Here is a 72,089-nt window from a genome sequence, read left to right on the forward strand (position 1 = left end):
AAAAGACAGTTCATAATAGGGAAGAAATAACTAATCTATAAACTGTAAAAGTCCATAATGACTCCATACCCAATGACAGAGCTTCATTACAAATGAAGCAAGAGCTGACATAACTGATAAAAGAAATTGATAACTCTGCAATTAAATTTGAAGATGTTAAGCCTCTTGTCTCAGTAATTACTAGAACAACCAAGCAGTAAATTAGGGAGGATATAGAATTCTTGAGCAACACTGTCAGGCAACTGAGCTTAATTGACACATATAAAACACTGCACACAGTCTTTCCAAACGCACATGGAACAATCACTGAAATAGACTCTACTTGGCTGAATAACAGGCCTCAGTAAATTTGTTTTTTCGGTCATGTTCTGCTCAATAACAAAGCAACTTAATTCAGAGTCATCTTTGTCCAGGCAGGTGTTTCAATGTATTTCTGATTCTTCATTACCATGATTGTGTAGCCCTTTCTACTTTCAGTTTTAGGGGAAGAGGATTAACTGTTAGGTTTCCACTTTAAGCAAATTTAAGCTTTGGAATTTTTTTGCTCTAGTTCCACCTGGGCTTTCACAAAGCAGGCAGAATTGGTGTGTACTTAATTTGGTAAATGCATCAGGGAAAACATAGGTTTTGTACTCTATCTAAATGTTATTTCTTGTTTTCACTTTGTTTTAACCTGCTAGTTTGTTTGAGTTTGATACTTTTAAATGTTTATATTTCAAAATTTTATCCAGATTTTCTGTGGTTTTCAAGAGGTATGAAAGAATGAATACTCTGGCCTGCTATAATTCTAGAATCCTAACCCCAGTAAACTGCTTATCTGCACTCAATAATATATAATAATGAGATCTGAGTGACCTTGGGTTTCTATGTTACTAGTGGCTGAATGGTATTTCCTGATTAGCAATAACTTCTCTGTTTTTTTTTTTCAATAAATAGCTCACTTATGATTTTTCTGTGCCTTTCTATTTTACCAAAATAATTTTCGAGCATTTAGCTAAGATAAATTAGAATTTCAACTATGCTAATTCTTAGTAAAAACAAAGGATAAATCAAGTATTGACTACTTAATATAATTTTGGATAATGTCATGATTTAACAATTTTCACGTTACATTTGACTTTTGTAGCATGAATTTAAAGAGGAAAGAATTTGCAGAAATTATCCATTCCTTTACCTGTTTTCTCCTTTCAAAATAATTTTATATTCAAGTAAATCTCTTGAAGACTTATCATGTCATCATTCTTGATAATTTTATCTTTTTCAATTTGTGGAAGCCTCAGTTATGGTATATTATGATTGACTTTAATATGATGGAACTTTGTATAAAATGTAAATTATATTTACTAAGAAGCCTGATGGACATTGAGTACATGGAGAATTTAAATGCTACATAAAAGTACTTTTTTAAAGATATTACGGAAAAAATATTTGCATTCTTTTATCAATAATGGGGCTAGAGGCCAACAACACTGTTGGAGGTTAGCCAGTTGAGTTCAATGTCTCAGTGAAGACTAGAGATATGTGTGCTTCTCTACTGCTGTTTATCAAATTTACATATATTCTCTCTTCTTTTTACTCAGAGTGGATGATAAGAAGCAAGAATATAAGTATTTGCCTACAAAATCTTATGTATGCATTTTTTAATCACAATCTTGTGTCAACTTAATCATGTGGGTTGTAAAGCATATTTATTACCCAAAGTTGAATTTTAAGCTGTGAGGAGCAGACAGATTTGTTTAGTTTTTTTTTTAATCTACCAATATTGTTTAGTATTTTCTCAAGAAAATTTTACCCAGATCTTTCCTTGGCCTGTAGAGATGAATGTTAGCTCCAAAAGATCTGATCCCAACACTATATGAAGTTTAATTTCTCTCAAAAAACATTCATTTCTTCTACTCATGTGTCCATGACTTTGTATTTCACTTCATTAAATTTATTATCCTTCACGAGATTTTCAATTTCACTTTGCTCTCATTTCACATTGTGTTTGAACTTTATATCTGTGAGAACCCGTATTTTAAAAATATTCAGTGATCTGAAAAGATATTAAGAGCAGGCTTAACACCATTTTTAAGTGAAAAGAAAAGGTTATAAATTATCAGTGGTGATGAGTTTTAGTCTCCTAAGCAGAAGCATGCATTACTTCAGGGCCTCGTATTACGAATATTCAAATAAAACAGTTTATCCTGAGTCTGTTTTTTTATCTTTAATCTTTCCCATTAGTCTGTATATCGTAGTTGATATGTACTGTTTCTGTTAACTTGTGTTTTTAATCCAGAATTGCACATCTCACCATCTTGCTATTAGCTTCTAAAACTTTTAGGTGGAATTCTTAACTTCTTAATAAAATGTTGTTTGATGTATCATTGGAGTTCTAGTTTACTTTGAGAAGAACTGGCATTTTTACAAATTTGAGTCTTCACATCAAGAGCAGTTCAATTGCCAGGAAAAGATGGGAAGGCAACCAAAAATAAAGATAATTTGTTTTTAGGCTTTATTTTGTTTTCCTGAAAACAAATAAGGAGTCATAATGTAATGGGAGTTGGTAGAGTATAATTGCTAAGAGCACAGTGGACTCTGAGCTGGACTTACTTCAAAACCCAGACTCAATAATAACTAGCTATGTGATTTGGGACAAGTACATAATATCTTTCAGCCTCAGTTTACCCATCTACAAAAAGGAGTTAACAACAGTAACCATTTAATACCGTATCTGTAAGAATTATTCTGAATATATTTAAAATGCTTAGAATGGAATTGGCCTATAAGCATTGTATAAGCAAAAGTTTGTATTATTATTTTCCTTCTCAGATTGAACTAACGTTTACACTTTGGGGAAATCAAGAAAAAAAGACTGTGTTTTGCTGAATCATACACATGTAGCATGATGCTGAAGATAAGGTTTACTGCTTTCTGCAAGTTCATGCAGATCTCTAAAAGACCCAAAACAGTATACAATGTGACAAAGATTCAAATATATACATGCTAGAAATCGTGAAGGCAGTTTTGCAAACTCATCCCCACTTGACATAAGTGAAGAAAACAAATTCACTGAAAATCTTGGTTTGAAGAGATTGATGGAATTCTTCCGGATGAAGGTGTTGAAGAACTGTGAAATTTTGCCTTCTCATGTCAGGTTAAATGGTAGTAACAAGCCCGGGATTAGAGTAGGACTGTTGAAGGAATAAGTCTAAAGTTAAAAAATTGGGATCTGGGAACGAAGGTAGTGCTGTCTGGGAAGTGACCTACATTTTCATATGCATCCGGAGACTGGCACAAACTCATGGACACAGCCAGCCCCAGTCCATCCAAGATAACCACTTGGAAAAGCCAAGGGTTTCCTAGAGGGTTGACTAAAGAATTTTAGAGGCAGACAAGGATTGGAATTGAAAGCAACAGCACAAACAAATGAGGGCCTCACCTACGGAGCCAAACACAAAGAGGTTCTTTAACAGGAGATCTCCAGGGAAACCCAAGAAATATCTTATCACTGGAAGAGCTAGAAATTTGTATTATCTTACCTAGACACTCTAAGCACAGATTCAAATTGCACCATTGAAATAAGACTGTGTTGTTCCTGTGTCTCTTGCCTCTAGTATGACTCTGCAATAACCAGATACATTTAGAGAGTAAGAAAAGTAAAGAAAAAACAAGGTGAGAAGCATTCCAGTCTGGAGCAGAATCCTATCTGCAGGAGGGATAAAGTTTGAAAACTAATGACGTTTGAAGATCTGTGGTTAATAGAATATTTTTGCATGTAGTTTAAGAAAATGGAAATAGAAATGACTCTAAAAAATAGGATAAGAAGCTCAGCTTCATTCAGATTTGAATAATGAACCAGATGCAAATTAAGACCCAAGCATGATTTTACTTTTCAGTTATTAAATTGGTAATGATAAAACGTTTGTGACACCATGCTGAAGAGGACACCTGAAACAAGGCACAGTTGCATGAATGGTTGGTGGGTGGTGAATGGGAACATATCTATGGAATGCTGTGACTGTGAAAATTTTAAATGTACATATATCTATTTACCAGGAAAAATACTTCCAGGAGTATTTCCTATATATAAACGGACACGTGGGTAAAGTGAATTCAAGTAGAAACCTTTTCATTGCAACATGGTTTGTTATGAAAAATATGGAGAATCACTTTAAAGTCCAACTGAGAAGAATTGGTAAAAATATTTAATAAACCTTTATGCAAGGGAACACTATGCCATCATCAAAAATATTGAAAAAACTATATAAGTATTAAAAATAACTGAAGACACATCATTAAATGAAATAAGGCAAGGTCCAACAACACATATTCTATGGAATCACTGGTGAAAATATATCTATGTACATCTTATATACATAAATTTATTCATGTTTAAATGCTTGTAACATCTCTGAAGATACAGAAAAAAATAGCAGTCTTTGCTGAGATTTGACTGGCTCAGAAACAGGGAAAGCCAGAGATTGTTTCTTCCTCATATGTACTTTTAAAGGCTGTATCCTAGGCATTTAGTACCTATTCATATAATAATAAAACAAAACAACAACAGAATATATCTCTAAATGTAAAAACAATGAAATTTGGAAAATTCCTAAGTAACAGATTATCAGCTGCAGTACAAATCAGATGTATACTGTTCTTAATAATTCAACAGATATAAATAAAGACAAAGACAATTTTTTTTTATTTGAAAGAAGAATACACCCACAGTAATAATAACTGGCAGTGACTCAAAACTATAATACTTCATTTTATGGGGGAAAGAAGCATAGATATTTGAAAGTGGCAAAAAAAGTTTTAAAAAGAGAGAGAGAGAGATTGCAGTCAGTTAATCCAAAGGTATATTTGGGGACAGCATCTGGAGTTGCCAACTGTTTACCTTTAGAAGCTCTAGAACTAAGCATATGTGATTAGAGCTCTGATTTTTTTTTAGTGACATTGTACCAAAAATAAAACTGTGACATTCTTTTATTTTCTGCTTTTTATAGAAATATTTTTAGTCCATTGACAGCCTAATAGACCAGCTCATCATGATAACTCGAGACTGGATAAAGAATAAATTCACCCAATTTTTGAAGAAACATCTAATTGCAGGAAAAAAAACCACTGCCTTCACACTTCAAAGCAGCTTCATAAAAATCTGATCTGGAGTCAGTCATGGATGGGTTCAGGAATCACCAAGCAGAGAACTTTAAATGAAGCAAAACCCCGAAAGCTTCAAGGGGAATAAACAAAGGTTTTCTTTCTTTAAAAAAAAAGAAAGAAAACATTAGGGAGAAAAATACACAAAACAAATTCTAAATACAGAATTGGGTCATTAAAAAATAATTGATGCAAAAAAATCAACATTTGCAAATTTGAAATAATCTGTGCATTTTGAATTTGGTAGAATTTACAAAGTCCTTTGGTGTCAATTGTTTCATTTGTCTGTAATGAACCAGCCTTCAGGTATGGAATTTCTTCAGGCTATATCTCTTTATGTAGGAATCTTTGAACCATTATTTGTAGAATCTGCATTTTTTGGTCATATTTCAAAAAGTTCTACCTCTCTCAAGATTAATTTAAATGTGTATCTAATTTACATTGTCCTCCATAATGAAGTCTATGTTAAAGTGAAGTTTGATGCAAATTCCTTTGAAAATATGTCTCATGCTTTTCAAGATTAAAAAAATATATATATACTAATTGCAGAAAATTGACAGCAGTTTTCTAAAGGTTAAATGGTGGTAAGCAAGATGGAAATTCTCTGTACCTAAACAGGACAACAATAAAATTATCAATGAGGCACAAGCGTCCTAACTTGATAATGATAATCTTCAATGAGGCAAGCCTCCATGTGTCTCCTTCATGAAGGAGCCATCGCAGTCCCCTGTTCCAGCAAACAACTGTTTACCTGCCACCCACCTGAGGTGCTTTCTCAAGCACCATAGGTACATCCTTACCTGTATCAGATTTGAGATACCTTATTTTCACTGTCACTCTTTACTTTTTCTTTTCACTCCACAGATCATTGCTAGTGTTCTATATTTACTACTTAGTATCAGGGAAATTTTGCAAATTCAGCAACTTTTTTCAAATAATTATAAAAGAAAAGTCACTTCCTTACTGACATTTTTGAAGGACTCTGTTTCAATTCAAGTAACTGGAATATTTAATGTTGATATTTACAATAATTTGTTACACAAAATAGACTTTTTAAATACTTACTTTGAGGATTAAAAAATGTCAGATAAATTATTACAAAAACTAATGTTAAAATATAATAATAATAAAGGGATGATCTGATTTCAGAAATTATATATATTTTCAAAGGGCCAAAAATCACCAGGATTTTTGAAGAACAAAATTGGAGACTTTATTCTACAAGATGTCAAGGCGTCCTATAAAACTAAACAAAACAAAGACAAACAACTGAAACTGAATTGAGAGTCCAGAGAGATCCACAGAATTTTTTTTTTCACCTGATTGACAACAAATGTGCTGGAATACTAAAAAGAGAAAAGGATGATCTCAATAAATTCTTTTTGGACCATCAGGTAACCATATGGAGGAAAATGAATCTTAATGCCTAAATAATACAGAAAGCAACTCCAAATGGATTATAGGTGGTATGCACATATACATACACACACACTATACATGTGCATCTTATTTCTGTATGTGCAAATGAAAAACAACAAAGCTTTTGGAATATAACATAGAAGGACATTTCTTAACTTTGGATTGAACAGATATTTTAAACATATAACAAAAAAGCACTAAATATACAAAGAAGAGAATGACAAATTGAACTTTATTTTCATCAGAAAATATCTAGTAAAAATAATAAAAAAAAGACACATATGGACTTTCATTCCATATGTTTAATGAAGGATTCATATCAGTAATATGTAAGGAATTTCTTCAAGCCAGTAAAGAAGAGATAATGTAATTAAACACAAAATTGATGAACATCAAAAGAGAAGATACCCAGCCAGATGACATGCCACCATCTGTAATCCTAGTGATTGCAAAAGCTGAGGTCAGAAAACCTTGAGTTCAAAGCCAGACTCAGCAACTTAGAGAGGCCCTAACAACTCAGTGAGACCCTGTTTCAAAAATAAATAAATAAATAAATAAAAATAGGGTTGGGGATATGGCTTAGTGATTAAGTATCCCTGGGTTCAATTCTTGATACAAAAAAAAAAAGAGAGAAAAAAAATAAACCTGGAGAACTGAACAGAGAAATCCTAATCTTTTCAATAAATGGTGTTAAAATAAATAAATTTCTATAGGTAAAAAAAAAAATAAAAAGGAAAAAGAGAGCCTCAACTTTTATGTGTATGATATAAAGAAAGTGAGCTCCAAATAGATAATAAATGTAATTAAAATTTAAACAAAAATGCTTCTGAAGAAAACATAGGGGGAAATATATGGTAATCTTGGATTAGGCAGGGAAAAAAAAGAAGAAGAAGAAAGAAAAGAAAACTTAGAGAGATCTCTAAAACCATGAGTCATAAAGGATAAAATTCATAAGCTGAACTATAAAAACTTAAAAATCTCTCCTCAAAAGACAAAGAGTAATAAAAGGGTACTCTATTGGTTGTACTCCAATTCATGTGAGTGTAAGGAGGTCAAATGTTAGGACTCAGCACTGTTTCAAAAATGAAACCACAAACCAAACATATGAGAAAGTCTAAAACAAGTAAATATATATCCAGGATATATAGGAACTTATGTATAATGGTGTAGGATACATAGGTACACAAGATATAAAAAGAACTTTATATGCCAATGATAAGAAGACAAAAACACAAATTAGTAATATGTTCAAAAAGTTTAAGAAAAGAAGATATATGGATGACAAGCATACAGAAAGTTTTTAGCATCATAGTCATTCAGACAATGCAATTTAAACAAGATATGAGACCTCCTAGAATGATCAGAATTTGAACACAGCTGGCAGCATTTTAGCTTGGGAAACTCCAATTAGAAAACATCCATAAAAACTGAATTTACATCTATTATATAACCTAGCAATACCAATTCTAGGAGAAACTTAGACATATATGGGAATTTTCTCAGAAGCATAGTTTAATTTAATTTATGTTTTGGTACAGGGATCCAACAAAGGGGTGCTTAAACAATGAGCCACATCCCTAGCCTATCTTATTTTTTACTTTGAAACAGGGTCTCACTATGTTGCTTAAGACCTCACTGAGTTGCTGAGACTTAAACTTGCCATCCTCCTGCCTTAGCCTCCTCAGTTGCTGGTATTTTAGGGGTGCTCCATTGCACTCAGCTAGTCGCACAATTTTAATAGCCAAACTCTTAAAATAAAAATCTTAAAAGTCCATCAGTAATACTAAGAATAAATATGTTATATTTATATGTGAAATATCTTTCAGCAATTAAGAGAAAAAACTATAAGATATATTCAACAATGTAGATTTATCTTGGAGATATAATATTGAGAAAATCCATTAAAATAGCACCCACGTTCAAGTCCATTTGTTCAAACTTTAAGACAAGCAAAAAAGAGTACAATGATAGAAGTAAGAATAGTGCTAACTTTGGAAGTATGGAAAATAAACTAGAAGACTTCTGTTGTGGTAATAATACAATTATTTTAATCTGGTGTCTATATAATTGTGTTCAATTTTCAAAAATATATAAATCTGCACACTTATTGACCTTTGAACTATGCTCTTGAACATTATTTTAAAATTATTAATCAACAAAATCTAGTATAATAGTGTGTCATTATATATTTTTTCTTTTTTTGGAGACTAATAATTTTTGCTTTTAAGTTACATACCAAAAGACATAAATACAAGTACATAACAGAGTTAAATTTCATCTGGAAACATGCCACAACATGTATCTATTTTTTATTCTAGTAAAGTTTTTATTTTTTTCCAGTGTCATATGCCTTTCAGTGAAGTGTATTTTAATAATACATAAAATTTTCATTTAATTAATTACTTGTATACTTTTCAAATGAGCTCTAGATGGTGATAGTTTCTGTGCTCTAGATGGTGATAATTTTTCATGGGTAAGCTCTTTTACTATAAAAGGCATTTATAAACTAAACTATCATAAATTATGTTGTTTTTTTTTAAATGACTATATATTTTTGATCAGCCAGCAATCTAGAGAATCAGGCCTTAACTTTAAACCAGTTTGGAAAAACAAACAAAAAAACACTTGCAATAATCAAATTACTTTTTTTATGTAGGTATTTGTATTTTTTATTTTTTTCCCAAACTGTCACATACTGTTATTTGCTTTAACTTAACAGAAAAAAGAAAAACCTAGCAAATAAAACCCTAATGTATTCTGAGTTAGGAGATTTGAGTTCTAGTCTGATCTTTGACAAAGGTGAACTTGAATGAGCTCTTTAAATCTCCACATGTTATTTTATTAATTTGTAAAAATGAGAGTTGCAGGTTTTATGGAAGGTATTCCCTAGCTTCAGTATTAGCTGATACAGATGGTTCTAGTTAGTTAATATAGGAAAATCGATTTAAACATAACTCTGCTGCCTTAGACAATTCTTATGCATGAAATACTCACTTTTTATGATGAAAAAATAAATTGCCACACACACACACACACACACACGCAAAGCCTCAAAGCAAGACATGAAACAGGCTTGATGCCAGGCAGTAAAACTGTTCAACTGTTTTATCCATCAATTTTGAATCTGAAACAAAACAGTTTGTTATTTTAGAAACAAGCATGATTAATTCCTTTCTGAACTGTAGTTGCACACCTAAAAAGCCATCCTGAAATATTTTTAAATAAAATCAAGCAACCCTTTTAATTTTATTTCAAAGCAATACAAAAATATTATATGAATTACATCCATAAAATAAACAGAAAGATGACTGCCTAAGTAATTATAAAAGGCCGCAATTGCTCAGGATACAAGAGATTATGGAATTAATTAATTAATATGAAAGTAAGTTGTGTCCAACTTTTATGAGATATGACAAGTGAGGCAAAAACAAAGACAAAAACCACTGCAATTTGCTAAAGATGTAATACTTAACAAAAGGAAGACAAGAACTCTAGCGATCTGTGACCTAAACTCTTGAAATTCCTACCATGTGGCATTGCCTAATTCACTCTCCAAAGAAAGTCCTTCTCAGTTTTTGGTTTCGTGAGAGTCAATTCCAACCATGTCAGTGTTACCCTAGTTAGCACATTTAGAAGGCCACTTAAAGGTTAGTATTCTCTGATAAACAAAATCCTGCTTTACAGTATCAGAATGAGATAAATACTAGCTCAAATGTAAAAGTTAAGCTATTTGATTGAATTCATCTTTTATCAAGTGATAGATGAAAATCATAAAACTATCTCTAGGAAGCAAAATTCAAGCTTTAGTTTTCATCTCAAAAAAACAACTCTTGTATAAATTACCTCTGCATGCATCATTTACTGATCGTTCCAATTACTTATTCTCTCTTGTCTCAAACCCCATTGTTTCTTTGGCCATTTAATGGAACTTGCCATTATCATACTATAGTGGTACTTCTTGATATCTGACCCAACCTTATCTCTAGACCTGTTATTTGATCCTTCAGGACAGGAATCATTATTTTCCTTCTTATATCTTTAACAGTGCTGCATAGTAATCACTAGCAGTCAATAAACGTTCTTGCTTATATGGATGGGTGAATAAAGACTTTAGCTTAAGCAAAATAAATCAGGATTAAAAACATAGAAATCAATACTATAATAACACACATGTTATTAAATAAGTGATTAGACAAGAAGTAGTCTAATCCATTATACCATAAGGTGCAATTTCTTTAAAAAGCTACGACAATTATGAAAAATTGGCAAAATGGATACAGCTGAGTGGTGATAAGTGTTAATAATGTTGTACCTTCTACTTCTCTATACACTTGAAATTTGTCACACTTTCAAAATCCATGGGACTCAAGGCAATGCTAATATTTCAATATGTGCACAATAACATATTACCTAGATTTGTGTTACTTACCTTAATAACTATTTTTCAAAAACAATAGTAATATGCCAGCAATATACAGATAACATATGATATAAACTACAAGGAAATAAATGAGTGACTAACAAAAAATAAAAAATTAAAGATTTCTGAGCCAAATAAGAAACATTTGTACAATAGGAACTGCAAGTTTACATGTTACATGTTTAACAAACCTAGTTTCTTAACACATTTTACTAAGTTTAGCCACATAGTTATCATAGTTAGTTAAAATTCAAAGGATCAAATGCAAGAATGGGGTTGTAGCTCATGATAGAACACTTGCTTAACATGTGTAAGACCCTGGGTCCAATCGGCCACACTGCAAAAATGAAGTTAAGTATTGAGACCATTTGGTAGGATAAATTATTTAGGATCGCTACAGAGAGTGAAATGGTGATACCCTGCTTGGAGGCAGGGGTAAGGAGTAAGGTCATCAATTCTATTCAGTGCAATCATTAAAAAACTCAAAAAAAAAAACCCTAATAATTATAAAGATTATGTACTAAAAGGAATTTTACTATTTGTATAGTATTGAAAATTTTTAAATTAAAAAAAAATTGGTTCAACTTACTTGAAACACCCTATTTCTTAATGATTTGTCTAAGGTCAATTAAACTGAAGAAAACATTTTTAAACCCCCACTACATGCCATAAATTGCTGATGAGGTACAAGAATGATATGAAATTTAATAAATTCAAAAAGATATTGAATGAAGAAAAACTTCAATAAAGCCTATTTCTGAGAAATTATCTTAACAAGGTGCATTACTTAAATATACAAGTCAATTGAGATATGAAATGAAAACTCATTGAATATAGTCAGAGGAAATGAAAAGACTGGAGAGCTATAAAGGGACTGTTCTTCAAAGGAATAGTGTTATAGCAAGTTTTCTGCAAGACTAGCATTCTATTCAAAAGTAATATAATGCCTCTGCCAAGAAGGACCTGAAACAAAGACCCTAATATATGGCCCCAGCATCAGCTTTTAATCAAATGAGCATGACATAATCTGGCAAGAGGTACTTCTTCCTCATTTGAAAAGGAAAAAATAAAATCCGTTTCAAAACAAGAGCTGCAACAACAAGGAGAGTCAAAAATGATTAAAAAGCCACAGAAAACTATACATAAAATGACTGCATCTGCTTTTAAAGCTTTAAGGGTCTTTGAGCTTCATTTAATCCAACCTCCTATTTCACAGTTGAGTCAATGAGATTTGCTGATGATTGTTCAGCTTCAGATCTCCTGACTGCCAGTCTACTTCGCAGGATGCCTTTCCAAACCTAAACTACAACAAATAAATAAAACAAATAAAAACATTTGGTTTTGCCTCAATGATCTGATGTTTATGTATTTTCGCAGGTATTAGTAAAAAAAAAATTCAAATAACATATGCCTTCGTTTTGGTGTATCCAAGCTTAAAAATAGCAGTAAATTTTCTAATCTAGAATTGCTTCCACACACCAACTGAGCATTCGGGCAAGACAAAGCAATTTTGTAAAATAACAGAAAGAAATTACCTCTGCATGCATCATTATTCTTTCAAAGATACTGGAGAATATTCCTAAAACCATCGATCTTCAAACATTCACAGAAAACTGAGGAATTAGCCTGATGTCTGCAACATATTTCACTGACAAGCAAAATGGAATAAATATCTGAAATCTATCACTTTAGAAATATTGAAGAAATTTTCAAAAAATATTTGTATAGTAAGATGCTAGGGCAATAGTAGACTAATTGTACTTTAACAGGTTTTAGAACATATTAAATCTATACAAGAGTCTTATTTGAAGAGTAAAGCTACATTCTATATTTAAATATTTAATATATGACATTAATTTTATTTAAACCCTTGCAATTAGTGTATTCTATGTTGAAAATAATTAAACTCGTGCTTTAAATGTATGTTATTGTTTATAGAAAGATATATGATAAGGTTTGGGCCTCAGGGCTTTGTTTCTAGCCAGAAAAGCTGAGTCTAAACCCCACATATGTCATTAAATTTCTAGGAACTTTGGTAACTTAAATCGTGGTAAATTCTGTTTTCTTCATTTCTTCTTCTGCCAAAAGAAAATAGTATCTTTAGGATTATTGATAATTTTAAGCAAAATATGTGCATAAAACTTTGTTGAAAAACTATATGCACATTTAAGTCCCCACAATTTTAGCATAAATTATTAGTTTATATTTATATTGTCTATAAAGAGAGGGGTTTTAATAAATGTAGTTAACATTAGCAAAACAGTCCAGTTTGGCATGTATATAAGGGAAAGAGTCATAAATTATTTTAATATCATATTATTGAAAAATTGCCATGTTTCACAAATTAGCAATTATAATTACAAATACAAAAAGAAAAAAAAGAACACCATTGAAATGTGGTGGTATACTTGAAGTAAATTTATTTATGTTTTTATCTAAAAAGATTTGATTTATATTCATTCACCAGATTTTACTTTTATTCAAGCCCCATCTATTTGGCAGTTTGAAACCAAATGTCTGGACTACTTGGGCAGCTCTATAAACATTCTGGTATGAACCAGCTTTAGCTCTTGTATGTTGCTCAGGGAAATGCAAACAAGTTCAAATGCTTTGGAAAACTGACTGTAAGTATCTATCTTCTAAAACTAAATATATGTCTTACCTTATGACCCAGCAATTCTACTCCTAAGTGTAAATCCAAAAAAAAAAAAAAAAAAAAGAAAAGAAAGCACAAATCCAGTAAAAGACAATTTTTTAAAAAAAGTATTCTTAAAGACAATATTTATAATTGCTCAAAACTAAAAATGCACCAAATATTCCTCCTAGGAAAAAACAATTGAGATTCTACAATGGAATATTATACTGCAATGAAAGAACAAAACATTAATAACATGAAAAAATGTCGATGAATCTCACAGATGTTATGTTGAAAAAAGAAGCCAGTCACAAAAGCACCCATATTGTGCAATTCCAATTAGAGAAAGTTTATTTTTTTAATAGGTAAAAACTTTCTTTATTGATTGAAGTAGGATGCTGATATAATAAGAAAACTAAAGCACGTGTCACCAATGTTGGTACTGAGCAGCAACAGAAGTGAACAGTGTTGAAGAGATTGTTGGTGCAGGGTGGAAAGAGACAGGAAAAAAATTAACATTTACTGGAAACCAGACAAAAGGCAATTCAATTTTACATACTGGTAGAGAAATTGGGAAAACTCCTGTCTAAAGTAACATCTGATGCAGAAAGTAATTTCCTTATAAAGATTAGGGAGCTAGACTCAGTGACTCATGACTACAATCCCAACTACTAGAGAGGCCAGGACTGAAGATCACTTCAGCTGAGGAGTTTAATGTCAATCTGGGCAAAATAGCAAGACTCTGTCTTAGAAGGAAAGAAAAAAAATGGAAAAAAGTAGGGGTGGAATGGGGGATGTGGGGAATGAGGAAGGGATTCATCGTAAGGGACATTAAAAGAAATAGCGTATATTCTCATAGAAGTATGATTATTCTTGTGAAGTGTTTGTTAAAACTGCTTACTTATGCTCAAAACCTTTTGTCGATGATAAATTGTACCTCAATTTTTAAAAATTGCAAAATGCTGGGAGCAGGCCCGCCCTGGCCCCTGGGGACTCAACCCCCAGTTCTTTGTTATGCAAGTCAATGTGGCCAGCTCACAGGGCCCTGTTGCGGGCTTGCGGTTCCCTGTTTATCTGCCTAGAGCATATGTGTCTCTCAGGAACATCTTGAGCTGTTCGAGCCTCCTGATAGGGGACGGTGACATGATGGTAACCCAAGGACGCAGTTATTACTCTTCCCTCCTCACTTTTGAGTGATTTCCCGCAGCTGTTAAAAAGATATATAAGGGGAACAAATTTGGCAATAAAGCGCGCACATGCTCCCTCCTGGATGAAGAACCTTGGTGTCCTGTGTATTTTTTTTTTAATTTTTTATTGTTGGTTGTTCAAAACATTACAAATTTCTTGACATATCATATTCCACACTTTGATTCAAGTGGGTTATGAACTCCCACCTTCACCCCATACACAGATTGCAGAATCACATCAGTTACACATCCATTGATTTACATATTGCCATACTAGTGTCTGTTGTGCTCCACTGCCTTTCCCATCCTCCACCCTCCCCCCTCCCCACCTCTCCCCTCCCCTCCCCTCCTCTCTCTCTACTCCCTCCACTGTATAACCCTGAGGGTCTCCTTCCATTTCCATGCAATTTCCCTTCTCTCTCCCTTTCCCTCCCACCTCTCATCCCTGTTAAATGTTAATCTTCTTCTCCTGCTCTTCGTCCCTACTCTGATCTTAGTCACTCTCCTTATATCAAAGAAGACATTTGGCATTTGTTTTTTAGGGATTGGCTAGCTTCACTTAGCATAATCTGCTCTAATGCCATCCATTTCCCTGTAAATTCTATGATTTTGTCATTTTTTAATGCAGAGTAATACTCCATTGTGTATAAATGCCACATTTTTTTTATCCATTCATCTATTGAAGGGCATCTAGGTTGGTTCCACAGTCTTGCTATTGTGAATTGTGCTGCTATGAACATCGATGTAGCAGTGTCCCTGTAGCATGCTCTTTTTAGGTCTTTAGGGAATAGACCAAGAAGGGGAATAGCTGGGTCAAATGGTGGCTCCATTCCCAGCTTTCCAAGAAATCTCCATACTGCTTTCCAAATGGCTGCACCAATCTGCAGTCCCACCAGCAATGTACAAGTGTACCCTTTCCCCCACATCCTCGCCAGCACTTGTTGTTGTTTGACTTCATAATGGCTGCCAATCTTACTGGAGTGAGATGGTATCTTAGGGTGGTTTTGATTTGCATTTCTCTGACAGCTAGAGATGGTGAGCATTTTTTCATGTACTTGTTGATTGACTGTATGTCCTCCTCTGAGAAGTGTCTGTTCAGGTCCTTGGCTCATTTGTTGATTGGGTTGTTTGTTCTCTTATTGTCTAATTTTTTTAGTTCTTTGTATACTCTGGATATTAGGGCTCTTCATGGATAGGCAGAACTAACATCATCAAAATGGCGATATTACCAAAAGTTCTCTATAGGTTTAATGCAATGCCAATCAAAATCCCAACGGCATTTCTTGTAGAAATAGAGAAAGCAATCATGAAATTCATATGGAAAAATAAAAGACCCAGAATAGCAAAAACAATGCTAAGCAGGAAGTGTGAATCAGGCGGTATAGCGATACCAGACTTCAAACTATACTACAGAGCAATAGTAACAAAAACAGCATGGTACTGGTACCAAAACAGGCGGGTGGACCAATGGTACAGAATAGAGGACACAGAAACCAATCCACAAAACTACAACTATCTTATATTTAATAAAGGGGCTAAAAGCATGCAATGGAGGAAGGATAGCATCTTCAACAAATGGTGCTGGGAAAACTGGAAATCCATATGCAACAAAATGAAACTGAATCCCTTTCTCTCGCCATGCACAAAAGTTAATTCAAAATGGATCAAGGAGCTTGATATCAAATCAGAGACACGCCGTCTGATAGAAGAAAAAGTTGGTTACGATCTACATTCGGTGGGGTCGGGCTCCAAATTCCTCAATAGGACACCCATAGCACAAAAGTTAATAACTAGAATCAACAAATGGGACTTACTCAAACTAAAAAGTTTTTTCTCAGCAAAAGAAACAATAAGAGAGGTAAATAGGGAGCCTACACCCTGGGAACAAATCTTTACTCCTGTGTATTTTTTAACCCCGCCGTCCCTCGCCGGACTTGGCTCCATTCGCCGGACTCGGCTCCGTTAGCTGGAAGTGGCAGCAAAAGATAACAAACATTTTTAAAGTCGTTAAAAGACGTTCAGAGTTATTTCCTGATGCAAAGTACTGATCCACGTTAGTCTAAAAGTTGTGAAAAATACAAAGCACTTAGGATTTTTACCATATGCTACAATTTTCAAGTAGCACAAGGATTGCAACACCTCTAGTTTATAATTGCACTGAGATTTTTTCATTTATCTCAGGGTGTGCCACAAATCTCCCTGAATTATCCTTGATACTTCATAGTTTTTAATACTAAAATGTTAAGAAATCTTATGTGTCTGTAACAAACACATGTGACTCATGTTAATAAAAATCATAACTTCATAGTTTAAATTACTTGTTTTAACTTGGAGCTATTTATATAAACCTGTTGAAGCTCTCCATAGAAAGAAAGAGTTTAATACAGTTAGAAACATAAAAAAAAAAACCTTTTAAGTGTCAGAGTACAGTGAATAGACAGATAATTATCTAATGTAGGTAGGGAAGCTAAGATAATTAGAAAATATCACATTGGATATTGAAACATATATCTTGATACATTTGCATTGACATTGTTTTTCATGCAGAAAGAACACATTGTCCTACCATTAATAATATCTATAAATGTGAATGATTTATTTTTTGTGATCACTCTGTCATCAAAACATACATCCTAGATGCAGTAAACAGCAGCTTTTCACCTACATAATTTTGTTTTGTTTTGTGGTGCCGGCGGACTTGGCACATGCTAGGCATGGCATTCACCACTGAACTACATCCCCAGCCCCCTTATATATTTTCAAATAGACATTTAAGCATGCCCAAATAGCATTCTTTCCACCAGTGGGCCTGAATTGTACCCTCCACTCACAATTCATATGTTAAGGTTTGAACCCCTGTATTCAGAAACAGGGTTTTTAAAGAGGTAATAAAGTTAAAATGTGGTCCTTTGCATGGCCTTATGAGAGGAGGAAATACAGACACAGATATAGGCATAGACAAAGGAGGAAATGTCTATCCATAAGCCAAGGAAAGAGGCCTCCTAAGAAACTACCCCTGACCACACCTTGACCTCAGACTTCCAGACTCCAGGATAGTGAAGTAACATGTGCTGTATAAGCCTCCTGTCCTGTGGAACTTTGTCATGACAACCCTTGAAAACTGATGTGCTATCTTAATACAAAGAATACGGCTGGAAGTAGTGCGCTCTCTTTTCTTTTTAGTTTTTATAATCTATCTTTTCACACACCCATTGAGTAATTTGGGATGACCCACATCCAGGTGATTGGAATTTGAGAAGATGACCAAATCAGCTAAGGACTCTCCACACTGCCAGGTGAGGAGCAAGGACTCTGAGCCACCCTCTTCCAATGCCTAATCTCACAATTCCACTTAATCATCAAACATTTCAATCAACCCCACATGTTTTTCTCAGGGAGTTTGTTGGAAGTGTGGGATTGTTTTTGGTCAGAATTCTATGAAATGTTCTACTCCAATAATTTAAAAATGAATGTCAGACATTTTAGAATTTTGGTAGAATTCAGAAACTATGTGAGACAAGACAGTGGGGAGGGAAGTACACTGACCTAGAAATGAGACTGACTCCATGGCCCTGCTTAAAGGTATCTAATTACCTGAACTTGGACAAGGCTTGCTTGTTTGGGACAGTCATTGTTTATCCCCATCAGGGAGTCACTAGCCTGCACTTAATTAGAATACCCTGGAGAGCATTTTAAACAGACTAGTATCTGGGACCTACACCTTGTTTTCAAAGTTGCCTAGACATTAGATTCACCTTTCAGATTTAAAAAATAACATCTAGCATAATGATCTTCATTATCAAATTATCATGTACTATGTCTATTAAACTTATGTAATTTTTATGTCTCAAAAAAACATAAGGAAAAAAAAGTATTGATATGTAGACCCATCCTCTAGAAATTTTGATTTAATTTGTTTAGTTGATTTGAAATATAGCTTTCACATTGGGCTTTTTGAATGCTCTCTCCATTCAAGGATGATATTCATTGCCCTGGACATTATTTTTGAATTGGTCTATGGAAGCACCTAGGCATTAATATTATTTAATTACTCAGGAGAATTCAATGCACATTAATTCTCCAGGTTTGCCTCATGCACAACCATATGATGTAATGATTAAATAAAACTATTCTAAGCTATAACATTTAGTATTTTTTCTTTTTTACTTTCTGTGACATACTTGGTACTGATAAGACATTTCAAATCACAGACACAAACACAAACATACACACACACACACACACACACGCACGCACACTCGCGCGCGCGCGCGCACGCACACACACATACTACAAGTTCATTAACTCATTAGAGAGCGTGAACTTTTAGTTATGTGAGTCAAATGTCTTTGACTGTTTCTGAGGATGCCCAAGGTGAGAGAGAGAGAGAGAAAGAGAGACAGAGAGAGAGGGACTCTGTATGAAATTGGGTTATCATCCCAATCCCAGCTGTGTGATGGGTGCGATTATTTCAGGGAGGAACACATGCACCAAAGATGAAGGCACAGAACAGAATTGCTTCTATGATAGTAATTTAGTTTCCAAGGGGAAAGATTCAAACCAGCATCTCCCATTTGTCTAACAACAATTACACAGTTTTCCTTTTCATCCATTTCTTTCAGCCTTTTCTTATAGTTGAAGTTTTCTAAAGGGTATTTGAGTGATCTAACATTAACCACCCACATACCGTATTCACCACTATTATTAGCACAGTGGATGATCTTTACAACTTAGTGAAGCTCCAAGAAGCATTATTAGTGATTTTCCTTAAAAGTGCCTCTAAATCATTTGCCATTTGTTCTGATTTATGTACTAGGAAAAATTATTTTTAAGTGACCTTGTAGTTACTTCTCTTACCTTAAGCTTAAAAATGACTACAATTAGTGATATGATGTAAGTGTGCCTTGAACTATGAAGTTTTACATTTTAGTCCACATAAACTCAGAAAGATTATAAGACATAAGGTGACAAGGTGAAAAATAATAGAGGAATGTGGTCCTACATTTACGTCCCTCAAACAACTACATAATTATCAGAAGTAAATTAGGTGAAGGAAGGGGAGGGAGGCTGGTTTACAACCACTCATAAGAAAAATTGTTACTTTTTGGTAGAATGGAAGACATGTAAAAGTCTATATTTAACCTTTAGGAAAGTGAATTCAGTTTTAGTCTCTATATATAGAATGTCCGGAATTGCTCAGATAATTCTGATCATCCATTGCTTACAAAATCAAACTTGTAGTATTATGTTAAGCTTTGAAAAATATTTCATTGTGTTAGTAAACACACTTCATTGTATTAAACAATAGGACAAATCCAGTAGGAAGTAACCAATCCTACTACATGTGGAAAAGCGGAAAGAAAATTTCATAATGTGATCAAAATGTTTTTTTTTAAAAAGCCCCATATGTAACTATCAGAAGCCATACTGTGAACTAAAGTACAGAGAATTTTCTAAGCTTCTACATTTGTGAAATTGATAAGACTCTAGATATTGCAAGCTATTTATGCTAAGGCTGAAAAATATTTGATAAGGAAACTATGGAAAGGATTTATGTGTGCAAAGCGTAAGACTAGTGAGAAGGTACAAAAAATATTATCAGACTTCAGTGCTTGCATGATACAATGAAACATCAATTGTGTTTGACATTAATAAGATAAAAATACATTCAGTCTTGAGGTCTCAGACCACCAAATACTAAGAGTATAAAAGCTTAATTTTTCTTTATATATTAATGCATCTGTCCTCAATTATTTTGACTAAGGCTTTCAAAATTGTTATTGATTAAGTGATCGTTTAAAAAAGATATCATTTTCATTACTAACTTTTCTGTGAGTAGCATACACAGAATGGTACTAAAACAACTGGATCTTAACTGCAAAAATGAATAAATAAATAAACTGATTAATTAATTACCTCATTTCAAAGGTAATGCAGTTCTCCTAAATTTCAGAGACTCAAGATGGAGAAAGTGAAACGCTGTTCAATGTACTGTAACACATTTCATGAAGCAGACTATTGGGAGCTGCTGAGTTTTGAATGACTACCCATTAAATATTTTTCAGTATTTGTAAGTTTCTAAAATGCAGAAAAATAGAATTTCTTCCTATTTTCTCCAAACATCTGGACCCCGAGAAAAAAATTAAAACAACACAGATTAATAAAGAAAAAAATAATTCTAAGTTTTAGTCCTGTCTTTTATTTTGGAAAAATCATGGCCTTGCTAATAGTTTCTGCTCTCCCAAGTACCAAGAGCAGTTGCTGTATGTCATTTTTCACTGCATGGGGAGATGTTTCACTGACATCCTCTGTCAGGAAGAGGGTCAATCTTCTGTGTCAATCTAGGTGTCTGCAGGAAAAGATCAGAAGAAACTAAAACAGCCTGTCCTCATCTTGCCTTCCTCATATAACCAATTTTTCTCTGGAGTTCCTTGACAAGTTTAGACACATTGAATGAAAATAAGAAGTTGTTGGGACAAATCTCCCTTAAAAAGCAAAGCCTAGATAGATTAGGGGAAAGATATAGGCACACAAAGAAAAAAAAATTTAAGTAAAATATTACCTCCTTCCTTCATTCATTGTAACCACAATGGTTAATATATTCCAATGATGTTTGAAAGATTTTAATTGAAAATATTGTTAACATGCGGCAATGTGTCACATTTCCAATCCTACATACCAAATTTTAAATAAGTGAATCAATAGAAATATTGAGAAGATGGTTTTATTAAATTTGAGGATTATATAGAATTATAGGATCTCAAGGTAGAAGAGAATCAACCCAATGTTTTACATATATATATATATATATATATATATATATATATATATATACTATATTGTATAGATATAGATATAAATATAGATGCTATATTTTAGAATGAATAAGTGATACAGTAATACAGACTCCTTATGTATAGAGCTGATATTGAGCTTCACAACCCAGCCCCAAGAGCAAGAGCATCTGAGGGTCTCTAACATTTGAAAGTTCAGACTCCATGACTAAACCTTGTAGGATGTGACAGAACTTCTCTTGGCTATTTCCAAGAATGTTATCAATTTAGACAATTTTACATGTTTATCATTGTGGATTTTCAATGACCAGATCACCTGAACCCTCGCAGCATTCTTCTTGCACCCCAAGTCTGTGCAGTACTCCCACTGCCTTCTCTTCCCACGCACAGAACCACACTGCCATGGGAATTTTCCGGAAAACCTTTCATGTTGTTGCCATGGGATGAAGGAAAAGGTCTTGGAGGGAATAGGTTTGTACAAAATCAAGTCAGATACCATTATCCCCAAACCTGTTCCTCTTCTCCACCCTCATATTTCTATTCTGACTTGCACTCTTGTCAAACAAGTTGTTATTCTTTGACTATGTATTGATCTCTCTGCTCAAAGTAAGTTTCTCCTCCTTATCTTTTCCTAGGAAGTCTTCCTTAAATATCCCTAATTTCCCTCACTCCTTTTCCTCAGGGCATAGAAGGTCCATTCCTACCTTAGATTCTTTCAGCACATTTTAGTCTCGAATAACTCTTACTATACTACATCATATAATAACTCTTGTTATATTGGACTGCATGTTAATTGTAAGTGACAGAGTTAATATTTTGTATTCTGTCATTATTCTTCCTTAACTTCACCCAACCTCATCCCCTCAACCGTATTTTGTCCAGGGCCCTTTTATTCCAATGGCTCAGTGGCGCACTGTTATGTGTCAAGGTAAATTCCTGAGTTAATTTGATACTAATAAAGTCAGAAAGAGTTGATAGAATTTCTATATTTTTATTAAAACCAATTGTCATAAAATTTTAGAATTGGAAAGTCTTAGAAAAATATGTATCTAAATTTTATCCCTCTTATAAAAAGGACCAGGATTTTCAATTGATTTATTCAACAAATATTTTATTCCATGAGAGCTGTGTGTTAAGCCCTATTCTATGAGCCACAGGTAGGTGGTTTCATATAAAAATATTTCAATAAGTTTTATTTGTGCAGCTTATACCCTGGGAGCAAAGCAGGCAACAAGTAAACAATCAAGTAAACAGGATATTAAATAGCTATAAGCATCATGAGGAAAATAAGCTAAATAATTAATTCAAGTTCACCAAGTGTCTCAGCTGAACTTGAGGTGGGGTATCCTCTGTTTGGGTCCTGATCTCATGTACCTCAGTTTTCAGTTTTACTTTTACAAAAAGCCTTATAGATCCAAACTTAAGTCATAATTCAAGGTGGCAATTGTGGAATGGACTATATAGGTAAAGGTAAGTTTTAGGTTACTTTAACAAACATGTTCATAAAATGCCATGACTTAATTAAGATAGACTTTGTTATTTCTCACCAATAGCCCTAAATTCAAGTGTCCAGGCTTTGGAGAATGTCTGCCTATATTCTTTCTTTCAAAAACTTAGAATACTTCCATCTTATCACACCATCATGTAGGTTTTTAAGTTACTGGAGGCCTGGAGGTGCCATATTTTATTCCAGCCTGCAGAAATCAGAGAGAAAAGTTGAAGCACCTATGCACAATTATTTAAGACCAAGGACTGGAGGTGGCCACATGACTTTGCTGATATTCCATTAGCTTACCCACTAAAGCATATCTGGACCCAAGGGGGGTTAAACATATACATTATAGCTAGAAGTCATCTGCCCAGCTTAACTCTGGCCAGTTCTGGGTGTTTCTATTAGTTTAGAAAAATTGGAATTATGATACAAGGAGGGAGGCAATTAATCACCTCAACCACATGGGCCACCATGGACCACCATCATTTACTTTTGCTTGGAGCCTGGAACAAAATTAAAGAATGAGATTAATTGTTATTGAAAAACCAGTTATGAAAAACAATTTCTATTGCCTGAGAGATGCAATTCTAAGTTTTAAGAATACTTTTGTTTAATTCTCCAAGAAAAAGTGTTAAAAGAAAAAAAAGTAGAGTGAAAAGAAAATGTATACATTATACATGGCGTCTGTTTGTGCAGTCAAATTGATTTAGATGAGTAATAGAGTCCACTTTAATGAACCATAACTGTAATTTAATCTGGCTGCTCTAGGCAACATTCTAACTCACTTTATAGACATAGAATATTATTTGCAATAACTGTGGTTACCCATTACCTTGCTGTGAAGTCAATAGGGAGGGAAACTGCCTAAAGCTGGTAATTTAGCACTCCCTTGGCAATTCACACAAAATGGCTGAATCACAGAGATGAGAATTGTAATTGTCTAGGATCCTGGAGTCAATTGTTTCTGCTTTCCCGGTTTGTAAGAAGGCAATGCATTTAGCAATCAGGGCAGACACTTACTGTTATAAAGAACTTCCTGACCAGCTCTTCATCTTTCAGTCCCATGGAAGAATTCACTGTGATGGTATGCTTTAACTAGGCAATGATGTTAATGACATCATATTTCTTTACTTCTCATTTTCTAGTAAATTCACTCTTGGATGGATGAAGGGAAGGAATTAGTCAAGTCCTGTCTCCTCTAACAGAGGAAATATATTTTTATAAAGCAAAAAGATCTGATGACAATACAGCAGAGACTAGAAGTCTAAACAACTCACTATCTCAAGGGAAAAAAAGAAGAGAGAAAAAGGGAAAAAAAAGAAAGAAAGGAATGCTGAAAGTTAAGAAAAATACTTTAAAGCCTAAAAAAGAAAACATAAATAGTAAACTGTTGAATATTTTAGAGTAGTATTAGTTAATAGAGGAGGTACTTAGATTTAATAAAAGGGTCATAAAAAGTCAATAAATATAGTACTATAATGAGATATTTGGGAGCAAGAAGAGGAACTGGAAGAATCTAACAGTATGAAACAGGATTAGTTAAATGTTATGAAAAACAATGAATTTTGAATTCAAGGAGACCTACCAGTATGTATTTATTGAACAATTTTTATGTACCTACTATATACCAGGAACTGCTGTCAACACTGTATCAAACCAATTATGACACAGTATTTGCACCCCACAATGAAAGAGTTTATTCCCATGCATGTATTTTCTCCTATAATACAATAAAACTATGGATACAATATTTTTATTTGTGGGCTTCTGTTGGTTGTTATTGAAGCAGCACATCTCTGTGAAAGTTAATATATCATAACTATGAGAAAGAGAAACAGCAAGAATGTCTAAGTACACTGGTTAATGATAGAAATACAGAAGATGGGAAGGAAAGGTCACTTATCTTGCATATTTGCAAATATAGTCAAACAAATGAGTTCTCATGAGCTTTGATTTGAGGGTATATTCATCTATAGCTCTACATGTATATCTAATATTAGGCTTCTCATATAGAAATGCCTGCAGACAGACAAAATGGCACAATACATTACAATACAGAATGTTGTTCCTGTGAGTCTAAAATTCTAGATTCTGGTTCCCTACTCATTCAACCCTTGTAACAACTTTCAGAGTTTGTTCCATTAATATGTACAATAGGAGTTAAGGAAAATAGGTCACAGAGCTTTTAAGTGATTTTCAGAATGTCCAAAGAAAAGTCACTGAAAATTCCAGGAATCTCTCTTATACATTCAGGTAAAAATCAAACTTTAAAAACCAACAAAACAATTTTCATTTTTTCTTTGGCTTCTTACTAATGATTACAGCATTTAGTTTTACTAGTTTTCACTTTTCTTAGGAAATAAACCAAATCTATCCTGAAGTAAAGCAAAGTCTTCCTTGAAAATACTCTTTTTTCTATTCACTCCATAACAGTCATTTTAAAATCAGAGAGAAGATAAATCATTTCACACAATCAGTTATGTACTTTATGGTCAGTAACTTTATGTAAACAAATATTTAGAAAAGAATTGTTGTTTTTTTTTTTTCTTTTTATGATTGTATGACTGAATCCTTGTGTGGACTGGGGAATATAGCCTTGTTCCTAGAGTTGGCTTATATTTCTTGTGTCTTTCATGTGTCCATACCTCCATAGGCGATGAGTTGAGTATCTCTCATGCCTCAGACTCTCTGACTTCTATCACATGTCTGACTTCAGAGAAACAGTTCTCCGCTTTTCAGGGCCATGTGATTAGACTGGACCCAGATAAACCAGAATCACCTTTCAGTTTTAAAGTCTGCAATTTACTGACATCTGCAGATTCCCTTTTGTCTGATAAAATAGTATATTCACTTATACCAAGCTTAGGGTGGAGCATCTGGGGAGTAAATAGCATTCTGCCTACCATATCAGTAACCACATTTTCACTGGATGCCAAAGGAATATAGCACATTTTAGTTTCTGCCTTTCTGTTAACTGATTTTTTTAACCTAGGAGATTTTCCTATTATTCTTTTATTTTTTATTTATTTCTCTTTAGTGGGAAAACTGGCTACTGTTTTATAATTATTACATTTATAATCATTACCACATCAAAAAGTGACAGATTTTAAAAAATCTTCTGAAATGAAACATCATTATGAGAGTTATATTTCTACCTTACATTCGGAACTTTTCACTATGCTTTAAACAAATTTTTAATTCATTTTAGGCAAATAATTAAAGCAAGCATTTCCTGAGCATGGTGGATCTGTCAAAAACATCCTTCATTGTCTTAATTTTTTTAGGAAGAGACAGGGATACTGTGCAGAATATCAATAAATGGAAATGCATTTTCGAGAGGAAACCATTTGAAGTGTGAAGAGAGAAAACATCACACTAAACATTAGAGATGGCTTCTAGAATGCAAAAATTTTGTGTTATAACATTAACTTCACAGTAACCTGTTTTGTTCCTTCTTGCTTTATTTTGTAGTTTGGGGTTGGTTTTCCACTGTTTACTCTTTATCTCCTTCATTCAAGAAAGGAATAAGAAGTTTATCCTTAGTTTGCTCAGACAGACTTCTGAGTTCATTATCATTTCTCTCTTGCTCACAACTCTCATCCCATTCATCCTCTGCATCTAACTGAAAAATTTATTCCAGATCCAATAATTTTCTCACACTCTCAAGACAAATTCTAGTTCAGATCAGTCTTATTCTCCATGGTGACTACGTTATTAACTTTCTGATTGCTCTGCCTACTTTAACTCTTTCTCTTTACACCCATAGAATTCACTATCCCACAGAGTACCCAGAAGTATCTGTCTAAAATGTTAACAGGGCCATGTAATCTCCCTGTCAGTGATTTCCCATTGCAAAAATCAACAAGTTCCAAATTCCTTACTGTAGTCTCCTAAATTCTCTGTATTTTTGCCAAAGTATCACTACCTCACGAGTCTCCCACTTTCCACCTATTTCTATGCAGGTAACTTTCTGACTGGTGAAGATGGCAAGCTCATTAGTATCTCACTCGGCACTCTAGTTCCTTCTCCTGTCATCTTCAACTCAAAGTTACTTTTAAGATAAACCTCACCACTCAGTCCCTTTCTGCTTCTTTACTGAGTTGTGTGCTTTCCCTGATAGAAATTACTGTACTGTGTTCTAGGTTAGTTTACTTGTCTGTTGTTTCTTTTCCCATACCCAACATCTTCACCTCCATTAATACATAAACTCATTACAGAGATAAGGGCTGGCTGCCTTGTTACCTTCTGCAAGCGCTAGTACAAATATTGGGCCCACAATGTGAGTATTTATAGACTCTTAGAGAAATTTTGTATCTTTATGATGATTATTTGTGTGTGTATTTTTTGTGTTTAGGATTAGTACTAAGAATAGTTAACTGAATTCTTGCTAGGTGTCAGGCACTGTGTTAAATGACTTTCATGCATTGCCTCATTTAAACATAACAAATGCCCTGAGGTATATATAGATATCATTCCCAAGTGAAATATGAGAAAACTGAGGGTTAGAAAGGTTGAGTGAAGGTTGCAAAACAAGCAAGTGGAAGAGATTGGATTACTTCTCACTTCAAAGAATTATGTGTTTTTCCATCTCAGACTAACATCTAAAATTTCTAAATTTAATAGTAAATGCGTTCTAGTTGTCTGTAATGGAATTTGGAATTAAACATGACTATGTGCTTTTAAATTTTAATATTTCAAACAATTCTTTTTATTTCTTTAATTCTTTAGGCATATATAACTTCCTATCTCTTTTCTTTCCCCAGTGGGTTTTCATTTATTCTAGGTAATCTAGTTCATCTTCTGCATAAACATACAAATCATTCAGGATTCACATTGAAGTTCTTAGCCTCCAAGATATCCTATTCTCAGTAACCACTTCTGTTATTAGTAGCTCTTAGAAACCACAAGATCTGAATTGACCAAATTAGTATGTGAATACACAAATATGTAACAATAAAGCTCACTATAATGTAGAATTATAATGCATCACTAAGAATGATCTTGAAATATTATGAAACAAAAAAGAACTAAGGGGTCTGATATTCTGAGTACCTCTCAGTGACATCAATACATATAATGTTATGTAATGGCAACACTTATGTTTAGTGCCTCTGGTTGCTATTTTAGACAATATAGACTCAGAAGCCTCAAATAAAATTATTTTCTAAACAATAAAGCAGCATCTCAATGGCTTCAAACAATTTCTGTAGGTGCTTTTTTATTTGTTAAACAGTCCACCCAAGAAAGGAAGGCATCTTTCATTCTCTCTGAGTTTATCATGTTTCTGTCTTGTTTTGTCCTTGTTCCTCTTTCTCTCAAAGATGAAACCAAAACCATATTAGTGGTTTGGGTCCCAAAATGGCTGTGTGACTCTCACCTGCTGTAGAAAAGCATTTATTAAAGAATTGCTTCTGTTCTACAACATTGCAGCTTATTGAATATAAAGAAAAACAGCATGAAAAAAAAATGAGATGCAGATCTCATTGTTAAACCAGAATCAAAAGCATTCAATATTCAAAAGTAAATGCTACCTATTTATATACTTGCTTTTTGATAGAATTATGACAAAATGTGTGTTTAGTTGATAGCATAGGGAAGAAAGAAAAAGAATAAAATTTATAATATATATCAGCAAGGAACCACTCAATAGGATAGCACAGGAGAGTACACAAAATTATGAAAAGGAACGTTCAGAACACCTAGGTATTTTTTCCTAAGAATAGGTAGTTTAATTTTGGAATATATATTTTAAAAAACATCTGATTGAGTTTATATGCATTACAAGAAAATCTCCCCTAAAAGTTGTATTAATAAAACATGCTATTAGTAATTTTTAATATTAATATTTATAGCATCCTGAATCTCATCATGAAGTTCCTAGGTCAAGGCAGACTTTTCTGTGGTTTATTTTTAACATTGATAATAATTCTGATGTTCCAGTTCTTCCCTTTTCTGGACCAGCAATGAGACTGGAGCCCAAATGGACCATGAACATGCACAAAAGCAAATTTCTTATATTGAAACTATGAATTCAGGAGTTTGTATGCTGCCCCCCTCCCCTCCTAAGAGAGGGAAAGAAAACCTTGGTTCCCTTTTTGGAATATAAACATTGCCTCCATGGCTCAGGGCATCTTATCCTGTGGAAATATAAACACAATAAAGATAATTCTTTTTATCTTCTGAGTATTTAATCATCCTTTAACTTCCAAAGCTAGTCCTTTTTCTAGTCTCTAGTTCTCTGTGCTTAGGAATCCCTAGATGTATGGAAATATGAAAATATTCACTCCCAGCAACAATTCATCAAAAATATTTAATAAAAACTTTACTGGATTTAACAATAGGGGTTTAAATTTTATAAATCAAAACCAATTAAATATTTGAGAAGTCACAAATAAAATTTAATCAATTATAAAACAATAAATATTCATACATTTGTTAATCAAAAAACAATAACAAAAGCATAAATTCATAAAAGGATTTAAAAATATCTTTCCCAGTGGAAATTAAAAAGAACATTTTTAAACAACTTGTGGTTTATAATTGTTGTGAGTGGAATTGTTCCCCCTCTTTCCAAAATCATATGCTAAAGTCCTAACCCCCAATTCATCAAAATGTGTCCTTGCTTAGAAAGTCTTCGCAGATGTCATTAGTGAAGCTAAAATGAGATAATATTGGAATAGAGGAAGACTTTACTCCAATCTGGCTGAAGTCTTTGTTAAAAAGGAAAATTTGGACTCAGATATATACAAAAGGAAAATTAAGTAAGAATACAGAAAAATCATTCAAAGCCAAGGAGAGAGGCCTGGAACAAATCCTTCCTTCACAGCAGCCTCCAGAAGGAATCAACATTACCACAACCAACAGCTTTATTTCAAACTTCCAGCCTCCAGAACTGTGACATCATAATTCCCTTTTTTTAAAAAAATGCTGTCCAGTTTGGGGTAATTTGTCATGGCAGCCTTAGCAAAAGAATAAAACAGTTATCTACAAATCAGTGCTAATGAGAAAACTTTAGGTTAAATCCTAAAGGAATGCTGCCAATACGTGTCTAAAAGGAGAATAACAAACCTGTATTTATATAAAGATAAAGACTTTATAATTCATTCATGTATTTTAAAGATTGAGGGGAAAGAGACTTTTAGTACTTGTATAGAAAAAATAATAATATTTAAAAAGAAATATGAGAAAATTAAAGAAAAAAACATGTTATTATGAGAGCAATTTTAAAGATACATTAAAGAAACTGGATCTATGAAAAGATGAATAATGTGTGCACAATCTTTGCAAAGACTGACCAATTAAAAGCATTAGAAAGGCAAAACAATACTTAAGTACAGAGAAGTAAATACTATGCAATAAAGTTTAAAATAAATTATATTAATTAATGAAAATTTAAATAAACACTGAAAGATGAATTTTCTTTTGAAAGAAAAATTTACAAAAATTGTCTCAACAGTGATGAAAAAATCTGAGGAACTCAATGAATATGAAATAAATGGAACAATCAAAAAACAAGCACATACAGTTTATCAATAAATTTATTCAAACCTCTGATTAATAGAAATTTTGATGTTTTCTGAATACTTTTCAGAGGAGTGTAAAGAGTTAGAAACTTTCCTGTTTACCTGACAAAGGTATTGCAACTTTGACTCCCAAATGGCATGGGAAAAGTTAGAAGGCTTCACAATGAATTCAATAATCATCATTACAATACTGACCCAAATAAAATGGAAAAAGAATGAACAGGAAAGAGGTAATAGTTCAGTCCTCCTTTTGAACACAAGTGTGATTTGAATATATTACATACAAAAGAGGCTAGACACAAAATTTCTGATAGCTGGCTTAGTCTGGCCAAAATTAAGGTTTTGAGGGTATATTAACCAATGTTATCCAGAAAAACAGAGCTAATTGGAATTGGGTCATGTAGATATGGAGGCATGGAAGTCAACTGATCTGTTATCTGCAAGTTGTGGAGCCAGGAACCACAGTAGTATGACTCAATCCAAGTATCAAGTCCTGAGTGTGAAAGTTTGAGAACCAAGAGTGATGATATATAAGGGCAGAAGAAGGTGGGCATTTAAGCACAGAGAAAATTCACTTTACTTCTGCCTTTATTATTGTAATCAGGCCCTCAATGGATTATGCTGTGGGTTGTATATGTGGTCATGTATGCAAGAATGTTCCATGCAAGAATGTTCAGATGTAACATTATAAGGCTATAAGAGTTGTAACCTAATCAGTGCTTTAATTCACTAATGTGGATTAATTGGTGTTGAGAGCCACAGCCGAGCCAGAATGGCCCCTGGCATTTTTTGCCAGAAGTAATGGTTGAGAGGTGAGCCATTAAGATGATGATAATTAAGTTAAGCTGTGTATAATTGCTGTGACTGGATGATCCTGGATTGAAACAGGCTGTGTATTCAATTGTATATAGACCCCTGCTGTCCGCCTTGGGCGCCCACTACTTTGGAGTTCTCCGGGGATTCCTGGGGAGTTCTGTTGGTTGGTGAGGTTCCGGTGGAGGGAGTTGTGTGTGGTGTGCCTGGAAGGGCCACGTGGGTGGTTCGCGTGAGTTCGGAAATAAAAGTTTGTTCCTGCTTGAGTGGCTCGTGATTTTTGCCCAGCCAGACTGCGGCAAATTGGATTGTAACTGAAGGATGGTAGGGTATGGCTGAAGGAGGTAGATCACTGGGGACATGACTTTGAGTTTTATATTTTGTTTCTGTTGAGCAGGAATCCCTCTGTTTCCTGGGTGCCATGTCCCAAGCTGCTTTCCTCTGCCATGCTCTGCCATGATGCTCTACCTCACCTTGGGCCCAAAGCTACAGAGTTAAGCAAACATGGACTAAACCCATGAAATGGTGAGTCAAAATTAACTTTCCATCCTCTCTTGTTCTTGTCAGTTCTTCTGATCACAGCTACACAAAAATTAACTAAAACATATTGGATGATCCCACTTCCACTTATGAGGGCACATCCTCTTCTCTCATTTCAAAAGCTAATCTTTCCCTGAAACACACAAACACACCTAGAAATATCATCTTACCAATTCTCTGAGCTTCCCATAGCTCAGTCAAATTGATTCACAAAATTAACCATCACAGTAGGGTAAGCAACATTCTCTTGATGTTTTGGGGACAGTAGGCATATAAAAGTGGTAAGCAGTGGTCACCCTCCAGGAGAATTAAGGAGGCTGATTAAGAAGGTGTAACTGGCAATTGAGCAGAGTTACCTTATGAGCAGCAGACAAAAATAAAAAATATATATTCCAAATCACATTCACATTTAGTTACCCTATAGTTATAAATGCTCAAATCCATCATGTCTGTAAGCATGACACTTTCATGAAGTCCAAACCACAGGCCAAATTCCATTTTAATCTCTGTATTATATATATGATATGCTCTTTAAATTCAATATGCCCAATAGTGAACCTATTTTACATTTTTGCACAAGAATACATTTTTGTGCAAACATACAAATATGTGTAAAAGGTAGATGCATGTTTCTGTGGAATAATTTATGTAAAAATGTCCCCTTAATTTAGAACTTCAAAAGGAAACCATCTGTATTAAAAGAGTAAAAAAAAATAGTGAATATAAATTTTTTATTTGACAGTTTCTTTAGAGAAAATAAATTTATATTATATTAATTTATATTATGAGGTTATCTCATAATGTAGCTTCATTGTATGCATATAGGTACAGGAAATCACCAAGAAGTCTCACACATTGGTGTTTGAGGAGTGATAGTAATTAAACTTAGCATCTACCCTGAGCTGGGCATCAAGAGAGACAGAGAAGATTAAAATACTATCCCTATATTGAAGGTCTGCTAGCTAAGACCAATATCAAGGCAAATTTTGACTCTCCAGAACAAAGTGTTTACTGTAGATTACTACATTATACTAGTTCTAGGGGAACAGAGGAAAAATGTAGTGAATTCCATGCTCATAGATTTGATAGGTTATATTCACTGACTACCAACCATAGGTGAATAGCAGCTACCACCCTTCAAGTACCATATTCCACCTCTGTAGAAATACTATTAAAGAGACATTTAGTAAAATGCTTTCTTCTGTAAAACAGAGAGGTAAAATTGTATATGCCAGGAGCCCCTGGCTTGAGGAATTGTCCTTTTGCTGATGTACTCATAATATGAGCACTTTGCTGTTTAATAGGTGCCTGGCCAGGGAAGAGCATTCTTGTTTAAATCCACTTTTATCCTTAAAGGTTTTTAAAAGCCTATGGGCAAATTATAATAAGTGGTGCTTTCTTAAGACTAAATTCAACTTTTCAAAGGAACATTAGAAAAATATGAGAGAATAAAATAGTACTGTATTCTCATGTTTAAAATTCAATGATTTTTAAAAATTATTTATTCTTAAAGTCCCAGAAGGAAATTTATTAAATTGAAAATAAAGCAAATAGCAACTGAACTTTGTAGAAAACTGAAAATAAAGGACAAAAAGGTCTCACTAATGAATTCTCTATTTTACTTACTCGGGGATCTTCAATACAACAGGAATTACCTATAATATTCTCTCGTTGTACCTTAGATGAGTAAATTGCAAGTTTCTATGATGATACTTACCCAGAGCATAATTGTTATGTGTTTTGAACCCTCATATGGTATTGTAATTTTCCCATTCTGCATTGCAACATGGAATCATGCATATTTCATGGTCCATGACTAAGCATGAGTCACTAGGAGACAGTGGTCAAAACTCAAAGACTATGACAACATTATAATTTTGCATTTAATTCTAATATGGAAGAGAATATAAAAGTTGTGTGTATGTGTAAACACACACATGCGAGCATGCATACTCACACTCTCTCACACACACAAATACACTCACACACGGAATCTGATTCAAAATTCTCAAGGGCAGGATAGGGCAGGGACAATAGAATATTAACTAAGGTAATCAGGAATTATAAAATCTTACTGGGAAGCTCCTGTGTGAGAAAAGAAAGAAGAAACAGAATCTAACAAATATTCTAAAGTTAATAACAGTGAAAAATAGGAAAAATTGAAAGTAAGCTAGGATTCTGAATTCTTGTGAAATTTTAAAATGTGGGTAAGTGAGCAGATTGATTTTCCCAATAAAAAAGTTTCTCATAAACACTGTATGTGCTAAATATAGCTCTATGTATGTTTGATGTAAATTATTAAATAAAATTTTTGGATGGAAAATACAGAAATGAGAAGATTGCATAAAATTTGGCATGATTATGTCATGTAATTCTATAGATGGATTGTGTTCTTGAATTTCTCAAATGTGAGAGAAATCAAAAGCAAAACTAGAACAGTAAAGCATCATTTTCTATATTTTATCATGTCCCAAGACCTGAAAGATCAGGAGTGGGTATGATGGTGAAACAGGTTCTTATCAGTACCAATCAGAGTACAATCAATTCTGGGATTAAAGCTACAACTTACAAATGGAGAAGAATTTAAGTTGAGACTTAACATTGTGATATTCTTTAATTAAGCTCTCCTCAATTAAATCCTTCAGCATATTGGATGACATTTAGTTTATAACACAAGTATTTGTCTGATACAATCATATGTTTATTATTAATTTGAGTCATCCTACAAGCCTCTTTCCTACACAGCTCAGATGGCCACTGTTTATATAGATTTTTTTTTACTTATTCTGGGATAAGAAGGATACATAAAAGTGTTTCCACCAAGCTGTTCTATTCTCTCAAAAGAGGGAAGGAGAGAGAAATACCCAATACTGACTATACAAGGAGACCTTTAGCTAGGAAGAGCTTCTGTATTTTTAGGACCAAGAGCATGAGGACCATCTTGGAGTTTGTTAGAAATCTAGATTCTAGACTCCAGTATGGAAGTACTGAATACAAATCTACATTTTAATAAGCTCTCCAGGTGATTCCTAAGCACATTAAAGAAGCCTTATTCTAAACATTAAGAGAAAAAAAAATTTCTTGATTATTCACTATTTTTTATCCTAGGTCCTAGCATCCAGAAGAAACTTGATATCATTTTCTAGAAGAATGAATTGATAATAAATTGTGGACTTTTTTTCAACTATCAATTTAATACCCTAAGATATTAATTTTTATCTTGAAAATGCTTGATTGCAACAATTGTTCAGGGTTACCAAAACATATCTTGACTACTTAAAATGAGTAATGTGTTATGCTGAGATTAACACATCAGGGCTATAAGGCCTCACTATTCTTTTAAGTGTATTAAGATAATTCAAGAAACATGTTCAAATTAAGTATTAAGAACTAGATATTTAATTATATGACTTATATATTTAAATTTAGATAGAAGTAAATATTTTAGTAATAGGTTAGACAACAATAACAAGAAGAAAAAAGATTCTAAGAAGACAATAAAATACAAAGAAGATAAATTGTTGGATTTCAGAAGAAAAATCATTTATTGTTATTTGAACAGATAATAATGGGAGTATCTAATCTTTACCATATATTCAGCAGAAATTTTCTGATAGAATAGCACAGAAACCAAGATTCAGTTGTTGAAAATAGCTGATATTACATAGTATGTATTAAGTGCTATTATAGAGTATTTTTTATCTATTAAGTCAATTCTTATCACATTCTTAGCATAGGAAAATTATTATTAACCATTTTCACTTTAAAAATGGAGTCATGAAACAGTTCTTTAATGGGTCTATGTTAGTTAGCTCTTCAAAAATACCTGACAAGAACAACTTAGAGGAGGGAAAGTTTTTCTGGGCTCTCGGTTTCAGAGGCCTCAGCCTAGAGTCTCCCAATTCCACTGTTCTGGGCTTGAGATGAGGCAGAATGACATGGTGGAAATGAATGGCAGAAGAAAGCTGCTCAGATGGTGGGTAGCCCGGACTATAAGCAAACAGAGGAAGGGACAAAGGGAAAAATAAACCCTTCTGGGGCACACCCCACCCTCTGGACCCTTATTTCTGCAACTAGGTTCCATCTCCCAATAGTAGATTCAGTTATAAATGATCCATTCAGCTCTCATGATCCAATCATTGCCTAAAATCTCCATCTCTGACATTTGCTTCAATGGGAGACCATTATTTCTTTCTTCACTTTCCTTTTTTTTAAAAAACAAAAACAAGAAAGAGATGCCCACTTTCACCACTTCTATTCAACATAGTCCTTGAAACTCTAGCCAGACTAATTAGGCAAAATAAAAAAAATAAAGTGATACAAATAGGAAAAGAAGAGCTTATACTATGTCTGTTTGCTAATGACATGGTTCTATATTTGGAAGACTCAGAAAACTCCACCAGAAAACTTCTAGAACTCATAAACAATTTCAGCTAAGTAGCAGGATACAAAATTAACACCCAGAAATCAATTATGTTCCTATACTCCAGTGACAAACCAGCTGAAATAGAAATTAAGAAAACTATCCCACTCACAGTAACCTCACTGAAATGAAATAAAATACTTGGGAACCAATCTAACAAAAGAGATGAAAGACCTCTATAATGAAAACTATAGAACACTAAAGAAAGAAACTGGGGAAGACCTTAGAAGATGGAAAGACCTCCCATGTTTTTGGATAGGCAGAATTATTCTTGTCAAAATGGCCATACTACCAAAAGCACTATGTAGAGTCAATGCAATTCCCATCAAAAGACCAATGTCATTCTTCATAGAAACAGAAAAAGCAGCCAAGAAATTCATTTAAAAAAAAATAAGAGAACCAGAATAGCCAAAGCAATTTTTAGTACTAAAAGTAAAGCAGCAAAGCAACAAGCATCATAACCTGACTGCAAATTATACTACAGAGCTGTAATAACAAAAAAACATGCTGTTGGCACCAAAGCATGTATGAAGACCAATGGAACAGAATAAAAGACCCAGAGACAAACACACATAAATAAATTACTCATACTAGACAAAGATGCCAAAAACACACACTGGGGAAAAGATAGCCTCTTCAACAAATGTTGCTTGGAAAACTGGAAATCCATACGTAGCAGAATGAAATGTAACCCCTCTCACCCTGGACAAAACTCAACTCGAACTGGATCATAGACCTAGAAGTTAGATCAGAACCCTGAACATGCAAGAAGAAGATTTAAGTCAGACACTCCAACATATCATCTCAGGATGTACTTCCTTAACAAGACTCCTGAAGCACAAGAAATAAAATGAATAATCAATAAATAGGATGGCATCAAACTAAAAAGCTTCTTTATATCAAAAGGAGACCATTATTTCAACACATGAGCTCTTTAAATATATTTTTTTAATTTTTTAGTTATAGATAGACACAATGTCTTTATTTTGTTTATTTTTATGTGGTGCTGAGGATCAAACCCAGTGCCTCACATGTGCAAGGAAAGTGCTCTGCCACCAAGGCACAAACTCAGCCCCATCAACACACGAGCTTTCGGGGGAACATTCCATCTCAGTGCCCAAAGCCCCACATCTACAAAGTGGGAGGTCATTTATCTCTTCATTCAAACTAATGAAGCTTTCAAAGTGGAGAATGTCATGGGACAGAAAGGTGAGGAGTAGATTTGAAGGGACTGGAAGATAAAAGAACTGTGTGGTAGATTCAGGGTGCTGACATTAATGTAGTGGTTTTGAACATCACAGGTAACAAATCAGGATTCTGATTTGGCAAAATCTGAGAAAATCAGGTAGTGAAACAATAGGAAGTGCCAGGTTCTCACCCTTACTACGTTGGACTTGAATCATAGCCTTATGACTGACTATTTGTGGGTTCTGGAACTTCTGGCCTCTCTGACCCTCTTTATCTGCAAACATCTGACAGGCATATATAAGAACATACACAATAAGGTAGAACATTATTTTTTATAGTCAAAACTTCATGTTAATAACCAAACCATACAATTATAAAACTAATTTTAGGTTAATCAACAAAATCACAAAATTTAAAAAAAAAAAATTTAATGGCTTTGCTGTGTCTCACTTTTGACAAAAGTGACTCAATTTACAAAACTGAGCGCGTTGTTCTAATTTGTACAGCCGATTTTCTACATGGGTCCTCTTTCTCCCCTTATATAAAAGATTGGGCTTCTGCCTTTCAGTTGTCTAAGTATCTGAACCAACCTTAGTAAAAAGCAATGCTTTTACAGAAGCCCTCATAACATTAAATGTTTCCTGGCTCTGGTACGACTCTCTGCAGCATTATATATGTAGAGGTACAATACGTGTGGGATAATTGTAACACATGCAAATGATGTCAGAAGACTATTATTGTGACACTGTGAAGACTGTTTCCAAAGCATTTTCCTACAAAGTCAATGCAAGTTAAATATAGTACTCCAGCTTGGTTCCGCATAAATTATGGAGTTGGTCAGTCATGAGAGATAAAATTACACTTAGAGTTCTCTCTGGCATTATAAGAAGTGAAAATGAAAAGGGCATTCTCGGGTTGGGGATGTGGCTCAAGCGGTAGCGTGCTCTGGCATGCGTGCGGCCCGGGTTCGATCCTCAGCACCACATACAAAGATGTTGTGTCTGCCAAAAGCTAAAAAAATAAATATTTCAAACACTGAAAGACAATGGATGCCAACCAAGAATTCTGTATCCAGCAAAATTAAGCTTCAGGTACGACAACGAAATAAAAATCTTTCACGATAAACAAAAGCTAAAAGAATTTGCAGCCAGAAAACCAGCATTGCAAAGCATCTTGAGCAAAACACTACACGAGGAAGAAATGAAAAACAATAACCAAAACCATCAGTGGGAAGTGCCTCTATAAAAACAGAGGGCGCGGGGAAAGCTAACCATGGAAAAACAAACTAAATTAAATTAAAAAAAAAAAAAAGAAGATAAATAATCAAACATGGCTGGAAGTACAAACCATATATCAATAGTAACTCTAAACGTTAATGGCTTAAACTCTCCAATAAAGCGACATAGGCTGGTAACGTGGATTAAAAAAACAAATCCAACAATATGCTGCCTCCAGGAGACACATCTGATTGCAAAAGACATACACAGGCTGAAGGTGAAAGGTTGGGAAAAAATATACCACGCACACGGTCCTCATAAGCAAGCAGGGGTGGCCATCCTCATATCGAATAAAATCGACTTCAAGACTAAGTTAATCAAAAGGGATAAGGAAGGACATTATATACTGTTAAAAGGAACCATTCACCAACAAGACATAACAATTATCAATAATTATGCACCAAATAATGGTGCTGCGACGTTCATAAAACAAATTCTCCTCAAGTTCAAGAATCAAATAGACCACAACACAATAATTATGGGTGACTTCAACACACCTCTCTCACCATTTGACAGATCCTCCAAACAAAAGTTGAATAAAGAAACTATAGAACTCAATATCACAATCAACAACCTAGACTTAACTGACATATATAGAATATATCAACCATCATCAAGTGGATATACTTTTTTCTCAGCAGCACATGGATCCTTCTCAAAAATAGACCATATATTATGCCATAGAGCAACCCTCAGTAAATATACAGGGGTGGAGATAATCCCATGCATTTTATCTGATCATAATGGAATGAAACTGGAAATCAATGATAAAAGAAGGAAGGAAAAATCCTACATCACATGGAAAATGAACAATATGTTACTGAATGATCAATGGGTTACAGAAGACATAAAGGAGGAAATCAAAAATTCTTAGAGATAAATGAAAATACAGACACAACATATCGGAATATAGGGGACACAAAGAAAGCAGTTTTAAGAGGGAAATTCATCGCCTGGAGGTCATTCCTCAAAAAAAGGAAAAACCAACAAATAAATGAGCTCACACTTCATCTCAAAGCCCTAGAAAAGGAAGAGCAAAACAACAGCAAATGTAGCAGAAGGCAAGAAATAATTAAAATCAGAGCGGAAATCAACGAAATTGAAACAAAAGAAACTATTGAAAAAATTAACAAAACTAAAAGTTGGTTCTTTGAAAAAATAAATAAGATTGACAGACCCTTAGCCATGCTAACGAAGAGAAGAAGAGAGAGAACTCAAATTACTAACATACGGGATGAAAAAGGCAATATCACAACAGACGCTACAGAAATACAGAAGACAATTAGAAATTATTTTGAAAACCTATATTCCAATAAAATAGAAGATAGTGAAGACATCGATAAATTCCTTAAGTCATATGATTTGCCCAGACTGAGTCAGGAGGATACTCACAACTTAAACAGACCAATATCAATAGATGAAATAGAAAAAGCAATCAAAAGACTTCCAACCAAGAAAAGCCCAGGACCGGATGGGTATACAGCGGAGTTTTACAAAACCTTTAAGGAAGAATTAATACCAATACTTTTCAAGCTATTTCAGGAAATAGAAAAAGAGGGAGAACTTCCAAATTCATTCTATGAGGCCAACATCACCCTGATTCCGAAACCAGACAAAGACACCTCAAAGAAAGAAAACTACAGACCAATATCTCTGATGAACCTAGATGCAAAAATCCTCAATAAAATTCTGGCGAATCGGATACAAAGGCACATCAAAAAAATTGTGCACCATGATCAAGTAGGATTCATCCCTGGGATGCAAGGATGGTTCAATATACGGAAATCAATAAATGTTATTCACCACATCAATAGACTTAAAGACATGAACCATATGATCATCTCAATAGACGCAGAAAAAGCATTCAACAAAGTACAGCATCCCTTTATGTTCAAAACATTAGAAAAACTAGGAATAACAGGAACTTACCTCGACATAGTAAAAGCTATATACGCTAAGCCTCAGGCTAGCATCATTCTCAATGGAGAAAAATTGAAGGCATTCCCCCTAAAATCTGGAACAAGACAGGGATGCCCTCTATCACCACTTCTATTCAATATAGTTCTCGAAACACTGGCCAGAGCAATTAGACGAAAGAAATTAAAGGCATAAAAATAGGAAAGGAAGAAATTAAATTATCACTATTTGCAGATGACATGATTCTATACCTAGAAGACCCAAAAGGGTCTACAAAAAAACTACTAGAACTAATAAATGAATTCAGCAAAGTTGCAGGATATAAAATCAACATGCATAAATCAAAGACATTTCTGTATATCAGCGACAAAACTTCTGAAACGGAAATGAGGAAAAACACTCCATTCACAATATCCTCAAAAAAAATAAAATACTTGGGAATCAACCTAACAAAAGAGGTGAAGGACTTATACAATGAAAACTACAAAACCCTAAAAAGAGAAGTAGAAGAAGATATTAGAAGATGGAAAAATATACCCTGTTCATGGATAGGCAGAACTAATATCATCAAAATGGCGATATTACCAAAAGTTCTCTATAGGTTTAATGCAATGCCAATCAAAATCCCAATGGCATTTCTTGTAGAAATAGATAAAGCAATCATGAAATTCATATGGAAAAATAAAAGACCAAGAATAGCAAAAGCAATTCTGAGCAGGAAGTGTGAATCAGGTGGTATAGCGATACCGGATTTAAAACTACATTACAGAGCAATAGTAACAAAAACGACATGGTACTGGTACCAAAACAGGCGGGTGGACCAATGGTACAGAATAGAGGACACAGAGACTAATCCACAAAGCTACAGCTATCTTATATTTGATAAAGGAGCTAAAAGCATGCAATGGAGGAAGGATAGCATCTTCAACAAATGGTGTTTTGAAAACTGGAAATCCATATGCAACAAAATGAAACTGAATCCCTTTCTCTCGCCATGCACAAAAGTTAACTCAAAGTGGATCAAGGAGCTTGATATCAAATCAGAGACTCTACGTCTGATAGAAGAAAAAGTTGGCTCCGATCTACATATTGTGGGGTCGGGCTCCAAATTCCTTAATAGGACACCCATAGCACAAAAGTTAATAACAAGAATCAACAAATGGGACCTACTTAAACTGAAAAGTTTTTTCTCAGCAAGAGAAACAATAAGAGAGGTAAATAGGGAGCCTACACCATGGGAACAAATTTTTACTCCTCACACTTCAGATAGAGCCCTAATATCCAGAGTATACAAAGAACTCAAAAAATTAAACAATAAGAAAACAAATAACCCAATCAACAAATGGGCCAAGGACCTGAACAGACACTTCTCAGAGGAGGACATACAATCAATCAACAAGTACATGAAAAAATGCTCACCATCACTAGCAGTCAGAGAAATGAAAATCAAAACTACCCTAAGATTCCATCTCACTCCAGTAAGATTGGCAGCCATTATGAAGTCAAACAACAACAAGTGCTGGAGAGGATGTGGGGAAAAGGGTTCTCTTGTACATTGCTGGTGGGACTGCAAACTGGTGCGTCCAATTTGGAAAGCAGTATGGAGATTCCTGGGAAAGCTGGGAATGGAACCACCATTTGACCCAGCTATTGCCCTTCTTGGACTATTCCCTGAAGACCTTAAAAGAGCATACTTCAGGGATACTGCTACATCGATGTTCATAGCAGCACAATTCACAATCGCTAGACTGTGGAACCAACCCAGATGCCCTTCAATAGATGAATGGATAAAAATAAAATGTGGCATCTATACACAATGGAGTATTATACAGCACTAAAAATGACAAAATCATGGAATTTGCAGGGAAATGGATGGCACTAGAGCAGATTATGCTTAGTGAAGCTAGCCAATCCCTAAAAAACAAATACCAAATGTCTTCTTTGATATAATGAGAGCAACTAAGAACAGAGCAGGGAGGAAGAGCAGGAAGAAAAGATTAACATTAAACAGATACATGAGGTGGGAGGGAAAGGGAGAGAAAAGGGAAATTGCATGGTAATGGAGGGAGATCCTCATTGTTATACAAAATTACATATAAGAGGTTGTGAGGGGAATGGGAAAATAAACAAGGAGAGAAATGAATTACAGTAGATGGGGTAGAGAGAGAAGATGGGAGGGGAGGGGAGGGGAGATAGTAGAGGATAGGAAAGGTAGCAGAATTCAACAGTTACTAATAGGGCATTATGTAAAAATATAGATGTGTAACCGACGTGATTCTGCAATCTGTATTTGGGGTAAAATTGGGAGTTCAAAACCCACCTGAATCAAATGTATGAAATATGATATGTCAAGAGCTTTGTAATGTTTTGAACAACCAATAAAAAAAAAAATTAAAAAAAAAAAAGGGCATTCTCACACTGAATAACAGGTGCCTGAGATACTTAATGTTGTTTTCTGAATTGAAACCACCTCAGGAGTTTTAAAATGAGCCCTTGGAAGCCTGAGAACATTATTGCAGTTGGCTAATAAGTTTTCTATTTTCTACTAGGAAACACCATGATTTGACAGAATCTGGCTTATTACGGAATAATTATATTTTTTGTGATCTAATTTAATTCTGAACTCATGGCTGCATTTAGTTTTAATATTTTGTTGACCTTCATTTAATAAATCTTCTACTCACAGTGGCTGTGAAGTGAAACTTACCTCACAGCTTGGCATTTCCTTTCATTTCCTCCTAAGATATAAATACTTTCAACCAGAAATTATGCACATACTAGAAATAATGTTTTAACAATATTTTAAATTTATTCTAGCTAGGTTCAGACCTTATTCATGTATTATTATTTAAGAAAACTTAAGGATTATTCAATTACTGAAAATATTAACTCAGTCCTTGACTTCTAGTGGTCAGGTCAGATTTTTTTATGATTGAAACAAATTACAACATAATTACAGTGTAACCTTTATCCACACCATCCAAGAGTCAAAAAAAGTAATCGACTTGGAACCAAGTGTCAAGTAGAATCATGATGTCAGAGTCTTCAGCTTGTCTTGATAAAAGATCAATTTTATACCACTTCTATTTGCATTATATCATTTGATTAAAGAAAATGAATAAAAATAGGAAATTAAAATGTATACAAAAACATATGAATTTATAACTTTTCCACAGCAAGTAGCAAATCAAATCCATGCAATTATTTGAAGAATTAAAAAATAATAACAAGAACTAGAAAAGGAATAGATGATTCAAAACAAGTTTGTGAAAAATCAATCATTTATTCTCAAAGTTTATTGTCTATTTCAGCAAGCAATCACTCCAAAAATGGTGATTAAAATAGAAAGGAAGAAGAGAGTTTAGAAACTATAGGGAAGAGTGCAGAGTATATAAAGTATCTTAATGACTACTGCAAAAACTGGTTAATCGAATTCAAAAAAGATGGTGATCAGAATGTTTTTAAATCATAAACTTATTAAACAAGCAGAATACACTTATTCATTTCCCTGGGAAAGTGCATTTTAAAATCAGTGAATTTGTTGTGTGTATACATTTTATTGATCGGCTTCTTAGCATACACTAGGAGTAGAAATGATATTTAAATAAGAAGTATTGCTCATTAACAGCCCCTAAAATCAAACAGGGAAAATATGATTTTTCCCATGGAATGAAAGCATTACTAATTAGGAGTTGGAAGCAGCAGTGAGAGTTGCAGAAATTGTTCAACTTCCCAAATATCTATTCCCTGGGAAACAAATGCAGTTAGAGTCTATCTCCTTCTTGTATGGTTTGCATAATCTCAGTGAATTATTTTCAATTAACCCTGGACAAAAGCTTTATATGTTACAAAGTTATTATTGCACATTCTAATGCATATGCCATTGGTACAGTGGCAAAAATGATTTTGATTTATTTCACAGATCCTTTGGAGGTATTTAATCTCTATCTCCTATTTTTTTTTTTGTTATTACTGTTGTTTTTTGTTTTGCTTTTATTGTTGTTCCAAAAGTATTACACCTGGTTCTTTCCTGCCCTGTCCTGCCCTGCTCCTTCTCTTCTTTTCTTTTCTCTTCCAAATATACTTAGTAGACAGGTGTCAATCTAAATTATTTCATGCAGATCTTGAAGATCTGATTATCCCATTTTTGTGTAGTTTTCTGGAGGTCTACAAAACTTTTTTTTTTGAATGAGGAATTGAACCCAGGGTTATTTAACCATTTAGCCATATTCCCACCCCTTTTGTATGTTTTATTGTGAAACAGAGTCTTGCTAAGTTGCCTAGGTTCTCGCTAAATTGCTGAGGCTGACTTTCAACTTGCAATCCTCCTGCTTCAGCTTCCTGAGCCACTGGGATTACAGGCATGCACTACAACACCTGGCTCTCAAAAACATCTCTTATGATGCAGGAAGTTTAACACAATGAAGTAAGATTATGCTACTGTTACAAAATGTTCACATCCTTCCCTGCCTTTGCATATATTTCCCTACCCACTGTCAGGCTTGACCACATAAATTGCTTTGATCACATAAATGTAAGTAATTATACATGCTGCATCCTTCCAAAAAGAAGCTTTAAATATAACTTCATGATTCAGTTTGACCTCTTTCACATCTCACACTTTTTCTGTAGGGACAGCTTAACCTAAATAAGAACTCCTGCTTCCAGCTTGGGTTATTGAATGAGAATTAACGTAGAGCTGACTACAGTCAGCAAGATATAAATAATGCATAAGACAGCAAGAAACAAATTTTTGGTATTGTAAGCCATTGAGATTTTTGGAGTTAGTTTTTACTAGAGCAAAAACTATAGAATAGATCTGGCACCTAACAATGTAACTTTAATGTTAACAACAACAAAAAAAGAACAAACTAGTAGTGGTCTGCAAGTTATACTCAGAGCCTGAAAAAAAATCACAAAAATTATTATGTAGTACAGTACAACCCAGGATCATCTGGAAAACAGAAAATGCACATAACATACTTATAACTGGACCAAAATGCTTGAAGCAGAATATAACTAACATGGATTGATTGTCTTCTGCATTTGGTTAATAAACTCAGAAAAGATTGTCTCTATTTGTAGTAGATATGAAAGAAAAACTAATCCCAGACATTTTGAGACTAGTAAAGTTCAAAAATGAGACTTCTTCTCAGTTACTATCAGAAAATGTATATAAAAAACAGAGAAGCTTTGGACCATTAAAGCTGGTTAGGACTCATTGGTAGGAAGACTTCAGCTCAGCAAAAAGATCTACCAAAACCTCTAATTATTTCAGGTATATTTTTACATGTATTGAGACATGTGGATATAGGTATGGCTATTTGCACACAAACCTTGCTGGAATCCAAGAGAGTTCTAAAGTTTTTTGTTTGTTTGTTTGTTTGTTTGTTTTTCTGATTTGCAATGGTGAAAGTGTGGCATCAAACTGGATTAAAAGAGGCAGATTGTTAGAACAATAAAAAGCCTTTGGGTAGCCAGCCTTCCAGGACAGAAAGAAGGCTGGGAAAGCTGCTGATTCTTCCCCAAATCCATGTCAGCTGTAATCAAGAAAGAAATTAAAACAAAAAACAAACAAACAAACAAAAAAGCCTTCCCTTTAGAGTAGATATCATAGCTATGGAAAATAATAAAAAGTTAATAATAAAAATAATGAAGAATTGATCTCAGGGACAAGACTCTGGCCTAATTGAAGAACTCCTGCCAATATCAGGGTAACAAGACCTCACATTATCCTGTGGAACTGCAATTCTTACCCTTTCTGAATCTAAGGGTTTGTTGTAGTAATTCAATTAGAGCTGGCAACATTCAATAATGACATTAAATGTTTGTTATGCTTTTTGGTTATGTAGACCATGATAATTTGTCTTCATAGGAAACTTGCGAAGCTATTTTCAGATCTGAGACAGACCTCAAGATCTTGAAGGATCCAAAATATAACAAAATTATACACATATGGATTATTTTAGTTTAGGCAGAATCAGATGTTAGCCAATTTAGAGCATGTGGAAAGGTGTCCTGAGACTTCCAAACTAGGATCCAAAGGGGAAGAATAAAAAGAACAGTGGGGACATAAAGTTAAATAAGAAATGACTCTTATCCATAAATCTCACAGCTCAGTGTGGAAAAGACAGCAACAATTTTGTCCAATTTGATAAGTGCAATGAGTCCAAATCAAGATACATTAAGAGAAAGGAAGAAAGGTCTCAAATCCCATGAGTGTATATTCAGGGAAAGGAAGGATGGATAACACCTATTGTGGTAAATTATGTCTATCTCAAGCTACACACAACACTGTACATGATGTGGTTTTGTTTTTTTTATTGTTGTTTTTATCTTTTGTTTACAACTTTATTTCAAGTCTCCATAACTGTCTAATATAAAAAATGTGTAAAAATAAAATTCCCTGTAATGCTACCCAAATTTTCATTTATATGATTTAATCTGCATGCAAGTGTTACAAAATATGGATTGATGTAGTTGTTCACTGAAACGGGTAAAGCTATAAATATCTACACTACACTAAACAATGAATGACTCTTACAAATATTACTTCATGAAACAGAAAATGTTCTTGGGCCATTATAACCTTAGTCCCATACATAAATGCACTGATAAATTATAAATAATAAACCAGACCATGCACAGTTTCACTGGGTTTGTAGGTAAAAGATTGACTAGAATTTGTACAAAAACAGCTATAAGCCCTCCTTTCATTCCGAGAGCTGGACTGATATCAGAGAGTCTTTAGAATAAAAGAAAAGCCAAAGGCATTGCCACTTAATTTGTTATTCTTTACATTTATTTCATTGTTTTTCCTCTGCTTACTGATAAAATAAATTAGAATGGAAGACATGAATTTGAAAATATACAGAAAATTTCCCCTTAAATTCCAAGAGAATAAGTAATTGCTAGATACTCTCCTGGTCTTTACTGAAATGAAGAGATTCTTACACAGAAATACTTAAGCCTCAATCAAGGGGCCTTTCAAAAATATACAGAAAATATCACTGGGAAGCAGAAAAGATGCATCAGGGTCTGAAAGCCTTTCTTTAATGACTTCCTTCCATTTAGTTTTATTGAGAAATATATAGCTAAGATGCCATTTCTGCTTGACTTGGGTAATCAAGGCCTCATAAAATCTACTTTTCTTTCTTTTTAAATTAAAAATTTCAGGAGTTCTCCCTGCCTATCTACAGTTCACCTATCTTTGCCCCTCTTAATCCTATCTGTATATATGATGCATATTCATTTTAGAAAGAACCAGGCAAAACTCTCAATAGTTGCCTTTTAGATAACATTTTCTAATTAAATCTTGAAATATAATTTAAGGTGAAAGACATTAATCCAACAAGAAGAGATATTTAGTATGCTCTTGGCACTTTTGAAACTGAAACTAGAATAATTACAATGCCTTATGTTTGGTAACACAGTATTGTGCTAATTCAAATGAGTGTTATAAATCTCTTTTACTGGTGTATATATTGCTCTTCATTTAGAGGAAGAAAACTTTCATATTCTCATTTGACCACTGATATATTCATTACAAGACATCCTAAGGGTTTGTAAAAGGCATGATCAGTGAAATTTGATTTTATATTTATTACATCAAAATTCAGCTTTGCTCGTTGCAAAGATGCTGTCAATTACCAAGTTTTAACTGAAAATTCTTGAGCACAGAAAATGTAGGTACTTTATCCAAACAAAAGCAAATTATACCACAAATGCTATGACCTTAGTTAACTTGTAATTCTGTCCTAAAAATTCTTCAATGACTCATCTAAATTCTTTTGCTCATATTCCACTTTACCATCTAATTAGGGCAGTCCTAACTATAGGTCATCCTACCCGAGACAATAAAAACAGCTTTCAGCCATCTGTAGTTAGCAAAGTCATTTTTTTCTAGTCCTTGAGTAAACCACTTTTCTAAGCAAGCAAACAATTTATGTTGATTCTATGGTCAGTGATGAGTTTCCGTTTGTATTAAAGTCATAAATGTACATGATGAGAAATTTCTCTTGGTGCATGCAATTCTCTCAGACAACAAGAATATGGCTGGTCTTGACCTCATTCAAAGCACACAGAAAAATCTCAGTTGTGGTTTTTGGTTCAGCCATGCAGTCTTGAAAGGAGCAAGGAGGTGCCATCAAGAGATTGAACCCGAGACTTATATTTTTATTTGCTTCTCTGCCCAATCACTAAACAAAACAAACATATATCCAGTGAGTTGGGAATTAGAATCAATCAGAATCTTCATTGTCAGCAGCCTCCAATATCCCATCTCTTCTACTTCTCTCTGACTGATTTGGGCCAAGGTTTTCCTGATTAAAATGCCTGTCATTCTGATTTCAACTCTTGAGTAAACCTCAGTCTTTGTCTATGACCATTGTCTTCTAGCATGCCTTTATCATTCAGTAATTTTATCTCAGTTAATAAAGCATTTTAACATATTAAATGCACAAAAATATGAATTGGGTCATCAGATTGTATGTTCTTTTTTTATAGGTAAAAAAATAACAAAATTGTAACATAAAGGCAAAATTAGACATTTCAAAGACTTATCAAATTTAATAAATCCTTTCCAATTATCACCAAAAAACCAAAAGAAAAAGGAAATTATTCCTGAAATGCACAGAATGTTTTAGTAGTCATATTTCTTATTCAAGTAAAATGGTATTTTGAGTGAAAGCATCCTAGCTTGAAGTCATATATTGAAAACCATGTGCAATAATATGCATCAACACTTAGTGAACTAGAACCTCAATTTCTGGCATTGCTGATATATAAAATCCAACCTGTAAGGATTACATTGGAATTTTATTTAAGAGATTAAAATAGATTAAATTCAAGGGAACCATTACCCATCTACGGGTCTGACTCTAGAAGGAATTAAAAACTGATTCTATTTTACTATTATATTTTTTATGTTTTTGATACTAGGGATTGAACCCAGGGGCACTCAACTACTAACAAAATCCCCAACCCTTTTTTATATTTTATTTTGAGACAGGGTCTCACTAAGTTGTATAAGGTCTTACTAGATTGCTGAGGCTAACTTTGAACTTGCAATCCTCCAGCCTCAGCCTTCCAAGGTTCTGGAATTACAGGGGTAAACAATCATACCTGGAAATTCTATTATCTTTATAAGGATAGAAAATAGAGTTTATACTGCTCCTCTTACATTCTATGTGTGTGTATGTAAAAGTGTCATAGTGCTTGTTGAATTGACTTGAATTTTTACTCATTGATTAATTATGTGAAGACAACCTTCCTGTATCTTAGCACTGCCCCATTTCTGTTTGTCAAATGTCAATCTCAGTGTCTTGATTTTGTATTTCACTACTGCTGTTCTTTATTTGTTTATGGACTACTTTCAACTTTATCATTGTGAAGAAACTAAATTGGAGAAAATTTAGAACTTCTTTAAAAAATGCTTTCTAAAAATTAAATTCATTAAATTTTAAAATTGTACTTGTTTATGGATCTCAGCTAAACCAACTCTTATATTTTACAAATAATTAAAATTCAGAGACACTGTTACCTGCCTAAGGACACATGGCTAGTTAAAAATAAGGAAAGAAATCAGGTTTCTCACATCTGGTTAGAAAAACTTTCTATTGTTCATATGTTATTAATAAGTTTTATTTTATTGTTTTGTTATGTTTCATTTAGTTAAAAAATAAAATTAAAACTACATAATAGAAATGATATATAGCAATTTCTACAATGTAGAAAATCTTAGATTTTCATTTCCTTTACCATGTTTATCAATGAAAAAACTCTTCCAATATTTATTCCTGTCTTATCATTGCTGTATTATGCATAATGACCTTCAAAATTTGACTTTTAAAAGATATTCTATAAATACAGAATCGACATGAAAGTTGTTACAGAATAATTTGTTATAACACATGAAATATTTTTCACTTTGATTAATCAAATTTGAGATAGCAAAATATCAATAAATGGCATTAGTTTATTTTTCTGATAAAATTTATACTAACTAGAACTTTAAGATATAAAAGAATTTATGTACTTAAAAATTGAAATTATGTGAATTCAGATATATGTTCTTCAATTGAGTTGAAAATGTGCTAAGCAATTAATTATATTTGATCTGAAAGAGAATATAATGGATACTGTTTATTAATGCCTTCCTTTTAATCATGAACAAGTATATTTTTAATACATTGGGAAATAATGAATAATAAAGGATGTGTTGCATTCACAGCCCAAGTGAATATTTAGATATGTTTTATGCTATAATAAATCGTTGAAAACTTACTTTTTGAATATTTGTTGGAAGGAAGATATTATTTTCTTAATGCATGTAAATTCTTCCTTTTTAAATTTTCACTCACGTACACTTAAAATAAAAATCCTCTTTGGAGGAAGCAGACAGGCAGAATAAAAGACAAAAAAAAAAAACTGTCAAAGGAAAATATGCACTGGTGACAACTTGTTGATTTATTTTTCTCACTCAACTAGGATAAAGAAGCCCATGGCCTGGTTCATTTGCAGAAACTACACTGAGTATTTTTCTCCTTCCAGATCTATTTCTTCAGAGTATGTAAAATTTATAATGGCACATATATTATGGCTCTAGAATATTTTTCATTCTGAACTTAAAATGTTTGCTTGTCACTATACTAGCTCTGTAGACTAAAATAATGATTTTAGAAAACTAAAACTATATACTGCATTATATCACATTCTCTCTCTCTTTTTTTTTTTTTTTTGCAATTTCAAGAACTCCTTACATATTCCCCAATCTAAATCTACTGTTTCCTTATTCCAGAACAAACAAAAAACAAAAACACGATAGCAATCAGTTTAGTAACAAATGCAAAGATTAATTTTATGTCATCTCTTTCCTTAATGACTTTATTCTACTAGGAAGCTTTCCTTGTGTGATTATTTAAACAAAAATAAGAATCTACAAAATTTAAGGAAAAAAATGGAGGTTCTAGATTTGAATTTTCCCTAACTCAGATTTTTTTCTTTGCTCTTAGTTATATTCCTTGTCTCTCATATCTTTATTACAAAATCAAATAGGAAATATCAGGTAAAGACAATAGTGTTTTGCTACCATGACTGTTGTATTCAAAATGATATGCCACATGATAGCACAGTGCCCAGAAATTGTTTGTTGAATTATTTGTTGAATTCAGTCATTTATTAGATTCAGTACAAAAATTTCTTCAGAGCTATGTAATAGTCATAACCTAATTTCAAATTTTCCCCTTACTAATGAACGATACTTGCCCATTTTGTCATGCTATATTTAAAAAATGCTATTATCTCTGAGAATATAGTAATGTGAAATCTGATGAGAAAGATCTTAAGAAGTTAAAGAAATGACATATATAGAAGCAAGTTTTTCAGCAAGAACAGACATAAAAGTAAGAGTGTTGAGTTTTTATTTTAGAAAAAAATATATAATTGTTTCAAAAGTAAGGCAGACCTTTAGGAAAGATAAGAACATTTTGTGCAGGGTGGACATTTGGAGGTTAATCTCTGATGTTTGTGGATGGGAGCATGCTGTGAGCACTATTGAATAAAGTGGATGAGGCCTAAGAGACCTGGCTCTTAACTGCTTAGTTTTTCATCCAATTTTATTTAAACCTCAAAAGCAGTAATATTGTATCTGAGAAGCAAAAGCTGAAATGGAACAACTTATCATAAAGGTTTTCAAATTTAAAACTCATATTTCAGATTTTTCATGGCTCTATGAGCAATACAAGGCCCAATCCCCTGGTGTTATGTGAATTTAAAAGCTAAAATTCAAATTTATCAGATTGGTAGACTGAGGCAGGACAATTTCATGTTCCAAGGTGGCCTCAACAACTTTTCGAGACCCTGTCTCCAAGTAAAAGATAAAAATGGCTTGGTTACATGGCTCAGTGGTTAAGCACCCCTGAGTTCAATCCCTGATACCAAAAATTAAAATATAATATAATATAATATAATATACTAAAATGCAAATTTATTTAGCAAACAGAAAAGAGACTTTATATAAGTACATGGATTTTCAGTTCAAATGTTGACTTAGCCTCAAATCTGAAGGACAGACATGGCTTTCACAAGAAATTCTTCAATAAAAAACATTTCCCTTTTTCTGTTTCTAAAGAACATTCATTTGCTCTTTGTTCCTTTTTAGAATTTTTCTACTCAGAATTACTGCACATTCTTATATCTTCAATAGTCAAAAATGCATGGAAAAATGTTCAATATTGTTAGCAATCAGGATAAAATAAATCAAAACTACACTGAGATTTTGCCATACATATATGCTCACACACACACACACATAAATATATATATATATATATATATATATATATATATATATCATCCAGTAGAGTTCTACTTAGCCATAAAGAATGAAATCTTGCCATTTAAATATTAAATATATAATATTCTATAAATATTCTGTTCAGTGTTTTCCATTTTCAGCCTCATTAATACTTTCAATGCAATATGCCTAAAATTGTCATCTACCTCCTCTTCTAATGCCTCTATCCACAAAAGTCTTAAATGCTTTAATGAAGCCAAAATTTGATATCAATCAAATTTCCATAGTAACTATTTTTTTTCCAGTGCTGAGAAAATCGAACTCTGAACTTGGGCAAGTGTGCTACCACCAAGCCACGTCCCCCTCAAGTAGTTATCTTAGGTTGATTTCACTAGAAGCAGAATATGGGACAAGAATGGGGCACGTGTGATTTATGGTGGCTGTATTGTCAAGAGGAAGAGGGGGAAGGAGGACAAAAGGAAGGGATGGAACTAAGAAGGATGAGTTTTCCTCATGGGTCTCCTTCCATTTTGATCTCATGAGGCCTCTTATGTATGAATAATGACACAGAGTTGACCCCACTATTGGGCAAAGAGTCTGCCTTCTGTATCTCCATATTGGTCATTGATTCTATAAATCAGTGGTCAAGGAAGCTCCCATTCTGTCAAGAAGGCAGCAGTCCTGAGTGATTAGAAGCCAAATTCAAAGCCAGGGTTGGGTGCTCCAGTCCTTCAGTCCGGATCAGGATGGAACATAAGAGTGTCCACCACCATACCTCAAGGAAAATTTATGCTTACAACATAATATATTGCACACAAAACTTTGCCTTTAATTGGCATTGAAAAAAAATCTAAGATTAGTAATGACTTATAAACCATTTCTCCTAAGTAATTCTTCTATCGTATATTCACAGAGTTGATTTCAAGACATATTTATAAAGTCTATTTTCACTGTACTATAACATGTATAGAAATGTCATCCACAACCATAAATAACTTTTTAATGATACTTTAGATGTTATAGGGAAAAATTACTCTCTGGATTCTGATTTTCAGCAGATAAAAGTTATTTACATGTGCTTAAATGAAAACACATATGCATGCATATAAACACATTTAAATAAGCACACGATCACAAAATCTGTTTTGGACTCAAGTCTTTTGGAGCATACTTTGTGACTATCAAAAGATTGGGTGAAACAAAATGCAAAGGCAGAGGAATTCACTCCCTGTGGGGTAAACTTTGATTAATGCTGGATGGGAACAATCTGAGAGAATTATTTCTTTCATTCTCACTCTAGTTGGGTACTCCAAAGGGCAGTACATCCTGTAACACTTCTGGGGAAGTTCTATGGACCATGTGAGCCTGCCTTCTGAGTGACAGAATGTGTTTCCCAGTATCTAGTTAATAAACCATTTCTGGTGATTTCTCTTTCAAAATGTTTATCAATCAAATTTTCACAGTAGCTATTTTTTTTCCAGTGCTGAGAAAATCAAACTCTGAACTTGTGCAAGCGTGCTACCACCAAGCCACGTCCCCCTCAAGTAGTTATTTTAGGTTGATTTCACGAGAAGGCTCTTTAGGGATCTTTTGGTGCAGAGTCAAATGTAGTCATTCATCTCATCACATTGCTTCTTGTCTTTCTTTGTCTTACTTCCTTTTTATTCTTTGCCTTACTGCTCTAGGCGTGTTCTTTCCAAATAAAGTAAAATTTTATCCTTGCCATATGTTCTGCTTTCTTTCCTGCTATTTCAAATGTTGTCTCATCATTAATATCAGAATGAACCTTCCTTCATTGAAAAATTCTTATGATATAAAAAATAACAATATACTAAAACACTCTTCAGTGCCATGATTGATTTACATTCTGGTACAAGTTCCCTATCTCATTGTGGACCAATAAATCAACCAGCTAACAGTCTATTAGTTATTCTTGTTTTAAATTTTTTTATTGTTGGTTGTTCAAAACATTACATAGTTCTTGATATATCATATTTCACACTTTGATTCAAGTGGGTTATGAACTCCCATTTTTACCCCGTATACAAATTGCAGAATCACATCAGTTACACATCCATTGATTTACATATTGCCATACTAGTGTCTGTTGTATTCTGCTGCCTTTCCTATCCTCTACTATCCCCCCTCCCCTCCCCTCCCCTCCCCTCTTCTCTCTCTATTCTTGAGTAACTCTGTTTTAGAGGACAAATACTGAGACACGCAGCATAGGAAGATGACTCTAATTATGTCATATCTTGCCAAACTAAAAACGAAGCAGAAGTAGCTTAGTTGGAGAACTTCCATATCTATATACCTTTCACACAGAACAGAGAGAAGTTGAATAATCCTTTCACACTTCTAGTAAGTGAAGAATCACAATGTACTATTTGGCATCTACTTCTTAGTATTTCCCATAATCTTTGTAAATTCTCCTGACATATTTTTCTTATCTTTGTTTACCATGAGACTCCAGGGATAAATTTATTGTTGGTAAGTATCCTGTAGCTTTTAGAATTCTGAAGCATAGTATTTTTAAATTCACATAAGTTCTTCCTTAGACAGTAAATTAAGAAAACAAAGCAATACTATTTTATCCCTTTCCAATTTCTCATTAAAATAGTCGTAAGATACTTATATAAAATCAACAATACCTTAATCAATAGAAATGAAATTGAACACACACCAATTGCAAAGTCTTCTAAGTGTTATTATAATCACAAAATAATAGATTTTTAAGGTATTACCAATGATTGATACACAATTTTTCTCCCAAGCTAATGACATTTTAACTTTTAATACAGAAAAATATAATAGATGATATAAAAAGTAGTGATGTGCTTGACTTACAAAATAAAAATTACTGTTTTGTCATGCTTTAATAACATTGTTTTCCAAACTATAAATCTAAATGTAAGCCAAATTTTCCTCTAGAGTCTATTACCTCTCTCTTTCCCACAGTGACAATTAACATTATTTAGATTTATGTACATTCAACAAGAATACTGTGCTATATCAATCAAATGCTTTTCTGAGCTGCAAATCCAGGTAACCTTTCTTGGGGCTATGCCTCAGTAGAGCAGCTGAGGCTATAGAAGATATGAATGTTTCTATAGTAACATATAGTGTCATGTATAGGGAAAATTTACATAAATTATTATATTGTAAATATTTTTCTTGAAGTCATTTTTATTTAATTTTATATTTTGATACTTAAAGGTTATATACATAGAGAAAATGTATTTATTTTAAACCTGAATAATATCTTATCAAATTAATATGCTCAATTATACCAATAATTAATCCATGTTTTTACTGATAGACGTTGTACTGTTTCAATTCTTTCTTCATTAAAGTAACGATGCTGTGAGCATCCTTAAACAAGTCCTTGCAAGAATTACTGAAGATGTCACATTAAACTGGGATTCCCAGGGCATGCAGTACGTGCAACTTCAACTTAACCAAATATTGCAAATTGTTTTCCAAAGTCAACCTACAGTTAAAGATTCACCCAGTCAAAAGTCAGGTTGTTAAGTTTTTATTTATGTGATATAGTAGCAAAAAGTAATTTAAAAATCATTAATCTATTTATTTAAATCATTTTTACATTTAGGGTACTAATTTTAAAGGCTGTGCCATTTTATTTTTAATTATCTCATATGTCAAAGACCTAATCATTAACAGAATAATTATTGAGATAGTAATTTGAGTATCCTTCATTCACATATTGTCTATTAATTTTATGTGAAATTGACTAGGACAATTTTTTCAGTGGTTAAAAATGTTCCATATTTCACTTTTGAAATTACCCTGGTGAAAATACGAAGCCACTCCAAAAATGTTAATGTTTACATTTTTAAAAAAATTATTGTAAAAGCAATAATATTTCTTTAAGAAATGCAGAATAATAGAAAATTGTATTTAAATAATATGAAGTCTAATTATCACTTCTATCAATTCATTGAATTTTTCAACAAGTGAAAAGATACATCTATAATGTGAATTTCTCTTCTTAAATCTTATTGTTTTTGTCTGAATATTTTGGTTATAACAGTTGACATAAAGCAAATTAAAAGGCTGAAGTTGTGTTGCAGAAAAGATCTGCAGACGAGAGCCCAGGCAAGACAGTCATAGATGTTCCTGTTCTAGATTCTTGTACTTGATTCTCTTGCTTGAGAGGATTCCAGGAAAGACACAAAACTCAGTAAAAGTCTAACAAAATTTGATATAAAGGATATGAAAAGGGGATACTCTTTAGGAAGAGAGTAGGTCCTCTCAGAGGGAACGGATGGTGTACACCTCCTGCCCTCCTAATTCATTGGGGGTTCCAGGAAAGTTTCCAGAGTCCTGTCCACTTAACTTTTTTTTTTTTTTTTTTTTTTAATTTTTTATTGTTGGCTGTTCAAAACATTACATAGTTCTTGATATATCATATTTCACAATTTGATTCAAGTGGGTTATGAGCTCCCATTTTTACCCCATATACAGATTGCAGAATCACATCAGTTACACATCCATTGATTTACATATTGCCATACTAGTGTCTGTTGTATTCTGCTGCCTTTCAGGATGGATCAGACTTTTCAGTTCCTTCTGTGCATGGTCAAAGTCCAAGCCTAGGTCACTTTGGCTCATGCTGACCAGTTCTCATTGAAACCTCCCCTTACAGATTTTATGACTAGGCAGAATTATCTGTTTTTCTTGAGTTCTAAAACCTAGTCACATAGGGTTCCCAAAAGTTTCTAGCTTCAGATAATAGGTTTTTTGCTGAGGAATGTAATATATCCTATTGACTTACGCTGCAGGTAAACTGCTTTTTTAAAAGAAAGCCTGTGGGGGTCAGCACAGTGAGCCCAGTTTGAAGAATTATCCCCTTAACCTCATATTCCCACTACTCATGTCTCTCTGTAACCTATTTAGCATATTTTATAATTGTATTATCTTTTAATACTAACAATGTATAATATTAAGTGCTTGTTACATGCCAGACACTATGGTAAATATTCTACATTCTGTACCAGCTTGTATTTTGCCAATAATGTAACATTATCTCCCTTCCCACATGTCCTTATATAATACAACATTGTAATTCCCCTATCATATGTTAGTGTCTAATTCCCCTCCCTTCAAATATGGAAAGATTTTTGACAATTAGATTTGGGTAGAAGTGACACTGTTTGACTTCCAAGGCTGGCTCCTATTGGTTTTTGCACTGCACAGAACATGTGCTACAAGAAAACCAGGGTGTGCAGAATCCAAGCCGTAGGGAAATGGTAGGTCCTCTAGTCAGTGGTGCTGGACCTCTGGTAGGCCCAGCCAAGGTTCCAGGCATGTCAGCAAAAAGCACTAGAAAATCCCATCCTTGACTCTAGATCCTTTCCTAGACTCTGAGTCTCCTCAGTTCCAACAATGAGGAGCAAAGACTAATATTCCCAGTTGTATCCTATTTCAATTCCTGACCACTAACTCTGTAATCTTGTTTTAAGCAAATAACTTTGAACACAAGTGATAACTTCTTAAAGTGCTGTAATTATTTTTCTTAGATGGATTATTGATCAATGAGTAAACATGTTTCTTAATGGTCTCTATTAACTGCTAAACTAAAAACTACAAAAGTTAATGACCTCCGTCTACTACACATTGTCACTATCAATGCTTCCATTGGATTCATGAAAGCATTCTTTCTACTGGAATTGGGAAGGAGGGTTTTTGTTTTTCAAAAATATTCATTAAAATGTCCTACATCTAATTTTATATTCTACTCAGAAACCCATAATTCTGTCAGTTTCTATGGGAGAATAAAAGATAAGAAACACAGCCACAGAAAAGACATTTGGGAGAGGTCAACATTTTCTGTGGTGAGCCACTTCTGCCGTTTCTGCAGACTATGGTCGCCATTACGAGATGGCGCTGGCTCCGCTGTGGTATGTGACAAACAACTCCTTATCTGAGAGAGTTGGCACATGATTTTTCACCACACTGTGAGAAAGTTCCACGCTGCAGCTTTGCATTGGGGCTTGGGATGCTTTATTAAGGCTGGGAGGGCATCCGGGAAGGAGAGAAGAAGAAAGAATAATAAATATCAAGGGACCTGAATAAACTGCTGAGAGAAGATTCCTGAGTTGCGTCTTCCTTGCGGGCAAGGGGTCGCGACAAGTGGTGCCGAAACCCGGGAAATCAGAACTCTCAGTAGTCAGGGGTGGTGCACCGGTTAGTCCCCAGGTAAGTGGGATCCGCGATCAAAGCGGGGTCAGTCCCCAGGTAAGGGGGATCCGCGTTCAAAGCGGGGTCAGTCCCTAGGTAAGTGGGATCCGCGACTAAAGCGGGGCAGCTCTTCTGTAATGAAAGAGGAAGCCTTGCATTTTATTGCAGCTGCACCGTGTACTTTCGCTTCTACTTTCGCTTCCGTCTTCTGTGTTTTTTTCGTTGTGTCAGTGTGCTTTTGTTGTTTGTGCTTTTTTTGTCGTTGTGTCATGGGTGCCACATCTTCAAGTCCGCTTCTTCTGGCCCTAGATGGCCTGTTACGTTCCAAGGGACTGGAAGTGAAGCATAGTACATTACAGAGATTTTTACAAAAGGTAGATATCGCTGCACCGTGGTTTGCATTTTCGGGCAGCCTTACTGTGCCTAGTTGGGATAAACTAGGCAAAGATCTTGATTTTGCATCTGAGCACGGCATGTTAGAGGGTGGGGTGATACCCCTTTGGAAAATGGTCCGTGGTTGCCTTACGGATGGCAGATGCCAGGAAGCACTTGCTAAAGGACAGGAGGTTTTAGAGCGATTACATGAGGAAAAGTCGGAGACGGCAGAAAGCGAAGTGACTCGGGAAGAGGGGAGTGTGCGGAGCATGACACGGGGGAGGAGACGGTTGTATCCAGATCTCAGTATGCTGCGTACACCCCCATGCGAAAGTGGGTCAGAGGAGGAGGAGGATGAGGAGGAAGAGCTCGGGAGGCTGTCTTGTCAGCTAGGGAGTTTAGCTATAGGAGAAGGGAACAAAAGGAAACAAGGGCTCAGGAAGAACGATCCCCCGGATCCACCGCCGTATGGTGGGGGCACTACGGGGAGAGCTTTCCATGCCCAAACATGGAGGGCTGTTCACGCTGAGATGGGTCTTGCTTATCCAGTTTTTCAGGATGACAACAGGGGAAGAGTCCATGAACCCTTAGATTTTAAAATTGTAAAAACCCTGGCGGAGTCTGTGCGCACTTATGGGGTGGATGCCGCCTTCACACTGACTCAGGTGGAGAATCTATCTAGATACTGTATGACTCCTTCTGATTGGGCTAGCCTTGTTCGGGCTTGCGTTTCCCCGGGTAAATATCTGGACTGGAGAGCATTCGTGCTAGAGGGCGCAATAGAGCAGGCCGCCCAAAACCATGCGGTGGGACATCCCCATTGGGACAAGGATATGCTCTTAGGGCAGGGTAGATTTGCAAATCAACAGACAGGATTTCCTCTTGAGGCATATGATCAAATTAACAACATTTGCATTCGGGCATGGAAGTCGCTTCCAAATAGAGGAGAGGTGTCTGGTAATTTGACCAAGATTCTACAAGGCCCTACAGAACCCTTTTCAGATTTTGTAGCAAGGATGGTGGATGCCGCTGGAAAGATTTTTGGGGATCCTGATAGAGCCATGCCCCTTATCAAGCAATTGGTCTTTGAGCAGTGCACCAAGGAATGTAAAGCAGCAATCACTCCTTATAAAAATAAGGGCATAGAAGCATGGATGAAAGTGTGTAGAGAGATTGGAGGACCTTTAACTAATGCAGGTCTTGCAGCTGCTGTCCTTCGGATGGCAAAAGGGGGCAGTCCTGGTGCCGGAACATGCTTCCATTGTGGTCAACCTGGTCATTTCAGACGTGAATGTCCTAAAAAAGATAATTTTACTGGACCCCCTCGCGGTGGCCCTTTCAATGGCCTTCGTCAACCGGGGCTGTGTCCAAAATGTAAAAAGGGAAAGCATTGGGCAAAAGAGTGTAGATCAGTGAGGGACATCTATGGACAGCCTGTTTCAGCTGGGCCAAAAAACGGCCGAAGGGGCCCCCGACCCCAGGGCCCACAAATATATGGGGCAATGGAGAATGTCACACCCAAACCCGAGACATGGCCATCTCTACGCCATCCCATGAGACACGGAGAGCCACTACAGGTGCCGCGGGATTGGACCTCTGTTCCACATCCAGACTCGTACTAACACCTAAGATGGGAGTCCAATTGGTGGAAACTGACTTCAAAGGGCCTTTACCACCTGGCACTGTAGGCTTGCTAATTGGACGTGCATCCTCTATATTGCAAGGTCTTCATGTCTTTCCTGGAGTCATTAGTCCTGATACTGTAGGATCAGTAAAGGTTATGGTGGAAGCTCCAAGGGGTATTGTGTCCATTTCCCCAGGAGACCGGATTGCTCAATTGCTAATTCTACCCAGTCTGCATACCCGCTTTCCTGCTGATTCCTTTTCAAGGACAAGTGATGAGATTGGAGTCACTGGAGGGAATTCTGTTTATTTGTCCTTAGATATGAATGACCGTCCTACTTTAAACTTAACCATAGAAGGCAAATCAATTTTGGGATTGCTAGATACTGGAACAGATCGTAGTATAATAGCACAAAAGGACTGGTCAAAGGGGTGGCCGGTGCAGCTCTCAGATCAATCACTAAGAGGTTTGGGATATGCCCAGGCCCCTCAAATCAGCTGTAGACATCTATCTTGGAAGGACCCAGAAGGACACAATGGCACCTTTCAGCCTTATGTACTTGATTTACCTATCTCTTTATGGGGTCGTGATCTGATGAAAGACATGGGGTTCACTCTTAGTAATGACTATTCTCCGGTGTCTCAACAGATTATGCAAAATATGGGGTATAGGCCAGGTCTAGGACTAGGAAAACACCTACAGGGGTGTAGGCATCCTGTGCAAGGTCATCAAAAGCTTAACAGATTTGGTCTGGGTTTTTCCTAGGGGCCACTGGGGCTCAAATACCCATAACATGGCTCACCGAGGAGCCTGTTTGGGTGCCTCAGTGGCCTCTTCCCTCGGTTAAATTGGCAGCGGCCCATAATTTAATTAAAGAACAACTAAACTTGGGTCACATCCAACCTTCTACTTCTCCATGGAATACTCCCATATTTGTTATTAGGAAAAAATCAGGAAAGTGGTGCCTACTGCATGATTTATGAGCAGTTAATGCTCAAATGCAACTTATGGGGCCCATTCAAAGAGGGCTACCTCTGCTCTCCTCTATTCCTCAGGGCTGGCATATTATTGCTATTGACATTAAAGACTGTTTCTTTTCTATTCCTTTGCATCCTAAAGACTCACAACGTTTTGCTTTCACCCTTCCCTCGTGTAACCACGAGGAGCCAGATCTTAGGTTTGAGTGGGTAGTGTTGCCACAGGGAATGGCTAATAGTCCCACGATGTGCCAGATGTATGTGGGGAAGGCACTCGCACCTCTCAGACATAAGTATCCCTCCATCAAGATTATTCATTATATGGATGATGTGTTATTGGCCGCTAAATTAGAGCAGATAGTTAATGAGGCCTATAAAGACTTAGTAAAGCTGTTAGCTCAATATGGGCTACATATTGCACCTGAAAAGGTTCAAACGGGGAATTCTATTGAGTATTTGGGAGCAATAATTGGGTATGATAAACTAAAACCACAAAAAATCACCATAAGAACTCAAGATCTCCAAACTCTAAATGATTTTCAAAAACTGTTGGGAGATATTAATTGGATAAGGGGATATTTACATATTCCTAATGGTGTGCTCCAGCCTTTGTATGCTACCCTTAAGGGTGATCCAGATCTTGCTTCTCCTCGTAGCCTCACCAAAGAGGCTAGAGCGGCCCTTATAACAGTAGAAGAAGCTATACAACATGCTACTCTATGCAGGCTCCAAAGTGATAAATCTTTCCAGTTATGTGTGCTTGCCACTATGCGGCAGCCTACTGGAGTACTGTGGCAAGATGGGCCTTTACTATGGATCCATCCACATATATCCCCAGGAAAATCTTTAGAATACTATCCTGATGCTGTTGCAGCGTTAGCACTTAAAGGGATTCACCAAAGCATTCAATTTTTTGGACAATCACCTTCTTCTCTTATTATACCCTATACTAAGGCTCAACTTAATGTTTTGTGTGCTACTCTAGACAACTGGGCTATTTTATGTTGCTCGTTTCAAGGGGATATTGATAATCATTACCCTTCCCATCCATTACTCCATTTTGTTAAAGAACATCCCATCATTTTCCCTAAGGTAACTTCACCCAATCCAATTCCGGGGGCTGTTAATATATTCACTGATGGTTCCAAGTCTGGAATGGGAGCTTATGTAATTAATGATTCTCCCCCTGTTCAGCATCAATTTGCTCCTGGTAATCCACAATGGGTTGAACTGCAAATTGTTATTGAGGTTTTTAAACAGTGTTCTTTTCCTTTTAATCTTATCTCAGACTCCATTTATGTGGTACAAGCACTCAAAGTCCTGGAGGCCGTGGGAGCTATTAGTAATGCCCATAATGTATCTGCTTACTTTAATCAGCTTCAACAACTTATCTGTAGCCGCACTGCTCCTTTTTATCCAATGCACATACGGGCTCATACTTCTCTTCCTGGTCCGTTATCACAGGGTAATGCCTGTGCGGACTCAGCCACTAGAGGCCAGTTGATATGCTTGGCTTCCTCCTTAGAGGGGGCTAAATTATTTCACCAAAATTTCCATGTTAATGCTTTAACGCTGCGCAGGCGTTTTTCCATTTCAAGAGCGGATGCTCGTCAGATAGTATTACAATGTCCTCATTGTGTCACATTTCTTCATCCCCCTACTTATGGAGTGAACCCACGGGGATTAAAACCATTGGTTGTCTGGCAAATGGATGTGACGCACATACCTGACTTTGGTAACCTCAAGTATGTACACGTTTCTGTTGATACGTGCTCTGGAGTTATTCATGCCTCGGCTTTGTCGGGAGAGAAGGCACGTAATGTTATCACTCATTGCCTAGAAGCATGGGCAGCATGGGGTGCTCCTGCATCCCTTAAGACTGATAATGGACCTGCTTATACTGGCAGACAATTTACATCCTTTTGTTCTACCATGGGAGTGCAACTTACTCATGGTCTGCCTTACAATCCTCAAGGACAAGGCATTGTTGAGCGTGCTCATCGCACCTTAAAGGAAACTTTACAAAAACAAAAAGGGGGAATAGGAGCTGAACACACTCCTAAAGAACGCCTGTCCTTAGCTCTCTTTACCATTAATTTTTTAAATTTGGATATTCATGGTCGCTCTGTGGCTGATAGACATGTGTCCCCTCAGCCCTCTGTGATTGGTTATGTTAAGTGGAAGGATGTTCTTACAGGCCAATGGAACGGCCCCGACCCTGTGCTGACATGGGCACGAGGATCTGTATGTGTTTTTCCCCAGGATCGCACGGAGCCGTTGTGGGTCCCTGAACGCCTGACAAGAAGAGTCTTGACATCAACCGACCAGCAACAAGAGATACCACAGCAACCCTGTGATGAGGATCTTCACTCTGCTACGTGCTCTGGTTCTGGTGCTGGTGCCGATGGCACAGACGACACCAATGCAGTGGTGGGCAGTGGCACGGGCTTGGCCAATGCCGATGCCGGTTCATGGTAGTTCTAGTGTCCTCCCCACTCTTTTCTCTACCTCATGTGAGATGTCTGCTCCCTGTGCCTCTCCTAGAGGGGACGTGGAAAGCATTTTTAATCGATCTCAGGTTAATCTCACAGGAGTTTTTTGTTTCAGCCTTGGAAACGCTAATTGCATTAGCCTTAAGACCAAAACTTTGACTAACTGGGAGGACCCATTGCGGTCCAATCAGGTCTCAGGGAGTATTATTAATGCTGTACTGAGCCAAGTAGTTTCGGGGAAGCAATCAGGTTCAGGGACCCCTGTAAATAGCTCTGCTTTAAACATAACTACCTTGGCTATGATCTCCAAGGTACTAATCCCAGTACCTCCTTCTTTTAATAGTACTTACAATGCCACTCATTTCAAGGCCTCTCCTTACTGTACCCCTAATCTTGGTTTCCCCCCAACATTTACGCCTTGTCAGGATCATTCTTGGGAGAAACTTCAAGTTGCTAAGGGTTTCTCCTTTTCCCCCTCTCTTAAGAGGTATGTTTATAATTTTAACCATAGTGCCAACTCCTCTACAGGAGTAGGTTGGTCCTGGTTTCAATGGCTGATTTCCAATGAGAAGGGGGCTTCAGCTGATATTTCTGCATTGGCTCAATTGCTAGGAGCCAAAACCTGGCTGGCTAATGTTTCTGGCACTGTTAGGAAAAGTGAACGAGGTAATAGGCTCACATCTGTTTCGCTCAACTCTTTGCTATATAATGCCACATTGCCTCCTGCAATGGTCTGCGTCCAATCCCCGCTCTTGCTCCTTTTGGCTAATAATACCTCATCGGGGATGCTGGATTGTTCTAGTGTTACCTGTCTCTTATCTGAGTGTTGGAATGGTTCTTGGACTGTAGCAGTGGTTATGAAAATTCCAACCTTTGTCCCAATCCCAGTCACTGCGGACCCAGATAAATTCCCCATTGTTGAACTACTTAGAGTCCGCAGAGATTTTGGAATTACGGCAGCTATAGTGACAGCTGTGGCAGTGTCTGCTGCTGCAGCAGTTACAGCTGGAGTAGCCATGGCCAGTCAAGTACAAACTGCTGCCACCATTAATCAAGTTGTTCAACAAACTTCCACCATACTTGAATCCCAAAATTCAATTAATCAACATATTTTGTCAGGGATTTTAGCTGCCAACCAAAGGATAGATTTACTTCAAGCTCAGGTAGAAGAATTGGCTGACTTAGTGCTTTTGGGTTGTGTTGATCAACGTGCACATTTATGCATAACCTCTGTCAGATTTAATGATTCCAGAAATGCCTCCCGCATCATTGGTGAATATTTGGCCGGAAATTGGTCCATGGCAGCGGAAGACATGATCCAGTCTCAACTAACTCAGATTGCTGTTTTGAATAGTACCGGCGTTGAACCAGTGACTTTGGGTCAATTCACCGATTGGATATCTTCTGCTTTTTCCTTCTTCAAAGAGTGGGTGGGAGTAGGCATTTTTGGTGCAATGTGCTGCTTCAGTGTTATACTTTGTTTGTGGTTTCTCTGTCGCCTTAAAACTCGCCATGCACAAGAAAAGGCTATGATCATACAAGCTCTTGCAGCTTTAGAAAATGGCAACTCACCTCAAGTCTGGCTTGCGCATCTTAAACAGTAAACCTTTGTCATGGTCGTTGCACCCCAAGTTATTATAACATTGCACTGGGATCGACATGACTTTCCTTGTTATTCTCTTAGTGTTGGAAAGCCCTTGCACTCTGCCGGTCTTGCTGCCATTGCACGCAGATGGGTTTCCACACTAGTGCTTTACTATCGCTTTAAAGTCCGTGCCTTTCTTTCAGGGTGCTGTCAACTTGTTTGTCATTAACGCAGCCACAGTTCAGCCTCAGCTATCCCCCTTCGTCCACCATCGTCACGATACAGGATGCGAGGCAAGGCACTGCACTTGAGTGATCCTTGACGTGGACCTCAAGGAGAGCATGTCCTATTGCATGCGGGTTAGACGCGTCCACGCCCCGCCCCACGAAAAAAGGCGTCGGCTGATATGGCCTCGGATCTGGGGAAGGGCCCTCCTTAGGACTGAGCCATACTATGCAGCCACTTCTGCACAGTGGGATAGGACCTCTACTCTCGCCTGTATTGTTTTAATAAAACAGAAAGGGGGAACTGTGGTGAGCCGCTTCTGCCGTTTCTGCAGACTATGGTCGCCATTACGAGATGGCGCTGGCTCCGCTGTGGTATGTGACAAACAACTCCTTATCTGAGAGAGTTGGCACATGATTTTTCACCACACTGTGAGAAAGTTCCACGCGGCAGCTTTGCATTGGGGCTTGGGATGCTTTATTAAGGCTGGGAGGGCATCCGGGAAGGAGAGAAGAAGAAAGAATAATAAATATCAAGGGACCTGAATAAACTGCTGAGAGAAGATTCCTGAGTTGCGTCTTCCTTGCGGGCAAGGGGTCGCAACAATTTTCTAATTAACACCTTTACCTTTTAAACAGTTTGTTCACAATCTACTGGGGCTACATCTTGAATTACATGATTCTTATTCAAATTTATACTGGGAAGATAAAAATCATTAAGACTGCCTTTAGGATAAATTACACATTTTATTTAAGGTTTTTTTCCTATCTAGAAAAATAAGTCCAATTTACTTTTAATAAACCTATCTTAAATATTTAGTAAGTAACATTTAAATATCATACATTGAAATACAAATAATCAATTCCAACTTTATCCTTTTAATAAGTTAAGCAAAGCCTGTAATTGGTGTCCCTGAAATATTTACTTTTAAACATCATTAAGTTTATAGACTTAATTGTGGGAAACAGACTTGCTTTCACCCTCCTGGATTTGAGTTCTTTCCCCAGAGTTTGTGTTACATTAATATGAACAAATATTCCTATTGTAATCACCCTATTTCAAACCATCAGCACATTCCTGAATTTAAGAAAAACCTTGGAACTAATCTTTCCACATTCATTATTTCCTCTTCAATGCTATCCCTAGGATTTTAAAGCATACTTCTTAGATATTAAGAAGTAAATTAACAACATTGTAAAGGCTGTCTATGCTAAGCCCCAGGCCAACATCATTCTAAATGGAGAAAAATTGAAAGCATTCCCTCAAAAAACTGGAATGAGACAGGGATGCCCTTTGTCACCACTTCTATTTAACATAGTTCTTGAAACTCTAGCTAGAGCAATCAGACGAAAAAAATTAAAGGGATACAGATAGAAAAGAAGAACTCAAATTATCATTATTTGCAGACAATATGATTCTATACTTTGAAGATCCAAAACATTCCCTCAGAAATCTCCTAGAACTAATAAATAAATTCAGCAAAGTAGAAGGATATAAAATCAACACCCATAAATCAAAGAAATTTCTATACATCAGTGACAAATCCACTGAAAGAGAAACTAAGAAAGCCACCCCATTTACAATAGCCTCAATAAATAAATAAATAAATAAATAAATAAATAAAATACTTGGGAATAAATTTAACAAAAGAGGTGAAAGACCTCTACAAGGAAAACTACAGAATGCTAAAAAAAGAAATTAAAGAAAACCTTAGAAGATGGAAAGATCTACCTTGTTCTTGGATAGGCAGAATTAACATTGTTGAAATGACTATACTACCAAAAGCAATATACAGATTCTATGCAATCCCAATCAAATCCCAATGGCATTTCTCATAGAAATAATAAAAGCAATCATGAAATTCATCTGGAAAAATAAGAGACCCAGTTTGAATCCATCCCATTTATTGATTCTTGGTTTTAATTCTTGTGCTATAGGAGTCTTATTAAGGAAGTTGGGGCCTAATCCCCCATGATGAAGATTAGGGCCTACTTTTTCTTCTATTAGACACAGAGTCTCTGGTTTAATTCCGAGGTCCTTGATCCACTTTGAGTTGAGTTTTGTGCATGGTGAGAGATACAGGTTTAATTTCATTCTGTTGCATATGGATTTCCAGTTTTCCCAGAACCATTTGTTGAGGAGGCTATCTTTTCTCCAATGCATGTTTTTGGCATCTTTGTCTAATATAAGATAAGTGTAATTTTGTGGGTTAGTCTCTGTGTTCTCTATTCTGTACCATTGGTCTGCTAGTGTGTTTGGTTCCAATACCATGCCATTTTTGTTACTATTGCTTTGTTACTATTACTTTTTACTTTAATGTCTAATATACTGATGCTACCCACTTCACTAAAGAAACAAATAACCTAATCAATAAATGGGCTAAGGACCTGAACAGACACTTCTCAGAAGAGGATATATAATCAATCAACAAATATATGAAAAAAAAATGTTCACATCTCTAGCAATTAGAGAAATGCAAATCAAAACTACTCTAAGATTTCATCTCACTCCAGTCAGAATGGCAGCTATTAAGAATACAAATAACAATAAGTGTTGGCAAGGATGTGGGGGAAAAGGCACACTCATACATTGCTGGTGGGACTGCAAATTTGTGCAGTCAATCTGCAAAAACAGTATGGAGAATCATTGGAAAACTGGAAATGGAACCACCATTTGACCCAACTATCTCACTCCTCTGTTTATACCCAAAGAACTTTAAAAAAGCATGCTACAGGGACAGAGCCATATCAATGTTTGTAGCAGCACAATTCACAATAGCTAAATTATGGAACCCACCTAGATGCCCTTAAGTAGATGAATAAATAGAGAAACTTTGATATATATACACAATGGAACATTACTCAGCATTTAAAGAGAATAAAATCATGGCATTTGCAGGTAAGTGGATGAAGTTAGAGAATATAATGCTAAGTGAAGCAAGCCAATCCCAAAAAACCAAAGGCCAAATATTTTCTTTGATATGAGGATGCTGACTCATAATGGCAATAGAGGTGGGTAGCATGAGAGAAATGGAGGAACTTTAGATAGGGCAAATGGGAGGGAGGGGAAAAGATGGGTAATGGGGTAGGAATGATGGTGGAATGATTAGACATCATTACCCTAAGTACATATATAAGACACGAATGGTGTGAAAATACTTTTGTGTACAACCAGTGTCTTGAAAAAAAATGTGTTCTATATGTGTAATATGAAATTAATTACATTCTGCCATCATGTATAACAAATCAGAATAAAAAAGAAGTAAATTAAGCAATATTCTTCCCTCTGCTTTAAACTTTCCAATGAAATCCCATAGAAAATAGAAGAAAAGTTCCCAACTTTTATCACTGTTCTAAAGACATTTATTTATATCTGACTTCACTATGGAACTCTTTCCCTGTCACTCACTGTATTCCAGGCACACTTGCCATCTTTCTGTCCCATATACTCTAAAGCTCATTCTACCCTTGGAGCTTTTACATGAGCTGGTCGCTGTCCAAAAGCTCTGCCCTCAAACATTTAAATCTCTGGCTCCTTTTGTCTGTCATTCATTTTTCAACTAAAATGTCAATTTCCAATTCAGAGCAATATTTTCAAATATCACAATCTAAGATAGCCCTGTTCTTACTTCAGTTCCTGCACTATCAATCCCCTCTTCCTATTTTTACTTAGGTCTTAATTGCTATGTGAAACTATATTATTATTCATTTTCTAGATGCTGTTTAATTCTAGAGAACATAAACTTCTTGAGAACAAGGCCTTTATCTGCCTTTCTTTTTCCAGTAACAAATAATCATTTGTTCAATGAGTAAATTATCCAAAGTATTTTTAAAAAATGATTTTGAATAGCAGCAGTGTGAATGGAAACAGGTATGAAGATGACTGAATTCATACAAACTCCAGGGAGATCTACAATAATGACACTGCCCTAAGCAAATAAATATTCTCTTCCCATAGGAAGAACAAAAACTTAACTGCAGATAGGCCCAAACATATTAAGACATTTAATGTATCTGTCTTATCTAAACACAGGACTGAAACAGTTTATTTTTATTCCTGTATATCCAAATGTAAAGCAGTAGCATCTTATAACAAAAGAAGAATATAGAAAAAGTTAGTGAAATCATATATATATATATATATAAATGTTATGGGTAGAATTATGTTTCCCAGAAAGATATGATCAAGTAATAATTCCCAGTACCTGTGAATATGATCATGTTTGGTTAATTTCATTTTGTGAATTAACTTAGCTGGTCCATGTTGCCCAGTTATGTGGTCAAACCTTAGTTTGTGCTTCTGTGGGGTGTTTTTAAGTGAGATTAACATTTATATTAGTAGACTTTGATTAAAGCAGATTATTGTCCTTAATGTAAATGGGCCTCATGCAACCAGCTGAAGGCCTGAATAGGACAATAAATTGACCTTCTCAAGCAAAAGGAAATTCTGCCATGGCCTTGAACTTGAACTGTAATATCTGCTCTTACCTGATCTCAAAACTGCTGGGCCATGTTACAGATTTTGGATTAAGCTTATACAGTTGCATAAACTAATTCTTATAAATCAACAGTCAATTGATCTGTCTTTTCTGTGTGTATATATATATATCTATATGCACACATATATATAAATATACAGTATGCATCATAAAACATTTCACACTGACATGGTTGATGGTTCCATAAGATTATATTGCCTAGTGACATCATAGCCACTTTAGTTTATGTAAGTATAAGTGCATGATCGACAAAATAATCTCATTTCTCAGATGTTTCCATCATTAGGTAACACATGATTTTCCATAGATAGATTCACAAGCACACTGGTATGCGTGTCCAAACGCACATCACATTGGTTCGGTTTCTCTGAAGAACTCCGATTAACACATTTTTAAATGGGGTCTTTGCAGAGGTAATCAAGCTTAAGATAGGACATATTGGATTTTGGATTCAGGATTCAGGTGCACCTTAATCCAATGTCAGGTATGTTGAAACAAAAGGAAATGGAGGCAGAAATTGAAGTGATTCATCTATAAGCCAGGGAAATCCAAGAATTGCTAGCAACCACCAAAAGCTAGGAGAGAGGCATGGAATGATTTCTCTGTCAAGCCTCCAGACAGAACCTACTAGGTCAATACCATAATTTCAGAATTCTAACCCCAGAACTGTGAAGGAGTAAATTTCTGTTATCTTAAGCCATACAGCTTGTGGTGGTTTGTTATGGCAGCCCTAGGAAACTAATACAATAATTCTAAAAAAAATAGTTCAAAACAAAGTATCCTGGGGTGCTAAGTTAAAGGCATCCAGGAAAAAGAGATTAGAACTGACTGAAACTGGAAAGATTAAGTTCAGTGATAACATGTGCAACTCATTAGGTTCTTTTCTCTATTTTTTGGTTTTGACAAAAAAAAAAGTACAAAAAAACAAAACCACATGTAAAATGTATTTTTACTTGCTTTGAATTTTAAATCAATTTTTACATATTGATAGTTCAGGTTTTGTGTCAACCTTTCTTAAATAATTCAATATGATCTTTTGTTTGCTTT

This window comes from Marmota flaviventris, chromosome 8, assembly GCF_047511675.1.
Source record: "Marmota flaviventris isolate mMarFla1 chromosome 8, mMarFla1.hap1, whole genome shotgun sequence".
NCBI classification, from domain to species: Eukaryota; Metazoa; Chordata; class Mammalia; order Rodentia; family Sciuridae; genus Marmota; species Marmota flaviventris.